At 41.3% G+C, this 71,894-nt stretch overlaps 1 protein-coding gene across 3 annotated transcripts; it reads left to right on the top strand.

The window, feature by feature from the left end:
• The first annotated feature begins 15,140 nt into the window (after window positions 1-15,140).
• Fbxo38 (F-box protein 38) lies at window positions 15,141-61,323 on the top strand. 3 transcript variants are annotated; one of them, XM_038330351.2, is made up of 22 exons: window positions 15,141-15,243; window positions 23,335-23,521; window positions 26,082-26,215; window positions 28,998-29,161; window positions 29,369-29,534; window positions 32,710-32,847; window positions 33,844-33,981; window positions 36,854-36,947; window positions 38,085-38,215; window positions 41,818-41,988; window positions 43,571-43,713; window positions 44,526-44,739; window positions 47,051-47,170; window positions 48,463-48,642; window positions 49,094-49,615; window positions 53,805-53,905; window positions 54,103-54,205; window positions 57,032-57,198; window positions 58,438-58,583; window positions 59,111-59,214; window positions 59,565-59,678; window positions 60,507-61,323. In XM_038330351.2, exons 2-22 carry the CDS (start codon window positions 23,394-23,396, stop codon window positions 60,683-60,685), a joined length of 3,357 nt encoding a protein of 1,118 aa, XP_038186279.1. In that variant the 5' UTR covers window positions 15,141-15,243; window positions 23,335-23,393; the 3' UTR covers window positions 60,686-61,323. The 3 variants fall into 3 exon arrangements, with proteins under 3 accessions (XP_038186279.1, XP_038186278.1, XP_038186277.1); XM_038330350.1 differs by having other exon boundaries at window positions 49,094-49,840; XM_038330349.2 differs by having other exon boundaries at window positions 15,156-15,284; window positions 49,094-49,840.
• The last annotated feature ends 10,571 nt before the right edge of the window (window positions 61,324-71,894 follow it).

The raw sequence follows: 71,894 nt of genomic DNA, 5'->3' as shown, positions 1-71,894 counted from the left end.
ATTCTGAGCTCCTGTCTCCTCCCACCCTATATCCTTCTCTCCGCCCAGCCATATCACTTCCCTTCTCCACCTGCCCAGTGCTGGGATTAAAGGTGTGAGCCACCACTACTTGGTTCCATTTCTCTTTTAGACTGATTTAGTCTCCTGTAGCCCAGGGTGGCCTTGAACTCATAGAGATCTGTCTGCCTCTGTCTCCCTTGTGCTGGGATTAGAGGTGTGTGTCACCACTGCCTGGCCTCTATGGCTAACTAGTGTGGCTAGCTCTGCACTCTGTTCTTCAGGCAAGCTTCATTTGTTAAAGCACAAACAAAATATCACCACATTCCTCTCTAATTAAACATTCTTGTGGAGACTGAAGAGATGGCTCAGTGGTAGAGCACTGGCTGCTCTTCCAGAGGACCAAGTTCAGTTCGCAGCACCCATATGGTGGCTCACAACCATTCTTAACTCCAGTTTTGGGGGCTTGATCACACTTTTCTGGCCACCAAGGGTATTAGACATGCTCGCAGTGCACATATATACATGTAAGCAAAACACTCATATGCATAGGGTAAAAACAAACCTTTAAAAATGATTTTTCTTATGTCCATATCCAACATTAGATGTCACTTTTGCATGTCTGAATGTCCCACTAAAGCATCAATTCTTGGTAGAATCTGTCAAACATACATACCATTCTGACTTAATTACTGAGAAAGAATATAGAAACAGTATTTCCCTCAGAGAAGTTGAGTGGTGTCATTATTTTACTTAACATGATAATAGATCTCTCATTTCAAAAATTACTGCCATTCTTTAATGTTTTAGAAAATGTAGCTATAACTTTATGTTCATTATTGACAAACATGCTTAAGACAAATGTATAGTTGTTTGCAAAGTTCAAAAATTGTTACTTTAAAGAAAAATATTTTAAAGACCGTATCACAAAACTTGGGAGTAATCATAAACGAAGTGACTGAAGCTTTGGAGACAGCTCTGCAATGGGAGATCCCTAGACTTCCAGGGCACCAAAAAGCCTAGTGCTCTGTGCTACCTGTGACTGTCCTGTGATCTGGACATCCACTGGAAAGGGAAGGACAGTGCAGCAGCACCTGCCTGATCAGTATGCTGCACAATACTCTGACTTCCCAGCCTCCCTTCTTCCTGTCGATATTCTAATAGTCTCAATACCCCAGGGAAGGCTTTCTGCTGCTAAGAAAAACAAAATGATAGATAAACATGAGAATGATTTGACCACTGCAAGTCCTTCCCTTTCTAGTCCAGAATCCTAATTCCCAGAGGCCTGAACTACAGCCAGCATCTGGGAGAAGACACCACAGCTAAAATATGGCTCTGAAGAAATAAAACCATTGCCACAAAAACTATAAGATGCTCAGTCCTTCTTATTATCTTTCCCAAATGCTTCTTTTCCCTTTTACAAAATTTCCAGTAGAGTCAAGGGTCTGGGCTTCGTAGCCTCAATTACACTGTAAAATGTTAACCACAAAGGCACCGCTTGCTGAGTTGATCAAAGTATAACTTTGATATTTGAGGTTTAAAAGGGAGACGTTTTACCATTGCGCCAATACTTTGTCAGAAGCCATTAACACACCATTGGAGGACATACGTTTAACCTGTGAGTTTTGTTTTAGGTCATTTCGTGCGGTCATTATCAGAAGAAGTTTGTGCAGAAGAAACACATATGCTCCATAAGGGTCAGCCCACTATGCGCATCTAATAATGTTACATATCCTAATTCCTGCATGTACTGCTTCGCCAGGATGTAAGTTAAAATGACACCCAACTCAGAACCCCTTGGAGAGCCTACTGTGTACCTGATATATAACAGCTCACCGGGACTTGCTATTTTGAAAAATGTGTATTAATTACTTTTGATATGATTCTATAAACTAAAAATTGGTAGGTCACTGGCTGAACTTGAGAGTTGTGGGTGATGGAGGGAAGAGAAGTGGGTCCCTGAGCTCCACCTCCATATTTATAAGAGAAGCTTTTCTGACTATGCTTTGAACATTGACTTTACTAGGAAAATGGATGCCAAAACTTATCTTAGAAAATGTTTGAAAAAAAAAATCACCCTTGACAAGATCAGACCAAAGCACGAAGCCTCAGTATTCAAGGCCAGAGACTCTAGGTTGAGTCCTGTCCCTGTGTCTCATAACTATTCCAACCTCAGGTTCTAACCTGCAAGCCTAGTATTCATTTGTTTTTGTCACCTACTCCGTGGGCTCCAACCACACTAACTCTTCTTTCCAGTTACTTTCAAATGCATAGAGCCTGTCTCTGCTTCTAAAACTTAGGACAAAGTTACCTCCTCTCCAAGAATATTTCCCTAGACATTTTCCAGGGCCATTGCTTCTTTATCATTTGTGCATCAACCTAAGTTGATCTCATTTTTAGTGGTAAATCTACCTTCTCAGAGGAGAAGAGTCTTCCCTGAACACAGGTACACTTCACCTCCGGTGTTTTCCAGATTAAATCTTGCCTTTCTTTTATAATGCATGGAGTCCCCAATCATTTTAATTTTCTATTTGTATTTCTAATCTGTTGCCATATATACATTTCATAAAGTAAAAAATCTATCGTTAGGTTTTATACAGTGACTTATAAATTATGCCACTAGTAAGTGCTTGTTTAACAAACTAAGAATATATGAGTGATTATAACAATGGGTATAACATTCGCTTCAAATTTTAAAGCAACCTTTCCAGCTTTTTTTTTTAAAAAGAATGTTATCGCTTGATATATATTGCTTCAGTGTCTCAAGACACAGTTTTAGAGGTAAAGACTCTAATATGAGACACATGGGTGGTGATCTCAATGCATGTTTAACAATGTGGCTTAGGAGAGCTTAATCACATAATTATCCTCCAAAGATTAGCTATGTTAATTGAAAAGATAACATCTAAAGAAGGCTTAGGGTGATGGGTCTTAGTAAAAAGTAGCCTACATGGCTTGCAGTTGCTACCAACTGGAGACACAACCATCCTGATTTTCCTGGGACTAGGGGTTTTCCTGGGATGTGATGCTCTGAGAAAGGATGGTGATGAAAAATGCAGCATGGTTGATTCCTTACCCTCAGCTTGTCTTCACAGTCAGGACTGCTACTGCTCTTCCCACCTTAGCTGACTCGTTAGGACAGTTAGCATGTTCTACAATTTTCCCCAACAGTACAATGGTGTCTTCGAGACGACCACGAGGCTTCATTTCCTAGGTTTTCAGGATAATCCCATGACATGGATAGGAATTCATTTGAAGAAACTAACTGCATGATTATTCTTTTCCCAGACTTAGTATTGGACCCCCACTTTCATCCTATGTTCAGGATGAAACGTAAGATAAAAGTGTCTAACTCCCCCTCCTGAAGCTTGCTGTCTCAGACATACTCTGGCCTAGGTTTCTGGCTCAGACCTGTTTGGGTAAAGGTCCCTGTTCTGAATCTGCTCCTGTGGAGGTCCTTGTTTAGGGGTTGTTCCTGCAAAGGTCTCTGGCTCTGATCTACTTCCTGGGAGGTCCCAGACTCAGGTGTGCCTGGACCCACAAAGGACCTGGCTCAGGCCTAGTTCCTTGGAGGTCCCAGACTCATGGTTGAACCCGTAGGCTTTCTGGCTCAGGTTTACTTTCTCAAAGGTCCCAGATTCTTGTCCTGACCCACAGAGGACTCTGATTCTGGCCCACTTGCTCGACATCTGCTCCCCTGTACCTGCTACTCTGGAGTTCGGGTCTGATCAGGCCCAGGTCGTTAGCTCAGTCTTGCCTCCACAACTGTCCCTGGTCTGGATCTGTCCTGCTCCCATGGAGTTCTCTGCCTTAGGCCTGCTCTGGCCTAGGTCGCTGGCTCAGTCCTTCTCCTGTGAAGTTCACTGTCTCAGGCCTCACTTTTTTATCCTATTTTTATATACCCCTTTTTATTTTCAGAGTACATTTATTAATTGTGGAGGCCCATAAATGTGAGCCTATTTCTACCTTTGTGAAGGTCAGAGAGTTTCATTTTGCTCTAAATTGTTCTACCCAGAATAAAGGTTGGAGAGTTGTAACTTACTTCTGTTTCTTCAAGGTTATTGTCTATTTTTACCTCAAAGAAAGGTCCCATCTCTGTTTTTGCTTTTCTTATAGTTATGAGGATTGAATATGCTAGGCATTATGAGATTTGGACTTTTAAATGTTCTTAAAGCTTTGCACACACATGTATATTAAATATTGAGCCTATTCTTCATCACTCTGTCCACTTCCCTTTTCTGGACCTTTGTCCCTTAGATGTTTCACTTTTCTTTCCATGCCATGTATGTTTAGATAAATATGCACATGTTAATATATACATGACGATGTGCATATGTAAGACTACAAACAATACCTTAGAAAAAACATACAGTACTTGTCTGAGATTGACTTCATTTTCTCAATATAAATTGTTTTCAGTTGCATTTACTCTCCTGCCACAATGCCATTTTTCTATGCAGTTTATTTGGGTTTCATGTGATGTTGACAGTAAGTTAATTCAGCTTCATTGTTTTGTACATAGACATCCAGTTGTCCCAGAAACATTGTGAAAAAAAATCAATTCTTTCCCTCATTGAATTGTCTTAGCAGTTTTATTCAAAATTGTTTCACTATAACTATTCCATTTCTGAACTGTCAGTCCTACCAGTGTATGTGTCCTTTATCTCAATACTTCACTGCCTTGATTACTATAGTTTCTTCTCTATGTTTGGAATTGGGAAGAATGATTCTTCATGTTGCTGGTTTTAGTAATTAGGTTATTTTGCATCCTGTGCTTAGGAAGCAGAAATGTTTTCAGAGAATAATTCACAGATGTCAATAATCATAGATCTGAGAGTAAATACTAGGCAAATTTAAATATCATTGCAATACTCTAAAGTTACTGTGCATTTATAATTAATATTCCCTGAGAAACACGTGGTTATTTTAAAGCAGCTGAGTTGCTACACACGAGAAGGGTTTGAATATCAGTGCTCCAAAGCTCTTTACTGGCAAATATATCCCAAGCTGTTTTAGAAAGAGTGCTTGGCATTTCTTAATACATTAATGAGGCTACAAAGTGTGGTTTTTTCTCAAATAAAATGTACATCTTTGGCCATGCTGGTGGTGCTATCACTTAAGAACCTTTGCGTATGGTGTGCCTTGGTAGTTAGTACACCTTTGTTTTCTTGCTCTCTTCTCTTGCTCTCCCAGGCCAGTTTAAAATCCATTCTATGTCTCCTGCACCATTTCAGAGGAGTTCCTACATAACAATTGTCTGACACACTCTCAAAGTTAGATCCTTTAAGCCTCCGGTTTTTCTCTTCTCAGACTTTGTAGGAATTAAAAATGTAAGCCCAGGTCATATTTGTGATAAAGTGAGAGGACAGAGACACTTTTACCCTCACCACGTGTGTGCCTCCCTCCCTGTTCAAGCCCCAGCAATGTTTCTCCTTAACTGTGCCCAAAGTCTTTGACTTTATGTTTTGCTTAAAGATTCATCACTTGTCTGTATTTATTTAATTTTATTTTTAGTGTTTGGGATTGAAGCCGCCATTTACACACGCTGGCAATAACTCTATCAATGAGTTATACTCAGAGCTCCACATATATCAACGTAATTTTTAGAATCTTATTATGTATTTAACATCAAGTTTTCTATAAAAAACCAAATGTGACATAATGTTAAGTTTAAAAGGAAACTACCATATGATACACATATAGTGACTTAAAATATATGAATTACATAGAAGCAAATATGAAGTATTAAAAGAATACGTAATTGTAATCTATTTTAGACTTATTACTATATACAATTTTAACTGAGAATGTATTACATACCAGATGCTGTGCTTGGTTCCACTTAGGAATTGGGAATTGTCTTTACTATTCAAAACAGTCTTACAAAGTAGATATAAAAATACCTATTTCTCATTTATATATAATAAAACAAGCCTAATGAGACTTGGGGCTTGTCCGACCTAGAAATAAACCAGCAAATTTTATCCATACAAGAAACAGGCTTAGCTTCCCATTTTATTTTCTCAAGATTAGAATTTCATATCTGTACAGAAGTCTAGAATTTTACAAAAACAGTTTCTTGGACTGGAACTGTAGCTCAGGGACTTATAAAGCCCTAATTCTTACCCAGTGCACTGAAAAACTTCCGTGTAACTGTCATTTGTGTGTGAGTATTTAACAAGCACCAGGTGAATTCCAGAGACTGGGGCTAGGTGTAGAGAAAGAAAAGTGGACATCAAACAAAATGTTATTACCCTCAGACCGTTGTTTCAAATAATACGAACACAAACCTACTACTATGAGCAAATAATTTCCCAAAGTAGGGTCTTTATAATACTTATAACATTAATATGTAGTAGGGTAGGTAGGTATGGGGGAATCATTCCCTTTCATACATAAAAACAGACTCCAAAGTTAATATTCTTGCCCAAGTTTATACTGAGTGTATTTATAGAAGATGGATGTTTTTGTCGTTTCAAGTGGGTTTTATGTGGGTATCTTTAGCTTTCAAAAGGCTAGGCCACTTTTATATAAAATATGCATGTAAAGCCCACAGACAGCAATTTAGTCTAAGGTGTAGTAATTGGGTTTCCCTTGCAATTATGATTCTGTTGGCGAACATTTTCACTGATTTCCCCATGCTCCTCTGCTTTATTTCTTGAGCATCATGTTATTTTTCTCATGAGAGGTGCTATTGTTGTTTACCGTTTACTCAGCATTTCACACAGTTTCCCCCCCCCCACATCTTAGTCAGTAAGCTGCCAAGACTGTCATAATTTTATAGATCTTATCATTATAATTCAGAGAAATGAAAATATTTCCCAAGATACATCAACTTATCCATCCCCCCCCCCCGTCTACCTCTTAGGGTACAGGTTTCTATCTTTGCAAAAAAAAAAACTCTTATAATAATTCACTATGGTTACAAAACAAAGGGATTGCCATGGCAGAAGGGTGTGGTAGAAATGTTTAGTGAGATGAGAAACAAATCTCTGTAGCTCAGGTCCATGTGTAACTCGAGAACTTACAAATCAAGGCTCCAGTCCCTTATAATTATTATACAATTAGACTAAGAAGAAGCAAGGTTATATTTTATATAAATTGTGTATAAATATCTATATTACTTTTCCTTAGAGCTCTGAATTTCACTCTTCGAATCCAACACAGTGGAAAATGTTTGAAGCCCACTTCCTGATTATTCTACATTCAGCTGAAGTGAGATATCCGAATCATCCATCATCTTTTCTTCATAAGGCAAAATTTATAATTATTACCTTTAAAAATCAATAAATTTGATCTTTTGGAAATCTCCTCTTTGGCTTGAGATAAAATTAATGAGACAAGTGAGAACTATGTTTGATTCTAGAAAGAAAACATGAAATTGAAAGTTGTCCCTGACTGAAAAATTTATAGTTTAATGAACTAATTAAACTACTATTCATTTTCCAAGAATATAGTTTTTGTCTGAATCAGAAATTTGGATAGGTTCTTGGTTGTCAATAATAAAACATGCAATCACTTCTGAAGAAACAAGAAAATACATAATTATTTAACAATATCATACAATGTGAGAAAGAGGGAAACACACAGGTCAGCCTCCTACTATACCCAGACCTTGTTATACGATGAATAGTTCACAGAACATTCACGTCTGACAAAGTCGTTTTGTGCCTATGATGAATCACAACAAAGGCTGGATAACTGGTTAATCATGTCTGAATACTGGCAAAACAGGCACATTATCTAAGCCACAGAATATTAGATACACCCCTGTATTAAGACTAGTAAAATGACTGAAGTTTCACCAATTATGACTTTCTTAGACTCAGTCATCCTTCCTTCTAATTAAGGTTTCTGAGGACATCCAGTTGAAAGACTGTGTCTACGTTAGGAGAGTACCTAGTTTAAGGCAAAGCCTCCTTTCTTTAAAACTTCCTCAGAATGAGTTCATCAATACAAATTCCTACAGTAGGTCCTTTCTAATGCCTTCTTATAGGCATGTTCTCCAAGTTATGCCATCTCCAAGACTGTGATGAGTAGTAACACAAACTTGTTCAACTGTTAGTGTGTTTCTGGTGGCCTTTAGATTAGGCCATTTCAAATGTAGCACTTGATCTCTGTTGGATAAGAAATTTTCTTCTTCTTCTTCTCCTCCTCCTCCTCCTTCTCCTCCTCTTCTTTCTCTTCTCCTCTCTTCCTCCCCTTCTTCCTTCCCTTCCTCATAATTCTTTTTCTCTTCCTCTTCTCCTTTCTTCCTTCTCCCCTTTACTTTCTTCATATTCTTCTGCAAGGACATCTACAGAGTCACAAAGACTATGAAAATAGGTTATCTCCAACTTTTGATGAAAAGGGAATATTTATTTGTCATTTTATTAACTCATAAACTACATTGCTCTCCAAAACCTAAGTGGTCAGTATTGTTAATGCAGTCGGGGCATCAAAGAAAGCTGCTTAGTACCTACTACTAATAAAGACAGCATCCTGGCCAAAGAATATGTGTAACAGTGGAGAACTAAGGTGGGATGAGGGAGCCCAAGTAGCGCTGATGTTTAAACAACAGTGCTTTCCACACAGTGGAGGGGGGGTCTCCACTTCCCTTTTGTTAATATGACTGACTTATCAACCCACGCTGTCAGGTTCTACCTAACTCTGTCACCATGAGCATCTTCTCTGCTGCTGTCAGGTTCTACCTAACTCTGTCACCATGAGCATCTTCTCTGCTGCTGTCAGGTTCTACCTAACTCTGTCACCATGAGCATCTTCTCTGCTGCTGTCAGGTTCTACCTAACTCTGCCACCATGAGCATCTTCTCTGCTGCTGTCAGGTTCTACCTAACTCTGTCACCATGAGCATCTTCTCTGCTGCTGTCAGGTTCTACCTAACTCTGTCACCATGAGCATCTTCTCTGCTGCTGTCAGGTTCTACCTAACTCTGTCACCATGAGCATCTTCTCTGCTGCTGTCAGGTTCTACCTAACTCTGCCACCATGAGCATCTTCTCTGCTGCTGTCAGGTTCTACCTAACTCTGTCACCATGAGCATCTTCTCTGCTGCTGTCAGGTTCTACCTAACTCTGTCACCATGAGCATCTTCTCTGCTGCTGTCAGGTTCTACCTAACTCTGTCACCATGAGCATCTTCTCTGCCGGTCTTTCATGCTCATCTCCATTCTCATCCATCTTCTGACTACAAAGCTCAGCCTAGTCCTAGAATCTAGAGATTCCTCATTTTCTTCCTTAGTCTTGAAGACTTTGAGACTCAAGTTAAAACCTCACATAAATCTATATTAAGTCATTCTTTGTCTACCACAATCATGTCAGAGTAAAATACTGGTTTCATAACAGGCTTTTAAAGTACACGGATCTTGATTTTATCGAAAAAATTCATACAATACATTCTAATGTTTTCACCCTCCTTTAGCCCTCCTCCCCCAACTCCTCCCAGATTCTCACCACTTTACCACTCTCCCAACTCCATGCCTTTTCCTCTTTCTCACTCTCTCCCTTAATTTTTCTTTATCTCTTTGTCAAGAGATGCTACTCGCATTTAGAATCACTACTAGCATTTAGTGTCTAAAGCCCTGCAATGTCCTGTCCTGACTGGAAAAAAAAAAGACCCTCCAAAATGCCAACCGTGTTCCTATGAGAAACAACTAACCACCTAGATGACAACTGTCTATCATATTCACCCCCCGCTTCTTGTGCTCACATAAGTTGCTGGTAATCAATGACAGCACATTCTGCTGAACTGGGTGTGGCTCAAAATCTCTCTCAACAGAGCAACTAGGCATGCTTTGCCGTCATACTCGAAGGAAGGGAAACATTTACCATCTAGTTCTTACTCTTTTCTTTTTAAAACTAAGTGGCCAGCCTGGGCCTTTGAGACCCTACTGTACTATTTCGTTTCTATGCCTTTAGCCATGTGAGTCCTTCCAAGGTATGGGCTCTTAGGGAAGAGCTCTGTGACTGAGCAATTGTACTTTATGGGTTACACCTTCACAATTGGCATTCTTTTTTTAATTGACATTCAAAGGTAATATAGAAAGTAATGCAGCCAGGAGGTGCTTTTGTCAATAGCCATACAAGAGCATTTGTTGCCATAGCGTGACTCCAGTTCAATAAATGAACTACACCATCTAGTGGAAGAACCCGGAAATCAGTAGTATCTTCAACTTATTTGAAGAGAAATGTTTTCGTATTATGAGAACCCATTTGTCAAGTGTTGGCCTGAAATTTTGGGCAAATGGAATTTTATTCAAAAATTTCTTCCCACAATCTATTTTCCCATATAATATATTTTATCATTTTACCATTCCCTCATTTCCTCCTAGATCCTTTCTGTAATGTAGACGATACTCCTGATGACACTCCATTGGACAAAATTGATTTTCCCTTTGCCAGTGCATATCAATTTTCAGACAGCTTCTTGGTTAGAGACAGGATCACATGTCCCATCTGTAACACACTCTCAGGGATGGGACACCATCTGACTTGCCTCTGTGTGTGCTGCTATAGTCTCTATGAGTTCATATTGTAGTGTGAAGCGGCGGGGCTGTGTCCCGCCACCCGCCGCTGGCTAGCTTTACACCCGAAATAATTACACGGAAACTGTATTCTTTTAAACACTGCCTGGCCCATAGTTTCAGCCTCTTATTGGTTAATTCTCACATCTTCCTTTAACCCATATTTAGTTATCTGGGTAGCACCACGAGGTGTGGCTTACCAGGAGAGATCTTAACCTGCGTCCATCTCGGAGAGGAGCAGCATGGAGACTCCTATGGCGAATGCCTGAAGCGTCTCCCTCACTCTACTTCCTTGTTCCCACAATTCTGTTCTGTCTACTCCACCTACCTAATTTTCTCTTAAAGGGCCAAGGCAGTTTTCTTTATTAATAATGAAAGTAACACATAAACACTCCTCCATCATCATATTACATGGGTACTGTTGTGTTTGGTCAACACTGTTTCCTTGGAGTTACACCTCAACTCTAGCACTTTCTTTTTTCTTTTTAAACTTTTTTTATTGATTTTTATTGAGCTCTACATTTTTCTCTGCTCTCCTCCCTGCCTCTCCCCTTCCCTTCAACCCTCCCCCAAGGTCCCCAAGCTCCCAATTTACTCAGGAGATCTTGTCTTTTTCTACTTTCCATGTAGATTAGATCTATGTATGTCTCTCTTAAGGTCCTCATTGTTGTCTAAGTTCTCTGGGATTGTGATTTGTACGCTGTTTTTCTTTGCTGTATGTTTAAAAACCACCTATGAGTGAGTACATGTGATAATTGTCTTTCTGTGTCTGGGTTACGTCACTCAAAATAATGTTTTCTAGCTCCATCTATTTTCCTGAAAAATTCAAGATATTTTTTTCTGCTGTGTAGTACTCCATTGTGTAAATGTACCACCTTTTCTTTATTCATTCTTCTGTTGAGGGACATTTAGGTTGTTTCCTGGTTCTGGCTAAAACAAAAAAAAAGCTGCTATGAACATAGTTGAGTACATATCCTTGTGGCATGATTGAGCATCCTTTGGATTTATGCCCAAAAGTGGTATTACTGGGTCTTGAGAAAGTTTGTTTCCTAATTTTCTGAGAAATTGCCACACTGACATCCAAAAGGACTGCACCAGCTTGCATTCCCATCAGCAATGCAGAAGTGTTCCCTTTACCCCACAAAATTATTGACCATTTTTAGGAGTGTTTGGTGGAAATTTTTGGAATATTTCATATGTGACTCAATATCATATCCACATAGGGATAATTTCACTTGCTTATTTTCTATTTGTATCCTTTTAATTATCCTTCTTCCAGGCAGTGTTTAAATGAATACAGTTTGTGTGTTGTTATTTCAGGACATAAGCTAGCCGGTGGCCGGGAGCCAGGTGGGATGAAAAGCAGGCCTGCCCACAGGTCCTCACTACACCAAGTGCTGGGATTAAAGGTGTGTGCCAGCCACTACTGCCCGGCTCACTGTTGCATTTCTTATTTAAGTGTTTTCTTACTCAAAAGCATAATTCAAAGGCAGAGTACTCTCTTGACCAACATAGTTTTCTGTACTGGGCCATTATTAAGGTCTCCATCTACATTCTGTACCATGGGTTTTCCCTTCTTTTTAAAATTAAACTTAAGACCTGAGGGTTGTTTTCTATCATTTGAACCTCCTGATCTTTTCTTCTTGCAGCCTTGGTCTTCCCATGGGTTCCAAGTTTGGGATTCCAGGAAGGGTTATTTAGCTAATCATACTTTTTTTCCTCTTCTGCTGCCTCCCCATGCTCATCATAAGAAATGGCAAAACAATATTTGAGTGCACCACAGGTCACCCTGGGGACCCAATGAGTTTATTAGGCTTAGATACTCACCATGGGTCAGGGAATATGGGCAGAAGCATGAGTGACCTTCGAGCAATGAAAGTCAGCATCCAGCAGAGATGATCACTCCTCTATGGTTACACAAAGCCCTCTTTCTCCAGCCTACATACTCTAGCATGTCTCCAAGACCCCTGTGGCCAGCTGCAAGAATGGCTGAAAGGAGTGTCTGGACAGCCAGGTGAGGCTTCAATGTCCTTTCCCACACACTTCACCATAAAGGACAATCAGCAGTAAAGAAGCATGCGTGTGATGACTGTTTGCAGGCTGGTCTTACAAGGGTGGCATCTGTTTGGCTAGGAGGAGTAAGTACAGTACAACGCCAGACCAGAGGATAGCTTCCACAGGCTTTTCTTGTAATCCTTTCTGCCTCTCCATTGACTCTGTGAACAAGAGTTCCTGGGAGCAAGCTATGTCTGCAAAGGCTGATGGATGGATTGGACTTAAGTGATGTGGAGAAGCTGGAATGCTGCAGACCTTGATCCTAGTTACAATTTACCTCTGGCTATCTTTGTCCTACTAAATAGGTATTTCTTGCTCCCTTCTGTGTCAGACCTAACATGTAAACAGACAAAAAAAACCTTTTGGAACATATTAACTTTACAAAACCCTAGCTTTCCACCAATCAAAGGGCTGAAAGTGTCTGCTATCATTGAAGACCTACAGCAGAGTCTCCCCTGTTTTGCTTAGCCGGCCAACTTGGTGTACACACCAATGTATTTGAAAGGTGCCTTGAGTTATGATTTTTCTTTTTCCTGTTACCATAAAAAAAAGTTCACAAAATGAGAACATTTGTGGCAACCAAAATCTATGTTCTCTGGGCCAACCATAGCCACTCATATTTGGTCCCAGAATTATTCTGAGCTGGTTATTTAAAGAACTTGTTTGGTAGATACCTTTTTATTTGTGCCAAAGGTATTTGGTTTAAGGTATATATTCTGCTGTGAAAGAATTTTGACTCAACACTCAGTTTTTGGTTTGTTTTCTTTCAGATCTCTGAAGGTATTTTGAATGTTAACACATGAAACTGGATAACAGTCTCCTCCTTCTTGTCCCCCCCCTTCTTCTTTTTTCCAGCTCCCCCGAACTCTTCTCCCTTGTCTAACCTAAGGAATGGGGACATGTTTGGGTTGATTGTGAGTTTGATTAGTGTGCTAATTTAAGTTACATTTTTTAAAAAAATAGAAAAATATAGTTAAAGAAGATTCCTCTCAAAGAAAACATTTACTGCCTCCAAATCGGTTTCTTTGTACACTTAATTAAAAGTCCTAGGCTGAATTATTTTTCACTGACAAGCATGCAGCCTCCTTTAATTGGAATGTAAAATGATCTCTAAAAGAAATGATATAATTACTAATTCATCACAATAGCTTTAAAAACAAGTGTAAAGGAGATACTAAAAATAAATAAAAATTTTAGAGATTAAAGCTATATACAAACACAAATATATATATACACACATACACATATGTAAGTTATGAAATAATGTCCAACTCTCATCTTCTCTGACTTTGCTTCTCCATTCTCCATCTTCTAACCGCAAAATTATATACCAAAGAAAAAGACTGTAGCCCACTTTATGATGCAAAAAATTCCCATTTGTAAAGGCCATGCTACTTTGGGAAGCTATATTCACACTTAGAGCTGCCTTATATCTTTATTATCTCATTCCTGTTTATTATTCAGAACCTGGGAAATGGGGGCAGGGGAAGCTTACTCTTATTTACTGAAGTCCAAATATATTGAAAAGAAATAAGCAACACGAGTACACATATTTCTTCACTTACAGGAAGCATGCAGTATGAAAGTTACCATGAGCATGTATGAAGTTTTGTTTTTTCCACCAGAGCTCCAAATTGGGATACATGGGTGATAAATGGAGCCCTGAGTGTGGAAGAAAAAAGCTAGTTTAGGGTGCTAATTCTTAGCAAGAGAAGATCTACTAAAGTCTGGTATAAATTAAAAATTACAATATGGTGCAGGGTGTTCCCATATGCCATATTTAATTCTGTTAACAGCAGTTACCTACCTGCCCCCACCCCCAGCTCCCATTTCTTAACAAACTGTCTTAAAATGTTCCTGTGTACACAAACTCTGTCCCCATTGGGTGCTTACAGAGAACTGGGTGCTTACAGAGAACTAGGTGCCTATCATGTTAGTTACAGACCTGTAAGCGCATTGACAAGGGAGCTGTACGTTAAAAATCGATTTCAGTCCAGTTTTGTGACATTGTCACGGCTATCCTCTCTGAAGACAATTTAGCTATAAAACAAAACGAAATTGATCAAGCTCACTTCTCATAAATCAAAGGCCCAGTGTCTCATTTATTAACGAAACACTGATAAGAAAACTTCGACGTTCAAAAGATTATAAACCACATACAACGGAAATGCTCGAAATGACGCGCCCTTCCACTTAGCTACATACTCGAAAACAAGGTCTTATTCGCGCCCTTCTACTTAGCCACATCCCTCGAAAACAAGGTCCTATTTTTAATCAAAAAATTCTGGCGGAAAATATCTTCGGTGAACTTATTAATTTTGCAAATGATGATGATAAAAGCGAAAGCATAACCAGGATCACAGACTATAAGCGCCACAAAAGCGACGTCAAAAGATTCCCGGCATTTCCGGCGGGGGACTTCTACGTCACCGGAAGAAGGGCCGGTTTTAACGCTTCAGGAAATGCCACGTTGAACATGGCTGTCTCGCCGGGACGTAGCCACACTCAATATGGACACAGCGGTGGTCCGCCCACGCCCAACCTCCGATGACACTATTTCCGAAGGCTCTTGAGCCGGCGGAAGCGGAAGCGCCGCAGAGGTGGGGGCGGCAGGAAGAGTCTATCGCGTTTCTCGGTCCCTCTCAACCACAAAAACAGACGGAGGGCCGGTGTAAGTGAGCCGCGGCCTGGGAGGCTGTCGCGAAGGTGGAGGTGCGCGGTTGTGGGCAAGTGGAGGGGTCCGGGGCTCCCACCGCCCAGATCCTCTCTCTCGGGCTCTGGAACTCTTGGGGGCCTAGAGCGACCGAGAAAGGAGTGTCTGAATATGTGGTTCTGGCCTTGCGGGCCTTACATGTAAGGCATCCAACCTTCTATTCCGCCATACAGAGCCTTCCCTGGGTCTCGGTTTCATCAACGAAGTGGGAGGTTTGCCCGGACTTTGGGCCCCTCCCCCAACACATACCCTTAGCGTCACAAATTCAACGATGTTAATGTTGAGTCGTTTAGGCCAGTAAACTGAGGAACGCCTGCCCTCATTCTGCTGAGGAAGTGGCTCTAGTATGATGCGGTTTATTCATCTTGGGAAAGATGGGAGACCCTAATTTTGTCCCAGTGTTGCTGGTTATTTGGTGCTTTCTTTTCTTTCTTTTTTTTTTTTTTTCTTGAGCGGATCCCTTCATTGTTTTGAACCTGGAGTTTCTCATCTGCCAGAGCAACTGGCTTAATCTCCTTCCCCACCCCCAAGCCCGTCACAAATGGGAGAAAAAAGAAGGTTTCAAGATTTTTCTGGAGGTGGAGAAATTGGAACATGGAATGCACATACTATGTAGTACAGACTGAGGACTATCTATTCTTGTAATTTTAACGTTTATTTGAGAATTCCATTTTTAGATGTCTGGAAAGACTCCATCCTTCTCGTCAGAATTTGTGATGTTGCAGTTGTACTGGGTCTGGGAGAAGGCTGTTGTAGAGTGTATGTATTGTAGAGTGAGCGCCATCCTCCAAGCTTAGCAGCCTTCAGCCCTTGTCAGAGGATCTATAACTTCCTGCAAAGGACCCTGCAATTGGGCCTACTGTTTGTTGACATTCCTTCATAGAAGGTGATGGGGGATGGATCATTGGCACTCATCTGAGATTCAGGACTCCTTGAACCACCTGGCTGTTTGTATGTAATTCTGTCCTAATTGCACATGGCCTCTTGGTAGGGAGGCACTAAAGTATTTAGTCTGGAAAGATTAACTCTGTGGGTACACCTCTGAGGAAGCTGTCATCCATACCAGGTGAAGACTTGACAGTCTCGCTGCTTTTGAGTACACCAGGCTCCTGTAAGTAGCCCCTAAGTCATGCTCTGTAGTAAGCCTAGCTAGTAAACACATTAGTTCCCCAGGGTAAACTTTGGTGGAATTTTACCTTGGTTTGTTATTGGGGCCTCAGAAGGGAGATGGTATGTCTCCCCAGAGACGGAATTCAGACAACACTGTGTGTTTAAATGGTTGTGTGCCTGAAGTACACATTTTATCTTTAGACAAAAGGATATAATAGAAGAGAAAGGGGGAACTAGTTTTCACTAAGGTTAGGTGATAAAAAAATTGGTCTTGAGTTGGAATTGAAGGCCTAGATCCTTCCTTCAGAAATGGTATATCATTTTCATTCTGGTACTCATTTTCATTATTTGTAAAATAAAGGGTTGAACTAGATTCCTTGCTCTTTTCATTAGTATAGGTTTGGCTCCCATTCCCCCTTTAAATCAGAAGTGTGATGGCTGGTTGACCCTTTTGAGGCAGAGCGTATATCCTAGATGGTAGATACATAAAATGTCCTGTGAATATTACTTAGCTGATTGGCAAGGTTACTGTGACATAAATTGAAGCCAACAGAAAATAAAGAGGCATTAGAAACCTCACAGGCAGGAAAGACATTGGCATTGTAAAACTATTGGGATGTTTGAAAGAGATCTTTGTTCTGTGTTTATGTTTGTTTTTTAGGGCGCTGAGCTGTCATTTGCTCTTAGTAAATGGGAATGATTGAAGTGAGAATTATCTGTAAGGATAAACCGTTGTGGGAAGGCTTTGCTGCCACCTTTACTTACCAAACATTAACTAAATGAGTGAGGGGATGAAGGGATGAGAAGATGCTAAGAATCAGGAGAAAGGAGCCTTGTCAAGGGGATTGCCATTGATTAGACACAGATGGAGATGTTGATTCAGAATGAGGGGGGGGGCGAGTTTTTTACTAGATCCTGCATTGTCGGCTAGTTTCATGAGAAGTTAGTTTAGCTCTTCTCTGCGAAGTACCCGTATGAAACGAATGTGTGTTCCAGAGGGCCTGTGTGAGATGAGGAAAGGAGTAATTATTCTCGTGTAATTAGTAGGCCCTGCTGGAGATGCTGACAGGATAGCTCGGACTGCCGGTTGAAAGGAGTTTAAGGACTCCAGGAGGTAAGCTGTTTGTAGGCACAGCTGATTTCAGAAGTATGCACTGTAGTTTTCAGTAAAATCTTTGACGGAAATACACAGTTCAACAGACTTAATTACAGGCAAGGGAATGTTGGAGCATTAAAGCTTGAGACAGGCACAATTTGGGGAGTAACCCAAATGAATCTGTCAGCTTATAGTGTCCTTTTAGCTGAGGACATGGCTGAAGATGAAGAGGGACTTTAAAGAAAGTGTATTTTAGAAAGCCCTAGTTTCAAGGGCACTGGCAAGGAACTCAGGCTGAAGAGTGCTTGGGGGTGTCCGGACAAAATTGAAGCTCGCAGTGCTTAAGCTCTGGTAAACAGGCTTCTGTGCAGGATAATGGACCGCCCAGGTGGCTGTGGGCTCCTGTGTAGAAGGGTATAGTTAGGATTCTAATAGGAGCATCCTGAAGCCCTTCTCTAGGCACTGGGGAGTAGCTCTGGAATGCAGAGAGACAGCTGTAGTGGCTGCGGACTGACAATCATCAGGTATGTTATGTAGGCCAGGAGTCATAGAGTCTTGTGAGCTCTGACACTTCGTATTTGACCCAAGGCAGGTGGCTTCCCGATTTACCCTCTCTGGCTCTTTGTTCATCTGAAAGAGCCTCTGAAAGCTTATTTGTGATTCCCTTGGCATGGGAGTAGGAGAGAAGCGCCACTGTGGTATTCTCAGGCGAGTTCGTAACCCACAACTGTCAGTGGTGTCACTGTGTGGTCTCTGAGGGCCCTTGCAGCATGTACTGTTCAGGGATTCATTATCATTCCTGTCAGAGTAACATTTCCTACAGGTTCAGAGCCAGCCAGAGTCTCCAAAAGCTGCTAACCTTAGAAATAATGTTTGTTGTTTTAAAATCCCATCTTCACATATTTCCGTTTGCATTGTTGATTGTCGCGTGCCCCTCACTCACGTGACTCAGCCAGGTCCACTTCATCTGCTGCTGCTGGTAACTAGACCCTCTCCTTCAACTTGCTACTCCTTAATCCTCCTTGGCATTTCTCTGGGGAGCAGAGTGCTTAGTGGTATAGGGTGTATAAGGTGAGAAGAAAGGGAATAAAGGCTAGATGTGGCGGTTTCCTTCCGTCTTTACTCCCTTGCTCTTTAATCCCTCTCGTGACCAAGGAAAAGCATGATAGCCTCCTTCCTAGAGAGATGCCTTCTTACCCGGGAGTTTGCTTCACATGCAGAAGATGCTCTGCATGGCTCAGCTTGGTATTTGATGTAAATGAGATGATGCCCAGTGGAGTTGAACAATTCTGTTGTCTTTTGTCAGTGTGCGCTGGGCTGAGGAAATCAGCAGAGTCCTTGAGTGAGGGAGATTTTCTCGCACGTGTTTCCAGAGGTCTACTTGTGTTGGAGAGGGCTTCCCCTTGTCTGTAGGCCCTCCCCTTGTCAACCTCCCGATGGAAAGATCTGCCCCTTATCCTGGTGCCATTTCACATCCCCCCTTCACCGAAGGCTTATACCTTCCTTACCTGACAAGTATGGTAGAGAGCACATGCTTAATTACAGGCCTAATAGAGCTCCGAATGCCCTGGCAGTCCTGGTCATTTGGATTTTTTTTTTTTTTTTTTTTTTTTTTTTTCGTTGGTTTTTGGTTTTAGATAAAGATTATAGGCTAAGTAGACTTAATAGGCTTCTTGAACTATCATATCTTCTAAGTGATTTATCTCTGTAGTTTTGAGTTCTAAACAAATTTTGTAAACTTAATGATGTTAATGCTAATCAATTTAGAATTTGAAGCGTACATGGGACAAATAAATGGGGCACTGAGGGTTACTAAATATGTCAGGAAGAGCACTGCAAAATAATAATGCATAGTCAGATGTACAGTCATAAAAGGAAGGTGCTTTAAGAGCAGTGGCCTCAGTGGGGGAAAGGGAGAAGGGCTCAGGAAACGCCAGGAGCATGTCATCTGAAGGGCTGTCAAAACTCTTAAGCCTGAAGCATGTCTTCAGGACCTGGAGGATTGTTCTGAACGTCTGGGCAGCCCCTGGGTAAATTGGGCTCTACAAGTTAACTGTGTTTTAGAGTTTTTGCATGCTAGAGGTAGGTGTTATGTGTGTTTTTATTGGCTAAACTCTGATAGCATTTACTGCTGAGATTATTGAATGTTGTAGCAGCAAACTGCTCATAGGAGTGTGAAATGATTAGTGGATGCATATGGAATAATGGATTTATTATGAGTGAAGACTTTTGCCTGGAGGTGAGATTGAAACCCTTTCCTGCCTCCCCCCCAAAAAGTGATCATTAGACCAATACACAGTTGCCATAGAATTTTTATGGTATGTTCCGTAGAGTACAGATGAAAGGAGAAGTTTTCAGAAAACACTTAAAATTGAAATTGGATGTTGGAGGCTAATTAATGGTTTCCTAGACTAGGGAAAAGGGGAAATGGGAAGGGGTTCTGTAAGGAAAGATCCATGTTTAGAGAGATAAATGGATGGGTGCTGGCTCTGCTGGAGTGCACCAGGGAGTCACAGGTGAGATCAGAAAAGACCTGCAGCTGGATTAGAAAGATCTTACTCTTTAAGAGCCAGGGTTCCTTGGACTTTGATTTTCTTTCCTTTTTTAATTTTTAATGAAATCCCATATGCAGGTCAATCTGAAAATCTTAAATGATTGAGGTGAATATGAAATAAAAAGTAAGTTCCTTTTTTATGTTCAGATCAGATCTCATTTCCTAGAAGTAACCACTGCTAATATTTTGTCAAAACCAGGCATATGTGTCATTTACTCTTATCTGGAGAAAAATCATACTTGAGACTGAGACTTAGTCTACACGTCTACACCTTGTTTTGATTATACTTTTTTTTTTAAACATAGTAGAAATCAGAGGAATGTGTTGAAAAGATAGCCGTAGCTACAGTGTAAAATGTGGTATGGTAAGCATTTAGTCAACGGATTGCCTTCTGAAAGCCTGAGCGATGGTTGGCTTTTGCTGTAGGCTTTGACAGTACAGTGCTGTGTCCCTCATAGAAAGCCATGAGACACAATAGCATAGATGAGGGTTGATGGAATTTCAGAAGCCACTTGGAATGCAAGTAAGAACAATATTGTGGGAAAATAGGTGATAACTTGTTGAGTAGTCATGGAACATGAAGATACCTGGATGTGTTTACGATGGTCAAGGTTTATAATTTTGGAATTTAGTGATCCATAATAGAGGACAATATGTTATATGTTGTGTTTGCATTTGTAGTAGTGAAACCTTAGGAATGAGCACAGTTGTCATTGAGAAGCTGGCTTCCAGGGGTACTGGCAAAGACGACCAAAGAGTGGTCACAGAGAAGAGGATCACTTCGGAACCCAAGGATGAGAAAGAAGCAGGTTTAGGAGTTACTGGAACATGTGGAGTTTCAATTGGTGAGAAGGGACAATGAGCAGGAAAATGTGGGTGTGATATAATCAGAAACTGGTTTGTATAACTTTTAAATAGTTTCATAAGTTCTGTCACCAGTGGTCTGAAAGCTGTAAGGTGGATAACATAAATCAGCCACCAAGAAGCCAACGTCGATGTCACAAACTCACTGTACTCTAGCTTTGTTTACTCTAGCAACATACTGGTTGCAGAATTCTTTAGGTCCTTTTGATAAGAACCCACACAGTTACATAAGTAACTGGGTTGTAACTGGGGAGAAGCAACCGATCAGGGAGTATGCTTATGGTTAATGGAACACAAGCTGTGGCAAGCATGCTGAAACCAACAAGAACTTTTTTCAGTGAGGGAAGAAGAGATCAAAACTCAGACAAGCACATGGATATAAGGATTCATTTAGTTTGCTCCTGTTTATTGCTGAAGCAGAGGCTCCCTGGGAACTACACATATTTCAGCTGTGTCCTACGTTGAGGTGCCCAGCTCTCTAGGAATAGCGCATGCTCGCTTTGATGGTTCTTTACTGGCTTTTCATCACGTTGAGGATTAAGAACTCTGCTAATAGTTTACCTCATCTTCCATTTCACCTTCTTTATCCTAAGATCATTTGTTTTGTTTTTAGTTCTGTAAAACAGATTCCCTCCAGAGTTTCGCACATCTGAGGAGGGGAGGGAACTCTGGGACTGTAAAGTCCTTCCTGAATGAATGTATGCTGTTAACATGGGTGCCGTCTCATGAAGACCCTAGCGTCAGACCCAGAGGGAAATGGCAAAGCCTTCCCTTTTGGTCCACGCATGGTTGCTGATAGTGTATGCAAAAAACGTCCACTATAGACCACCCCCTCCCCCGCCCCCGGGATGTATACAGCCTGAAAACCATTCCTCTATAGTGACTTTGTGCCTATTGAGATTAGTTAAATCTGTTCCCTTAGTCTATTTGTGTACCATAAGCCCCGCCTGCCTGTCTAACTCTGGGTAAACACACTGACTGTTTGGGGTGCTGTAGTTTCTCTACCTGAGATCCCAGCCCATCTAACTCTTAGTATTTCATTCTGCCTCAGTGAGGTCCGACTCCCTGGGAGCCATTTGAGGACAAGCAGTTGCATGCTACTGGGATCTCCTAGAATACTTTTTTTTTTTTTTAAACTCCCTTACTCCCTTTTTGCCCTATTTTCAGATCACCCCTTAGGTATCATTTTAATTGTCCTGTCCTTCAAAGAACCGACAGTGAATGAGGCTGGTGTGTTACGCGTGCTACTTTGAAACTGAGTTTGCTTTCTTTACACAGCTTATCTCGGCTTGAAGGTCTAAACTCCTTTGCAGGGTTCCTTATCTCCTCACTGGCTTCCCCAAGGTCTTTTGTTCACTGAGAGGGAGGGCTTACTGCAAGCACTAAAAGTACGTGAAGGCACGTCTGAATTGAGGAATACTCAAATCTCATTTGACTTCTCAACTCTGCCTACACAGCCCCATCATTACTGAGGAGATCTGTATTTCATAACTATTCTATATCTGGACCACCGTCGTTCACATAGTTATTCCCAGACAGTCTGACAATCTGGGTGTTACTCCCACATACCAATAAACAGAACAAAACAAAATATGTTGCTGCTTCTCATTTTCCTTCCCTTTTCCTCTTCCCTTACTAAGGCTTTATTTTAAAAGCAAAGTGTATATACTTTATAAAAGTGAATTTTCCCTCCAGAATTGTAAGCTTTGTATGGTTTTTAAGGAGAGTGTCTATAGTTTGATTTTACTCTGTTCACAGAGGGTATGGTTTCATTCCCTCACTTTGTAGGTAGGAGAATGAAGAATTTAAAAGGTTGATTCCTGTCTTGGAAATAATCCTTTGTGACAGATCACAGCTGAGAGTCTAAGAGTCTCTGCTATGGTGGGGTAGCTTCTATGAAGCGCTGGAGTCCTTGATACCAGTGGCACGCAGATGAGGGGGCAACTTCAGTTAATAGCTGAGAGGTTCACTCCTCTGAGTTCAGACATCCCTTTACAAACTAATTTTGGTTGCATGTTTAGAATCATAAGCTCTCAGCCAGAAACAGTTTTGCTACCTAGTTTAATTATCTTACTTTACACAGTGAAGAAATTGACGCCTGGAGAAACTGAGAGAACCAGCTGGGTCGGAAGTTCCAGAATACAAATGAAAAAAAATAGGACTTAATTCTTGGGGTTTTGTTCATGCTAAATATGTTTATAATCTCAGCTGTTCTCCAGGAATAGGTACTCCGTCTTAAGAAGAGGACAAATGAGTAATTTCTAAGTGTGACTGTGGTGTACTGTTGTAATAACATCAGTATTTTAGGCCTTTGGCCACCGGCAATTCCAAATGAACATTATTGTAACTCACTTGTAATAGGGACAGTCTGGGGTTTAAGTTTGGTGTGCTGCTTTTAGACTCCTCTACTCTGTTTTTCTTGCAGGTGTTTTGAACTAAAATCAAGGGTCAGATTTGTTCTTTGGCACTAACGGCAGCACAACAATGGGGCCACGAAAGAAAAGTGTGAAAATGTGTCTGATGGACGAAGAGATCCCAGAAGAAACGATAGCAGAGGAAACGAAGGACTACATGAATCAGCTGTCACATGAAGTGCTTTGTCATATTTTTAGGTGAGACTATTTGGTTCACTTTTATGTACCTGAAAAGTAAAGCTAAGAGCAAACTTGTTTTATAAAACTTTTGTTTTTCCTTTAGATTTATTTTACTCTATATGCATTGGTGTTTTGCTGACATGTTTGTCTTGTGCCATGTAGCATGTATGTCTGTGTACCATGTGTGTGCCTGGTGCCCATGAAGTCCGAAGAGGGTGTTGGATTCCCCAAGTCGGGAGTTGCAGATGATGTGTGCTATTGGAGGGCATCAAACCTGAGTCTTGTAAAAACAGCAAGTGCTCTTAGCTGTTGAGCCATTTCCCAGCCTCCAAACAATTTTAAAATTACTATTTTTTACTTAGCTTCGTTATTATAACCATTAATTAAAGCAAGAAGGAAAATGTTTTATTTCTTTTCGCTCTTTTTCTTTTCAAGTTTTATTTGTAGGCTCCTAAAATGTTTATCAGAGGACTCCTGTTGTGATGGTGTAATGATTACTTAACGTGTTTTTGAGACAAAAAAGTTGGTTTCCCTTAAAAGAAACCTTTTCTTTGTTGACTCAAAATGCACTTACATACTTTTATAATATGGTTTTTTATTAACTTATGAAAAATTAGGTCTCGTTTATGCTATTTTTCAAATAAAATATTATTGGTGTGCACCCATCCCCTGCCTCTCCCCACCCCACTTTCTATGTGCCCTTTCAACAATCACATCTACCATAGAAAAACATACATTTCTCCCTAGAAAAAGTTTGATATAAAACAGTCTTGATTTATTTTTTTAAAGTTGGTCAGGGCTTATAAAACTAACTCAGGCAAATATTTTTGGATAACAGTAAAATTATTGGAAAGCTGGTGGTGATACATGCCTTTAATCCCAGCACTTGGGAGACAGATACAGGCGGATCTCAGTGAGATTTAGAACAGCCAGGACTGTTACACAGAGAAACCCTGTCTTGAAAATCCAATATATATACATATATGATAGAAAACTTGATTTAAAAAGCAAGCAGTGTTTTTTTTTTCATTGTATAGATAATGTGTAGTCTTGTATTTTCTGAAAATTGCTTTAAGTTCTAGAGGGCTAGTTAGGTTATTGCTAGCAATAATGTTTTTTGGTGAAAATTTAATTTGACTTTAATCTCTTTATTTAAATAGCTTTGAAGAAGGGCCAGTGGTAAGAAAACAATGCAGTAGAAAAATACTGAGCATCCATGCATAGACTTTTCTCTTAGAATTACCATGCTTTTTAGGGATTAGAATCAGCTGCAATGATTGTCATTGTTGCTCTTCCCACTTAGCCAGCTGTAGGAACTTTTGAGGCTTAGCTTTTCTGAGGCAGTTCCTCTGCTTTTAAAGTGGCATAATAATAGCACCTACCTGCTGAGTGCGGATTCCAGCAGACCATGGACTTTGAGAATAATTTAGTTATGGAGCTTGTCATGTGGGTAGAATTAAAGGAACCAGTCAAGTGTGTTGAAGATTCATCTAGGAGACTGGTGGCAGCAGAAAGCAGCCCTGCAGCTGGTGCCTCCTTGCCACAGTAGCTGTTAGCTAGAGGACCAGGGGCAGGATGACACAGAGGAGAAAAAAGAAACTGGGCAAAGGTTGTGTGGCAGAAAGGAGCAGCCTTTTAATGCAGTTGTGACCCAGTCCCCACTGAGTAAAACATGGCTTCCACTCGACAGTTAGGTGAGTGTGGAGGACTCCAAAGAGACAAAGATGAGGTGTCCTGCTATTTAAAGGTACATACGTGTTGTTACTAGAAACAAGCTAGAAACAGGTTAGTTGTGACTTCAGGAAGGAGATAAGAAGATTGGGAAGAGAGAGGGCATCACAGGGAAGACTTGAGCCACACTGCTGTAACCTCGTGCTTATGTGCTTGTTGGTGGAGAAACAGGCGTTTCAGGGAGCAGTGATAGTTGAGTGGGAGCAGCAGGGACCGTGCTCTGACACTGACACGTCGGCTGTGTTCCAATCTCCGCTCTTTCGCTGCCATCTTCCTTCTCTTGCCAGTGTACCTAAAAATGTACAGAGGTTTTTTGTTATCTTCTTTGTGTCATTTTTGCTTTCTGGTATGCTTATTTTTAAATGTTTTTTTGTCCCTGAAAACTTATGGGAAGCATAGCAGGTTTTATCAGCTATCACATGGAAGGAGCTCAGCACTGTTTGGTACTTGAGTATTTGCTGACTTACCTGTATTTACTCAAAAGCCAGAAGGGGCTGGAGACTTGGTTTAGTCAGTGGTTAAGAGCACTTGTTGCTCTTGCTGAGGGTACAGATTCGATTCCTAGCCTCTACATGATACCTCACAACCATCTTAATTCTAGTCTCAAAGGATCCAACACCCTCTTCTGACCTCCAAGTTCACCAGGGTGCATACCGTGTATATATATACATGCAGGCAAAACATTTATACACATAAAATAATAAATCTAAAAATGATAAGCTGAATGACCTTACACCTTGAGGTGCTGCTGATGTTCCTAAGACCTCACATCATTTAAAGGGTGGGGGCCTGGTAGAGGGAGGGGAACTGCATGCATCCTTGATTAATATTTCTTTCCATTACAAAGGTACCTCCCCCTGCAGGATATCATGTGCATGGAATGTCTCTCTCGGAAGCTAAAGGAAGCAGTTACTCTGTATCTGAGAGTTGTCAGAGTGGTGGATCTCTGTGCAGGCCGGTGGTGGGAATATATGCCAAGTGGTAAGTAGACAGAGCTTTAAGGTGCATTTGTACCCTGTCAGAACAAATAAAAATGGCTCCGCAGAATGTGACACCTTCTTAAAAAGTGTTTGTTTGCTTGTTTGTTTGTTTTGGTGACCAGTTTATGACTAGAAAATTGAAAACAGGAGGGACTGTTTGGAGGGGAGGGAGAAAGTGGGTCCAGCAGGAGAAAGGGGAACAAAAAATGGTGGGGAAATCCATGATACGCATGTATGAAGCAAAAGAAGCCCTTAGTTTGTATCCTTGTTAAAATAACAATAAAAAGGACTGCCTTCTTTTAACAGTAGTCTGTTAATTACTGTGCTCTGCTGTTGCTTTTTAATTAGAGTCTTTTAAAATCATGCTTTTAAAAAATCATATTCAGAATGTAAGACTTTGAACATGGATTGAAGCTGAGGCAGACAAACTCCTTAACAGCATCAAAACATCAGCAAAATCCTTACAGAAGCACAAAGGTGGAAGGCTGAAGAGCTGCCTTGTTGTGCCCTCCTGGACAGACAGAACAGACTACCTCTAGAGTGCTGGAGTGTGCAGTTTGTGGTGCTGTCCTTTCAGGATTCCCGCGGAACTCTCGCCGTTCATACACAGCAGTTAGCAGCATATGCAGTCTTGAAAAGACCATTGCAGTGCCAGGATAGTACTTAGCTTCAAGGAGACAAACACAGTTGTCATAGTTACTTAGGAAGCAGTATGAAGGGAAAGTGTTCATCTAATTCTAGACAGTTATGGTTTGTAGTTGGCAAGAAATCAGTCAAGGCAGCATGAGAACAGTGACGTCATGCTGTGATAGATTTGCTTTACCAGGGCCTGAAAGCAGGATTCTGGAAGATAGCATAGCTCCTGTGTGCGCCAAGCTTAGCATTAACACCGTGGCACTTACCACATTAGGGAAAAATCTGTGTGCGCATGGCCAATTTTCAGACTGCAATAAATACCGGAGAGTACAAAACTTATCATTTCTCCAGCGAATTTAAGAAAATGGAAGCTTACAGACTGTAGCCTAGGTGAAGAGTACATTAAATGTGTGTAATGATCCACTGGCTTATTCTCTGGAGTTGAAGCCCTGAATCATTTTTTTAAGACCAGGTCTGCCGGGCGGTGGTGGTGCACGCCTTTAATCCCAGCACTCGGGAGGCAGAGGCAGACGGATCTCTGTGAGTTCGAGGCCAGCCTGGTCTACAAGAGCTAGTTCCAGGACAGGCTCCAAAGCCACAGAGAAACTCTGTCTCGAAAAACCAAAAAAAAAAAAAAAAAAGACCAGGTTTCACTGTGTAGCCTTGGCTGTGGAACTCACTATGTAGGCGACTCACCTTAAATTCAGAGACTCAGCTATATCTTCCCCAGGTGTTGAAATTAAAAGCATGTGCCACCATAACCAACCAAAGCCCTAAATCTTGATAGACGTACCTGATGACTCATACCCATGATCTCTTTGGAGTCACATCCTATCTCAATTAACTTTCCCTATTTATGATGGTTATAGTCTGTAAAAAGAAGCCGACGTTCATGGTGCTCACATTAGGTTTTGAATTCTAGCATTGCTGATTGGTTCTTCACTTTTTTCGTTTGTATATGAGCTGCTAACCTACCTTATCTATTATGTTGTTAGAAATGAGAAACATATAAAACAGTTAATTTTTAATGGTTTAGCCAGTAAGCACTATAAAAGAATAATGGTCACTTACTATTCACTTTGTTGTTGAAACCAACTTGCTTGTAGGCCAGGCTGGTTTTAAACTTACTATGGAAGTGGACTGAGGTTGACATTGAATTTTTGGCCCTTCCTGCCTCTACCTTCCGTTGCTGGAGTTACAGGCTACACCACCATGCCTGGCTCACTATTTACCTTTGTGATTCTGTAGTTAGCAACTCTGGATTAGCCCTGTACAGGTATAACAAGTAACTTCAGTACTTTGGCTTAGTTGGAAAGTTAATATTTTGTTATCAGCTAGCAGACTGTTGGCTTTCACACACCTCCCAGGGCCTCAGTAATAGAAAGTATGTCCTGCCTGTCTCCATGTGTATTCAGCCAGTAGCTCCTGCTGTGAAAGTTTGCATCTTGTCAATTCCTGCTACAGAGCACACTTGGCCTCCCAGATACATAGTTTCTCACCATCTCAGCATCTCCCCACATTCAATTGTTCTTGTTTTCTTAGCCAGCTTCCTTCTGTCTTTTGGGTTTTGTTTGTTTTGTTTTGTTTTGTTTTTGAACTGTCAGAAGTAATGGGGAGTAACAGTTAAACATGTAAGAGAGTAATTGCCAGGAAATGGTTAGAATAGGATGAACTCAGTTTGGAATGGCATTTAGATGAAACATTGAATTTCTTAAAGGTGAGGATTGTATCCTATTTTTACTTTTAGTGTTCTGCAGAACCCTGAAGGTTTTCTAGAATAGCAGCTATGGAGGAGTTGAAGAGACTGGGTGGTAATGTGATGAGTAGTCCCTTACCATCCTCCCATCCAGAAGTCGACGTTATCTAGGTTAAATATGTGTTGTTAGGACACAGTAGATGAAAAACCTTAGTTGTAAAGTATGCTAAGCATGCAGTGGATTCTTGCGAAAGTCGAACGCTTGACTCATTTTTCATGTAATGAGACTAGTGTACATATCATCTTCTGTTGTAAAGTTTACTCAGCTGTAACATTAGCTTTATAGAACTTTATCAAAGGACCCTTTTCTGTTTGAGTATTTGTTGGATCTTACAAGTAAACATTTACGGATGAATGATATCCCTGTTCTAAGTGCCTCTGACCTTCTCAGGCTTCACAGATTCCAGTTTCCTCACTCTTTTGAAGAAGATGCCAGATGTTGAACAGCTGTATGGCCTTCACCCTAGATACCTCGAGAGGCGAAGAGTGAGGGGCCATGAGGCTTTCAGCATTCCAGGAGTCCTAGAAGCTTTGCAAGCATGCCCAAACTTGGTGGTAAGTGTACCTGGTGGAGCATTTTAACTGGCTGGTTGACGAAACGGTGGCTTAGAGGACTGTGGAACCTGTTCACTCACATGCAGACTGCATGCTTAACAGACTTTGTCTTAAGTTGCATTGCATAGTCAGCATCTTGTACAGAAAGAGACACTTTGGATGTGAAATGAAAGCCTTCCTTATGCTTGCCATGGTGCTATTTTCTAGGGTGTAGAAACATCTCATTTGGAGTTGGTAGAATCCATTTGGACATATATGCCGCATGTTCATATTTTGGGGAAATTTCGTAATCGTAACGGAGCATTTCCAATTCCTCCTGAAAATAAACTGAAAATCCCCATAGGAGCCAAAATCCAAACTTTGCATTTAGTTGGTGAGTACCTGCTTTCTGGTTCACTTGTCATGCCTTATAACACTGTGTAAGTGAGTAGTCACTGAAACAGTTATGACATTTTAAAGATTGTGTTATTGATTGGCTGTAGAAAAAGAAGTGCTTGTGAGATTTGTTTGAAAGCTCAGATTTTCCATTAGTTAAAGATCTCTTTCAAGGGAAAATGTTACATTGCCTTTCAAGCAGTCTATTGCCATGTTGAAGACAGTTGTGAAGGTTTTATCTTTTTGTGTTTTTCCATTGAACTAGAATCCTGCCCTTACTCTGATTTTGCTCTTTAGAGGTGGGATCTCTTATATAACTTTTGGAGAGGAGGAATTTTATTTAATTTGCTATGTTAACATGTATGATTTGTGTTTGCCACGGTGCACATGTGGAGGTTAAAGAAAAAGTGTATATAGTTAGTTCTCTCTTTCCTTTTTTTTTTTTTTTTTTTTTTAACCAGACAGGGTTTCTCTAGTTTTAGAGCCTGTCCTGGAACTAGCTCTTGTAGATTTGTAGATCAGGCTGGCCTCAAACTCACAGAGACCCATCCTGCCTCTGACTCCCGAGTGTTGGGATTAAGGGCATGAGCCACCGCCGCCGCCCCCCCAGCTTCCCTTTCCATTTTTAAGTGGGCTCCATGGATGGAATTTGGGTCACCAAGCTTGCATGGCAAGTGCCTTTTCTGCAAGACAAGTGCTTTTCAACAGTAAGCCATGGGCAGTGTTTTACTGTGCTGTGTGGCACTCATTCTAGCTACTGAAACTAAGGAGCTACACTTTTAAAATTTATTTAAATTCCTTTTTATTAAACAAACGAGTCAGGATCTTCTATGTAGCTCAGACTGACCATGACTTTTGTTTTCCCAGCTCCTGAGTATTGGCATTACAGGTGCACACTACCATGCCCAGTTAATTTACTTACATTTAAACAGGCAGACATAGCTAGTGCCTATTAAACCTCAGTCTAGAACATAAGACCCTCAGTAATTATTAGTTTTCCTCTTTAAGTAAAACAATTGCCATGTTCTCCAATGAAATGAACATTCTGCCTCTTACCATTTTTCTCTAAAAAGATGGTGATGGAGTGGTCTTCTCCAGAAATTCTTTTATTTCCATCATTACATTGTACTTTGTCCGTGTGTATGCTCTTTAAAATTACGTCATCGTAATTTCAACAAGGGCAGATATTTTATCAAGTTTAACTTTTCATCTTTGTCTTAGTCTGCTAAGACACTTTTGAGGGACCCTTATTATACAGCCTGACACTTTATTTATTTACTTATTTTCTTATTTATTTATTTTGAGGCAGAGTGTTATGTAGCTCAAGGTGGCCTCAAATTCACTAGATAGCTAAGGATGGCTCTGAATTTTTTTATCCTTGTGCCTTTACTTCCCAAGTGCTTGGATTATGCATATACTAAATGCTCAGTTTTATGTGGTGTCAGACAAAGATGAAATCCAGGTAGGTCTTTGTGCATGCTAGGCAAGTACTCTTGTCTTATGGCTGAGCCATATCCTCAGCCAAAATATTTTCAGTTTTATACTTTATTAATATTTTAATATTTATGTTTTACTTTTTAGTTTATTTTTTATTTTTCTATTAATGTTTATATTAAATATATGCTATATTCCAATAATTACTCCAGATATTGGAGGTATTCTAAGGATATAGAAGTTTCTAAAACAGGTTAGATAGTCGTAGGACGACCAGAGGATAATATGGAACAGGACTTAAGTCCTTCCATGGCTGTGGAAGGACAGTAAAGACTGTAGTATAAGTCTGAGCAAGGATTTGGACATTTGGATTTTTAGTTTGTAAAGAGGTTCTACTTCTGCAATATCTGAAATTTATAATGTAACCTTAAGGTAGAAGATTTTTATATCTTTACATTTTCTATAGTGCCTGCACCAGTTAATTGCAGATATAAGTATTTGCTAAGTTTCACTGAAATGAGTTAGTTATGGCTCATAGCTTTGTACTAACTCTATGGTGGTAATGTGAAGAAATGTACATTATTCTTTGTTTATAGGCTGCATTTGGCAAAAAATAGGATTGAGCATCAGATAACTGTCTTTGGATCTTTCTGACCTTGCCCTTTGACCCTCATACCAGCCAGAAGTAGCGCCTTCGTGGTAGACATTAAGTTTAATTTGTAAATTTTTTGCTTTTTGGTCTGATTTTCTTCCTTTGGTTTTATCCCCATTTTATTTCCTGTTTGTTGCTGTATGGTGTGTTTACATAGTAAAACTGAAGTACACTACAGTTTGGAGAAGACGGGTTAAGGAATAATCCATGTAAGTGATAGTAGGGTGTTCTTCAGTTTATCTTCCGAAGAACCAACCAGTTTTAAGTTCTGTGGCTTTGCTTTCTTTAGCTATTCTTGTTAGGAGTCTAGAGAATAAAGTGGCATTGTGTTACTTTTTTCAGCTACTGTCTGTTAGATGCCCTCACCCTCAACCCTTAGATTTTTCTCAGAGGCTTTGGATTGTTAGAGCACATTTCTGAAGCGGCCTCCTTCCATTTAGGATTTACAAGTTAGCAGTCTTTTTCTTCTTCCACGTCTGTTGATATCTCCCTAGTACACACCCTTCCCCTTTTCCAGATTGAGTTCTCTGTGGACATGAGTCATCAGAGGCATAAAATATCCTTAACATTTTGAGGCATTAAAATAAATAGCTGTCAGATTTTGTTCTCAAGGCTGTGCTAGCTTATTCTACATATTTATAAATGCTTAAGATTCTTATATATTGTAGAAATGACTTCAAGGTGTGTTTTGAATGTGTTGTCACCACCCATAATACAAATCTTAGCTTTAGCTGAGAGATTTGTCTTTCTTACTGATAGGGCAGCAGTGGCCATTGGCCGCCATACAGTATTTACGTAACTCACCTCCATCATTACAGCTGTGCTTTCAGAAATTTACTTTTACTTTGCATCCTATAAGATATGGCTGTTAGTTGTGTGTTTTAAATACAGAAATAGATTTTAAGTCACATTCTTTATAATACAGTTTCCGTCTTTACTACCTGTTTACCAAATTTGATGGACTTTAGTTATGTCATAGATAAGCTCGAAGGATAGATTATCAATTGAAAACTGGATTCTTGAACATGCTGTACAGAGAGTGCTGATTGTTTTTGTCATGTTCTTGTTCTTTTGTGTGTGTGCTCAGGGGTCAATGTTCCTGAAATCCCCTGCATCCCGATGCTAAGGCACCTGTACATGAAGTGGGTGAGACTCACTAAGCCACAGCCATTTAAAGATTTTCTTTGCATCAGCTTGAGAACCTTTGTCATGAGGAACTGCGCAGGTAATGCTATACAGTTATGCTTGAATTAAGCATACGCTTTTCTAAAAATGTCCTGGCAGACTCTACATCTGAAAGTATGTTATTACTGTCTACATTTCATGACTTACACATCTTGGGAATGCATATCTTTTGTTTTGTGGACAGTAGAAACACAATCAACCTTAGCGAACAACAAAAACCATGACTGTCTTGTGTTTTATATACGCTCAGGTTTCAGTCCATCGAATTCAATAGATTTTGTCTTTTTAGCCTCTGATTTCCTAAACATTATGAACAGTTATTCCACCTTAAGCTTTGTTTTTATGATGTTATGCAACTGAACAGAGCCCTTAGTACCCAGTCTGCTGATGGCATTGTTAAAGGGTGTTTCCCCCTCCCTTGGCTCCTTTCTGACCGTCTTCCTGGCCATATCTACCTCTTTACTGCCCACAAAGATGTGTGGCTTCCCCTGAGGTTGCCTTCGGTTACTCTTTGTTACCCTGAGATGCATGCGTCATTTCAGCTTTTCAGGGTCTGTTTTTCCTGACATCCCTCTCTCTCTTCTCTTTTTTCCTTTTTATTGAGTGTGGTATGTATTACTTTGGTACTTCATATATTTGGCCTTTTTATCCTTTCGGAATGAGTTATATGCTGCCTCTTCTCTGGAGGAAGTCTTTCCGAGTATCTAACACACTACTGGACATAGATACTGAAATGATAGAGCAGCTCATTTGAGTGAAGGAACAAATTTTCCTCTAGATTTTTTTCCCATTATTTTGAAATGAAAATTATTGAAACTTAAGTGTATTTTAAAAACATTGAATATCTCAACATGGTTTTTGAAAGATTCTTGTGCTGAATAAGTGTATGGTTAGCAGACTTGCCCTTTGACTTAGTAAAGCACAGGGCACTGACAGTCACCAATAGTTTGTCTCTCTTTTCAACACAGGAGGTTTATAGAAAAATTTTATATTTGAAATAATTTATTAAATTAAGATTTATTGTTACTTTTTCTAGGACCTACAAATTCCTTGAAATATGTGCCCTTGGTAACCGGTTTGGCATCTGCCCGGAACTTGGAACACTTGGAAATGGTCCGAGTCCCTTTCCTGGGAGGTCTCATCCAACATGTGGTTGAAGACAGCTGGAGATCAGGTATTGGATTCCCTTAGTTACAAAACAGTTTTTTGTTTTTTTTTTTTTTTGGTTTTTCTAGACAGGGTTTCTCTGTAGCTTTGGAGCCTGTCCTGGAACTAGCTCTTGTAGACCAGGCTGGTCTCGAACTCACAGAGATCTGCCTGCCTCTGCCTCCCGAGTGCTGGGATTAAAGGCGTGCGCCACTGCCGCCTGGCTACAAAACAGTTTTTAAAATTAGCTTTTATTTCTTTGAAGCTTTGTTTAGATGCTTCTTATCCTCTTAATTTTTAAAAAACAATGCTTATGTAGTTGGCTGTCTTTGCTTTCTTTATGGTGTATTTGAGGATGATTCACATTCATGAGCACAGGCTAATACTCTTTGCCTTTTTATGCATGTAAACCTCAGGAGAGACAGAAGAGTGATAAGGCTGGTTTTCTGTTTTGTTACTTGCTACGTGGTAAATAGGTAATATCTTTTGTTATATTTGAGCTCTTTCTTAGAACGGCTGACCCAGTTTCATTGCCCTTTGAGAAGTGGTTCTAGACTCGGACGTCTTAGGTCTCTAGACGAGCTCAGGCTTTAGTAATGCTGATGTGTCTGGTATTTATTATTATAGAGTATAGATGTTCATCATGCCTGATACCTTGACATTAGATTCATCTGCCACATGACATCTCTTGAAAGAAAAAGTACTTACTCATAACATCCCTTAGATGCAGGGATGCAGGATGCTAATCATTTCATTGGTAAGGAAAAAAATTAACCAAGACGATTAGTAATTAAAACTAGAAACATAGTTAATATAAATTATTAATAAAGCAAGTTGGGAAAAAAAGTAAAATGAAAAATAATAAAATGGAAAATCCTCCAGTAACATCAATAACATAGAGATGTGGTTAATCATGTTGAAGACTCTTTGTCACCTAATTAAGTCAGTGATGAGTTCCCTGCATTGCATTAAATCATAGATGGGAATAGGTTCCCTCCAGACCACCATCATTACTTTTATTTTATTTTAATGAACAAGATAAAAGTCAAGAATAAAGAAGATCACAGCATCTGTTAGAGAGAAGGCCTGAAGAGAGTGGCCAGGATGATCTCAAAGGGCATGATTAAGAGTGAAAAGGCACTCTGTGTGCAGAGTAGGAAGAACTCTTGAGTGCAGATCTCTAACAGTTTGCTTGCATTAAGAATGTGTAAGGAATTCTTGAAATTAAGAAAAAAAAAGCAGGTATCCTAGTTGGAAAAATGGGAAAGGACTGGTAACAAAAGCCTTCACATAGGTAGGAGTTTTATCCATATAACTGATAAACATGAAAAAATGTAGATGGAACGGTGGGCTGCGTCCCGCCACCCGGCTAGCTTTATACCCAAAATAATTACACGGAAACTGTATTCTTTTAAACACTGTCTGGCCCATTAGTTTCAGCCTCTTATTGGCTAATTTCTCACATCTTGCTTTAACCCATATTTAGTAATCTGTGTAGCACCACGAGATGGTCGCTTACCAGGAGAGATCTTAAACTGCGTCTGTCTTGGAGAGGAGAGGCACGGCGACTGCCTATGGTGACTGCCTGAAGCGTCTGCCTTCTCTCTCCCAGCATCCTGTTCTGTCTACTTTGCCCACCTATGTTCTGACCTATTGGGCCAAGCAGTTTCTTTATTAATTAACCAATGAAAGTCCTCCATCAAAAAAAAAATGATAAAATTTGGCAGGACTTGGAAGTACAAATTAAAGTTATAGTGTGCCACACAAGCACTGACCTGACCAATATGAAAAACAGTAGTGTTGGCCAGGTTGTACACCAGCAAGACAATGCTGAGCATTTAAGTTGATAGAAGCTCTTGGAAATGTTGGTAGACATTATCTGCTAACATTGATCGTTCATATAAGCTTTAAACCCAACAGAAAAGAATGCATGTTTATTCAGAAATACATGGGAGATTGTTTATAGGAGCATTGTTGCTAAAAGGCCAAGTGGGACACTCAAACCTCAATACTCTATAGGATAGATAATGAAAATGTGGCATATTCACAAACTGTTCTACACAATGCAAAGGAACAGACTGAGAGCCACCAACAGCAATGTGGATAAATCACATGACAGTGTTTAGTCAAAGAGGCCAGACGCAAAAGTTTATATACTTGGTAATTTGTGTTCAAGCAGAATTCATTGATCTGTACATTAATGATTTTTGTCTGCTGCTCTTCCCTTTTGGTACGTAGTTACGCCTTTCAAAAACAAAATAAAAGAAAGGAAAAATGGCTCTGAAGGTAAAGTGCTTAGCATACAGACAAGCTGGACCTGACTCAACAGTCAGGCTTATGGCACACAGGCAACATGCATCTGTACCACAGTGCTAGGTGATGGAAGCAGGCAGGTGGGTGGCCAGCCAATGTAGCCAGATGGCACGGTCTAGTTTCGTGAGAGATTTGTCTTAAAACATAAGATTTAAAAGGAAATAAACATCTGGCCACCACATGGGCGTGTGCACCAGTATACATACACACACACACACACACACACACACACACACACACACACACACACACAACAAAGTTTGAAAAATTTAAACATGAAAATGAATTGAAGTAGTACTGTCTTGTTCATGATACACTGGAGGTTCAGGATTTGGCCAAGAAACATCAATCCTTCTGCACTTCCCTCATGAGTTTCAGCATTTTCTTTGTCTTGAAGTGTTCCGATGCTCCAAGTGTGTTTTCTGAGTGAGTATCTGTTTGGGGCAAATAACTACTAGGAATAATTCTCCTGGAGGTAATTTGGTTGCAAAAGCAAAGCATTTCCTTTTAAACAAGTAATTATCTCCTTTACCAGAAGTTCCGAGGTCAGAGAAATAATTGTTTTTATTCCTTTTGTCTTTACCCAGGAGGTTTTAGAAATCTGCACACTATTGTTTTAGGAGCTTGCAAGAATGCCCTGGAAGTAGATCTCGGTTACCTCATCATCACTGCTGCCCGTAGGTATGTTTTGTCTTCACCTTACGGTTTTTGTTCGAGAATTAGAAGTTTTAGAAAAAGTTGGGGTTAATGTAACTATAAATATTTGTGTATAATGATCATGTCTCATTTGGATTTAAAATCTAAATTAAGTAGCAGGTGACTCGTCTTCTTCATGTTTGTTTAAATGTAGAACTGGAGCCATTTGAGCTGCATTCTGGGTAGGTCAGCTCTAGAAGGGTGTATGGTATCACAGCACAGGAAATCAGTACATGAGTGTAGCATGAATAGAAGTTGGTGGCCCTCTCTGGAAGCATTTTCCATCTGTACTTCGTTTCCTGAAATGTTTTAGCTGATAAACTTTAGAAACATGTCTTAAATTGGCTTTTGCAACGTTGGACCTCCATATCTTTTAATGTGTCTTCATATCACTTTATACTGCATTTGCTATTTCCCACCTCTCAGAGGTCTACCTCTACTTACTTCTTTTTCCTTATGTTGAATTTTTCTATCAGTTTATTAAAAGTTTTTACCAGTAGAATGTTAATTATGAATAAAACAAAGGTGTTTAATTTAGTATTTTTATATACCACAGAAGTATATCTTTATTAAAATGAAGCATTAATGCTAACATAAGAAAAATGTCAGATACTCTTCTCTGATACCAGATATACTCTATTACACTTTCGTTTTTATTACTCCACGTGTGTGTATGCATGTGCACACCACAACATGCATATGAAAGTCAGAGGACAAAACGTTGGGTAGACAATTCCCACCTTCCATTGTGGGTTCTTCAAATCGAGCTCAGGTAACCTAGGTTGTCGTTGTCAGGCCCGCATAGCAAGTGCTCCCCATGGCCACCCACCAGCTCGACACTCTCCCCATCATGCCAATGTAGTTCTAGGGAAGAAAGAAAAGGTCCTCCCAGGCTGTAGGATTCATTGTTGCTGATTGCATAGCTTAGGGCCCTGCTCATGCGAGGCTACACTTGAGAAGGGGTGGGGGGCGGCTGGGACTTATTGCTGGCTGTTTGGGTTTTAATGGAAATGGGAAAGTTGTTGATACCTGTGGTAACTTTAGTAAAAGTATAAACTGTTACTGAGCTCTGTTATCAGGAAGAATCCAATTCAGTGTTTCAACAATTTTTTCTGTTTGTAGGTTACATGAAGTTCGCATCCAGCCTTCTTTAACCAAAGATGGTGTCTTTTCTGCCCTAAAGATGGCAGAATTGGAGTTTCCACAGTTTGAAACCCTGCACCTGGGATACGTAGATGAGTTCTTGTTGCAGAGTAAGACATGATGTTTCATTCCATGGATTTGCTGAGGGAAACATGCTTGATAGACTGAACTCTGGATATTGTATGCCTTTATTTTCCTGAGCGTGAGCTGACCTGACGTCTTAAGTGCTTGCTTGTCTCAGATGTGCGGACTTCCTCTGCCACCGGCGTCTGCTAGCACGCTGTTAGGAGCGCAGTGGTGGGCGCTGCGCCAAGACCAGTGTCTAGGTTCGCGGTTGTTTCCTCTTCACTGCCCACGCGTCTTTCCGGTTCTGCTTCATTTTTTCCACAGAATGTCACTCAGTTCCATTTGTTGAATTTCATCTGTCACAGTTCTTGAAGCTTTTGATGGTCTCCTCAGATGAGGCCCCATTCTTTGCTCATATTTTGCATTTCCATAATAAGCCTGCTGGGATTCTGAACTTTGCAGATACTGTAGCACTCAGTGGTTAGTATTCATTTTATGGTAATTGCTGCTGGCTTGATAACATTTGGGGTATGCATTTACAATTAGGAACTCATGCCTTGGGATTGAATTTAAGCCAGTCAAATTCATTATTCAAACTGTTTTCCCATGGGGCATTTGTAAGATAGGGAAGAAAATTTTCGCCAATGTGTTTTCATTTTGTCAAGAATTAATTTGTTTCTCGGATAATTTATAAAAGTTTTTGAGCATCCACTGTCATACTAGATGTTTTTTGTGTCCTTTGGCTCTAATTTTCATTACAGAACATAGAAAGTTATAAATGCTATTGACTGAGACAAGCATAGGACAGTCCTGTGCAAAAAAAAAAAAAAGATTCCCTTCCTCGTTCATTTCAGGATATGTCACAGCATTGCTTTTAATTCTTTTCCTTCTTCATCATTGAGGTTCTCGTTTGTATAAGTGCAGAATTCTTTAAAAGAATAATAAATCAAAACACCCATTTTTAGACACTACTGTAATCTGTGTAGCTTGGAAACTCTCAGGTTTTATCAGCATAGCATTAGGAGGCTAAGATGGTTTCGTAGAAAATTAACTCTTCCCTTATCTTGGTTTTCTGGTTATGAAAGAAACTGCTATCCTCTTTTTTTGTAGTATCTGTGTTCAGAAGTCCTCATGTCAGAATCTGGTCTTTCTAAAAGCCCATAATGTAGCAACTTCCCTACCTTCACAGTGTCCACCTTGAGCTCTTCTCAAGGGTTGGGCTACACTCTCCCTCTCCAGGGATAGGCGGGTGCTTCTTGTGTCTATACCAGTTACTCTTCTTTGTGTTTCTTCCCCTCACCACACATTCTCAGTAGGATGTAAATGCTACTTGACTACCATTAGTTCATACTTTCTAAGCAGTTTGTTTCAGTTTCTTTCATATTTAGTAGGTTCTTGGTGTTGGCTTTTTTACAGTGCACTCCCTTCTAGACTGTTCAACATGTTCATATATGGACTCTGCTTCTCCAAAGATTGCCAGGGATTCTGTTTCAGGATCAGTTATGTACCCTATGAGAGACTACCCTAAGTGGGATAAACACTAGGGCACTAGCTCCGTGGGTGCAGTGCTCACCAGGCAAGCATGAGGACCTGAGTTCAGATCCCCAGAGCCCACATGAAACAGGATGTGCTAACTTGCATCTAAGAATTCCATCTCTAAAGCCAGCTTTCCTTTGACAATGTACGAAGTGGAGTCAGGAGATTCCCTGGATTTCTTAGGACAGCACGCCTGGCATTGTATGGTGAACAAGAGCTCCTATCTTAAATAATGTGGAAGATAAGGATCTACAGCAGGGGTTGCCCTCTGACCTCCACATGAGCACAGTGGCACACTTGTGTTCTTTTGTCTCAGTCTGCCTTCTTAGTAGTTCACATCTTGAAGCATGAAGGTGAAGGACTGGTAAAATTGGAGTCATTTCTCTTTTGCCTGGCAGAATCGGTGAATAGAAACATCACCTTTGTCCTCTAGCACTTAATAAGATTGTCAGGGCCAGATCGGGTGATGAATGTTCTGAAAAGTGGATGCTGTGTATTAGGAATAAAGGTTGCTGGGATTCAGTGACCTAAGGATACTTGGAGAAGGATTTGTTGTCTCAGAGCTTTATGTGAAGGTGATCAGGATATAAAACTCAGCAATATAGACTTTAATATAGAACTCTAGAGAGAGGGAATTGAGAGTTGTCTATTGTTAGTCATGAGCTTGTATACGATACTTAAGTACTTCCCTACTTTTCTCTTGATTGGCTCTGAGGAGACATTGGAAAAATGATAAATTTTTCTCTAGCCAAGTTTGGGTTAGAGGAAGGAGAATCAGAAGATCAAGGTCATCCTTTGCTACGTAACAAAATGGACACCATCCTAGGCAATGTGAGACTATCTCAAAAAAAAAAAAGGATAAATTCATTTATAGCAATTTCTAACACTTAAGGTATTTATTTAGTAAGTAGTAGTAGTTTTTTACCATTAGCTGTCCTGTAAGCTTAAAACAAAGAAAAGGAATGGAAATGAATTTTTGATGACATCATCAGGATTTTAAAAATTTTGGCCAGTAGAAAAACTTAGGAGCAGTAATGGGTTACCCTAAAGGCTGGTCATAGGACATGCATTTGTCATTTTACAGTGGAGCATTTATGTGGACAGCACCTAATAAATAGGGTCAGTTCAAGATTTTGCTCATCATAAGAGAATAAGTAATCTTAAAGTCCAAAGAGCAGCAAATGACTTCTACAAGAAATGCCTGCAAATACCGATGTTGGACAGTAATAGAGAGCACAAACTATATGGAGAATAAAATTGGCGAACTTGGGGTAGATTGATTGGTTAACACATATTCCAAGCAAAAAATGTACATTGCTCTATTGTTCAAAAACAGTTTCACCAAGAGCAATTGAGTTTTTGTTTGTTTTTTGTTTGTTTGTAGGGTTGTTGCGTTAATTTCAAGGACTATAAGGTTTATGGATGTGTATCTGTGTATGTTTCTCTTAGATTGCTAGTACTATCTAACACACGGAGGATGATACAGCTTAACTAACCTCCTTCAGAGAGCTTTTATGTTTAAGTTAACTCTCCTGAAGTGTGAGGACCCGCCATTCGGAGGAGAGAATGATGATATGTAAGAGTTGAAGTATGGTTGCCAGTGGCATGATTTAGGATAACGTAACACCCTCAACCTCCACTCCACATTGTGACCTGGCCAGTGACGTGTCTGAGTTAGAGTCAGTCCAGGGTAGACAGCTTTTCACCTGTATTACGGGTTCTAAAATAAAATCTGATCCTAGTTTTCCATGGCCACACTATACTTTAAAAACTCGCTCCTTACAACATGAAAGAGTTCCAGATTATGGTTTTGTTTTCCTTTTTAAAAGATAAATTAAAGTGTTATAGTTGTACAAACCAATACATCTCAAAGTTAGTCTTTTTCTTCTTTCTAATCAGTTTCATATTATTTATTTCCTATTATTTATCCTTTGACTGTTAGACATAAATTCTCTTGGTATGAGAATGCTACCATATATTCAGAACAGACTTTAAACCTGAAGTCAGCCTGATGATGGCTGAAACAGAACAGATTAATCACGTGGAATGATAAGATACAAAATTGGCAACACTCCATGGCACTGAGACTTTAAAATTGATTTCTTTCTAGGCAGAATGGCTAATGCAGATTTGGTGAAGTATGGTTTGGCAGATGTGGTAGAAAATCCTGGTATCATCACTGATATAGGAATGAAGGCAGTCAATGAAGTTTTTTCCTGTATCAAATATCTGGCCATTTATAACTGTCCTCATCTTCACAACCCATACAATTGGATCTCAGGTACAGTAAACTTGACAATAACGCTATGTTTTCTGGTAGTGAAATATGTCTTTTTTATGTGATATTGTATTCCTAATGTAGATTTTATATACATATACTTTATGTGGTTGTTCATATAAGTTTTGAGGACCATCATTCAATGAGTTGGAAATATAATCAGTATCTCCTTCAATTTTTAAAGCTCTTAGCTTAGAAGTTTGCAGTGCCCCAGTTACAGATTTAAGTACCGTGATCTTCGCGTGCACTTTGCGCATGCAATTAAAACTAAGAGTCTCTGCCCAGAACCTAGGATATTATTGTTGATTCCTTTGAATTACCTTCAGAGTGGCACATTATCTGAAAGGAAAAAGTAGGGGCATATTTCTAAAAACCTTACTTACATGACTTATTAAACACTAACCTGAAATTAAAGCTTTGGTTGACCAGAAGTCCTATTCCTTTTAGCTTGTCCTGCCTATCCCATCTCAAATATAGAAGTGACTTTTATGCTTGATATTTTTCCTTATGGCACATCATTTTCTCCTATGAAAAAATTTAATGCCATTTATTTTAAAGGTCTTTAACTCTCTGTATTCACAAAACTTTAAGTAGATTACCAGTTAGCGGATAAGGTTTTTGTGATACCTACTTTAACCAAACACCCTTGCAAATACCTACTGAACCCTTGACCTCTACTGTCAGAACAATTGCCAAGGATCTGCACCTCCTTGCAGAGCTGCCCTCAGGACTGTTCAGAGCCCTCGAGCCTCTTCTGAGATTGCTTGCCAGAATGTACATACCTTACCTATCTGTGGCCCAGATGAACCAACATGTTACTGGAAATTAGGAATTTTAATATATAGCAGGTATAGATCACTTTTAAAAAATAACATTTATTGGGTTTTTGGTTTGTTTTTCTTAAATACAGAAGAGTTTAAAGAAGAAAACAAAAAATGGCTTATAATCCCATCACTCAGAACTCCTGTTAACACTTAAATTAAAGTAATACATGCACTTGATAAATTTCAGACAGTACAGAAAGGTACAAAATGAAAAGTCTCCTCTTCTCAAGGTAACCGTCATCAACAGTTTCTTATATATTCTTCTGGACAAATTATTTTGTGCATATTACATCCTATACCTATATAGCATTTAAAGTGATTTTTATTCAGAAGACTCTTCCTGTGTTTACACTGTCCTGTGCCTTAGTTTGCATACAAAGTATGTTCAGGAGAGCAGTCCATCTCAGCAAGCCTATAGCTCTCCTCATTCTGCCAAAGTAGGTGCATCTGTTCAGCTAAGTAAATGTGCCATGCTTGCTTTCCCCAGTGTCCTGTTGCTGAAAGGACGTAGGCTGATAGAAAGTGACATTTCAGTCAGGGCCACCTTAGCTTCATGTCAGTGTTTACTGGGCCATGTATTTCTCACAGTGAAATTAGCTATGGAACATCATAATAGGCAGTTATCAAGTCTTAAAGACTATGAAATAAGGGGAAAATTACTCAAAAAGAGAGGATTGGAAAGACTTTTGTGATCTGTAGCAAAAATTCATGAGTTGCCTGGGGACAGTGCCGAGTAAACACTTGTTGTGTTGTTTCAACAGACCATTCTAGATGGACACGGCTGGTTGATATCAACCTCGTGCGGTGCCATGCTTTGAAGCTGGATTCTTTCGGTCAGTTTATTGAATTATTGCCCAGCCTGGAGTTTATTTCCCTGGACCAGATGTTCCGTGAGCCACCCAAGGTGAATCACAGTTAAGAGAACTTTTTGGGGTTTTTTTGTTTGTTTTGTTGTGTTTCAGTCTGGATACAGGGAAGAAAGCAAAACAACCTGTCATGTTTATTTCTTAATAAATATGCCTTTCTGCTGTTATAGTTGTATTTTTAAATTCTATCTTCAGTGAAGGTGTGGCATTTATAGCATTGGATGGCCTCTTGTTATCAGTGTGTGTTAAGGGGTCTTCAGGGAAGGAAAGTAAAAGTTAGGCTGCTGCCTGTTTTGTAAGTTAAAGGTAAGGTAGAGGAGACGTTAGGGCACAGTGTTTTCCCAGAGCACTTAGATTAGTCCGCAGAAGCTCAAGTCTAAGGCTAGGAATTCATTTTGGAAATGTTTTACATCGCTGCCATCTCCTATTAAGTTATATCTTGAACAATCCAATGTTGTTCCGTTGTACAAAATGTTATTTTTAAACTGCCTCACCAGTAGAACAGTATTCATGGTAATCTCTGCTGCTGTGGTTTCTCCTCACTGCTGAAACAGTTCATTATGGTGGGGAAAACATAGAATCTGTTTTTGGTTCCCAGCTAAGCCACTTATTGGTCATGTGCTGTCACACATCTCTTTTTCCCAGTGTGGACCTGATATTTGCAAATCAGGCTAGTAATGCTTTGTCTTGCTTGAAGTGTGTGAGCTTTGAATGAGATCTTTTCCACATATTTGAAAGCATTTCTTAAGTTGTACTTTTAAATACTCGTCCTTATGGAAGGATGAAACGAAGAGTTGTTAATGAAGTGTCCCAACCCAAACTAATAAGCACATGGTTTGTTTTTGCCTAGGGCTGTGCTCGAGTTGGTCTGAGTGCGGGCACTGGAATTGGGGTTTCCTCAGCACTTGTTAGCAACCAGAATTCCAACAATGACAACGATAATAACGCTCAGAATAATAATGCCAACATCCATGACAACAATCACCATCACCCAGATGATTCGGATGAGGAGAATGACTTTCGTCAAGACTTACAGCCGGGAGAGCAGCAGTTTGCAGCTGATGGTAACTCGGATCGTTCATGAGCTCCAGATGCAAATGAGCTTTGCTTTATTTTCTCTGATTCTATCCTGTTGGTTTTTTCCTTACTTGAGCTTGTCACTCGTGGTCCACACACAGAGAATTGAGAGTGGAAGGACTGGTAGATACTAGGACTCAGAGGACGTTGAAAGCATTAGAGACTTGATTTAACTGAGCTTTAACTCTAAGTAGCCTTTAAACTACTTAGGTTAAAAAGGAAATGAGTACCCACCACATGCACGGGCAGCTACACCTGCTTTCCAGTCTGCAGATCTTTACAGCTGCCCAGCAAAGTGCATGATCGAATTCCAGCCTATGAAATGTCAGCTCTGTAATTGCCTGCCCAGTTCTTTCCTAGCTACTGAACAGCTGCTGTCTGCTAGCCCGTGTACTAATAGGCTCCATCTCCATGCCCTCTGTTACTTGAGTACAAATGAGCCGAGGTAGTTTTCTGGTTTCTCAGTTGATCCTCACAGCTAGGAAAGAATTCCTGTAGCCGTCTTCCTGTCATTCTTTTGTCTGCCCCATAGACGTTGTAACTGATAAGAAATGGGGTCCCGACATGTGGAATGACTTGTACTTGAGGCATGCTGTGAACATAGATGTTCTGAACAGAGTTACCTGTAAACTTTTTTTTTTTTTTTTTTGTCTCAGCAAAATCACCAAAGTCTCTCAATCCTGGTGGTTATCTTACTGGACAGATCAGCTGTATTTGAGAGTTCTGTCTACTTCTACCTTCTTTTTTAAAAAATATTTATTTATTTATTATGTATACAATATTCTGTGTCTGTGTGTATGTCTGTAGGCGAGAAGAGGGCACCAGACCTCATTACAGATGGTTGTGAGCCACCATGTGGTTGCCGGGAATTGAACTCAGAACCTTTGGAAGAGCAGGCAATGCTCTTAACCACTGAGCCATCTCTCCAGCCCCCTACTTCTACCTTCTTGAAATACTTTCTTCTCTTGGTGACTCTGTAGTCATTTTCCTGGTTTTACCCTGACCTCATTTGGCATTCCTCCTCAGTTTCTTCCTCTTCCCTGTCTTCCCCTCCCTCCTCCTCTCCTCCTTTCCTTTATTTTTCCTCTCCCTCTCCCTTCTCTTCCGCTCCCTCTTCCTCCCCTCCCTTCCCTCCTATGTCCATCATTGTCACTTAGAATAATAGCATTAGTGCCAACTATATATTGAGCTCTAGATCTTTTTCTAGCCTTGAACTTCACACTTTTTAAAGTAAGTGAGGCCATATACGGCTCTAAACTTTTTTATTGCCGCGTACAAACTCCTAGACATTGAAAGCTTAGAGTCAAATCCATCTCCTGATCTGAACCCCAAGAGATAAAGACATATAGAGCCAGCAGGTAGTAAAGATGAAAGAAGGAAGTGTGAAGTTGAATATTGTCGCTTTGATGTGGCCAGAGAGGAGTCATACCATGTACAGGTCACAGGCATAAAAATACAGACTGGAGCAGCATAAATCATCTCTGGGAAGTTGTTGCAACTGCTATAACACAAAACACTACAAATCCTATAAGCCTTGTTGCGATGGATTGCAGTGAAAAATTATGTGCCCGCAGCTCAGTACAGAGAAGAAAATGCCCTTTGTTGCAAAATCTCATTAGAATGCATTCAATACTGGTCTTGTTCTGACTCAAACTTAAGATCAGTTAACGAGTTTTGGGAAATAGGATGTTGCTATAGAAGTCTTGAATATTGCTTTGAGGAATTTTACACTTAATTTTGTAAACATCTGATAAAGTTATATAGTAGTAGTAAGTTGAAGCTTTTTGGTCTTAAGGCTTTCATGGGCCTTGTCCTTTGGAATAATGTGAGAATAAAACCACATGTTCTCATTCATTGATAGGCACTTGATATAGTAAACACTGAAAAACATCAGGCATTTAAATGCCATTAAAGAGTTATAAACTGTGTGCTGTTTATTAATGGTCCTTGCCATATATCAACCAAAGGTAGAATTTGAGTTTGTGTGCTCAATATAGCCTGGTTAAGACAGCAGGTGCCACAAGGCTCAATGTTCATAAGATGATCATCATCTTCAATTGTGACCTTTCTCCTGCCTTTGTCTTACATTGATTTATGAAATAATCCTTTCCCATTTGTGATTTCCTTTTCTTGGATTAGCTGGGCCCTTCTTTGTCTCTATTGAAGTAGTTACAAGCTACTCTTTTAAGAGTAGGTCTCATAATGACTGGGTGTGCTCTTCTGGCCAGAACTGCCAGTTTTTATACATGCATTGTGGATTTTGGGGTTTCTTTAGTTTTCACTTTATTTTTACTTAAGCATTAAATGAGATGGAAGACATGGTGCAGGAAGATGGAGAGGTGGGAGCTGAGAGTGGAAGTGACATGCCAGCTCCCAATCAGGGACTCCTTCCTATGGATGCCGATGAGGAACAAGCAGGTAATCATGACACTCTTTCCACATCCATCATCCAGGAAATTAGAATCGGAGTATAATGGCGAATAGGAAGTACTGAGAACAAGCACTGCTGTGCTGCCTGCTATTCCCTACTGAGACTTGCTATAAATCACTGATATTCTCCTTGCCTCATTCATCTGTATCTTAAGAGTTGTTTGTTTGTAGCTTCAGCCAACAACTGCTTTTTCATTTCACTGTGTGTCTTGTGTGTGGATGTAGAAAATGAAAGTACTCAGACTTTGATGGAAAATAACTTGACTAAATATTCTTGTGTTTATATGAGCTATGTTCAATGGACACAGCAAGTTGTGTGTGTGTGTGTGTGTGTGTAAAACAATTAAGAGGTCATAAATGTGAGGTCAGGAGAGAGGAGTGTAAATGATGTAAATACAGTGCTTATTTATGTGAGTCTCAAAGCTAAGTTTTTATTTAAATTTAAAAAATATGTTTGTACTCTGACCTCACTTTGGAGGGGAGGAGGAGCAAGGCAGAGGCTGTTCTGGATTAGTGAGTAGACTAACAAATCCCAGTCTCTGACCCCAGTGGCAGGCTAGTGTCACAGGTCTTTTAAATGGCCTTGATTGGCTCTTTGCTTTCTATGGGAAACAGATTTTCAGAGGTGAGTGGTGTGCTCGGCACAGTGACAGGGAGCAGACTGAGATCAGAACCCAGCAGTGTCCTTCCTGGCTCACCTTGTTCCAAGTGTCTGATGAATGCAGTCACTTACCCCGCAGACTTACTGCCAGCTTTGCCAGGTTTCAGTCAGTGACAGGCAAGGGCAGACAAGGTTCCTTGCAGCTTGTGTTTTCTCAGGATCATGCGGATTGAAGAGCTGGAGGTCTGAAGCTGTGCTTTACCTAAGTGCCTATTCTGTACCCAAGTATAGTGTGTGGTCCTCCAGAGAGACTACCCGCCACTCCGTACATTCTGAGGGTTGTTTTCTTTGCTTTCTTATACTTTTGGGAAATTATGTAGCTTAGTTTTTAAAATACTGCAACTGTTACTTTGATTATTTTAGGATGAATTCTTGTGCTTTATGAAATATTGAAATTGGGACAGATGTTTTAATTTGCCTCTAGAATTGTATAATACGAGTTGTCATTCTAGTCAGCTTCATGCTGTCATAACGGCTGTAGCTGGCTGAGATGCTTTCACAGACTCTCACACAGGAGCATCTTTCTGACCCTAGGTCTCAGAAATAGTATTTTCTGTGAGAGTTTTTCTTGAACAAGTATTCTTAGTCTTTGGTTTTTTTTTTTTTTTTTTTCCTTTAGGACCTAGTGGTCTACAACGCGTAGTAAAACCACCCCCAATTACAGTTCACGATTCAGAGAGTGATGACGAAGAAGACAGCCTAGAACTCCAAGAAGTCTGGATGCCTAAGAATGGCGCCCGGCGTTATTCGGAACGGGAAGAGAAAAATGGAGAGTCGGTCCAATCTAGGGAGCTGGCAGGTGAGCAGCGCCCAGCTCTGGCTTGGCAGTGGGAGGTGTCCGAACTGCTTCGCTACATCTTTATACGTGTCTTTACTGTAGCTCACGGTGCAGCTTGCATGTTAGGGTGTGTGCTAGGAAGCGAGGGCAAAGAGCCTGAGCAGGAGAGGGCACCACTGTGTGGGTGAGTAGCACAGCAGAGACGACCATGAGGAATCCTTCAGTGCGGCTTTAGGTCTCTGTGCTATCAGGCTGTCAGTGGTCAGCAGGAGGCCTTGGTTTATGGGAGGATGGGTGGAGAGCTAATGAGGGAGGCACTAGAGATGGTTGCCGAGTTTTGTACTGGTGAGGTACACAATTAGGAAAGCTGCTGCACTTTGTCTCCTGGTCCAGATTTACTCTTGCCTTTTGTCCAGATTTTGTACTGAAGTCTTTTCTTTCCCTCGGGCCATTCTTCTTTTTCTGTAAGCAGTAAGTGGAAAAGGCAAGACTCCACTTCGGAAGAGGCACAACTCCCATCAGACGGGGCCGTCGAAGCAGTTTCCCCTGGAGGAGGGCAGCTGTGAGAAAGGCTGTCAGGTCACCAGTGAGCAGATCAAAGCCGATATGAAAGCAGCGAGGGATATTCCTGAAAAGAAAAAAAGCAAGGATGTTCATCCCAGCTGCAGCAGCACCAGCGCCAGCACCAGTGCCAGCGCAGTGGGAAACTCCAGCTCACCTAGCACTGCTTCTCAGAGCCCCGACTTTGTAAGGACGGTGACCAGCGGGGGCTCATCTGAGCCTAGCCCTGCAGAAGTGGATGTGTCCAGGCAGTGTGTCTGCTCCCCTGGTGGGTCAGAGGACTCTGAGGCCATGGAGGAGGGAGATGCAGAGAGTTCTGTCTGCCCCAGATGCTGCTGTCACAGGCCCCAGGAGTCCCAAAGGAGAACTAGCAGGTGTTCTGATGAGGAACGTCCTTCAACCAGCCGAGCCTGTGTTGTGAATGGCCCGGATGGTACGAGATCCGCCTTTTCCTTTAGGACTCTGCCACAAGGGGGGTCTTCAGGCCCAGCACATGATGAGAGGACTAATGGGAGTGGCTGTGGGGCTACAGGTGAGGACAGGAGGGGGAGCTCCCAGCCTGAGAGTTGTGACGTGCAGTCTAATGAAGACTACCCTCGGAGGCCCCTTACCAGGGCCAGGAGCAGACTGTCCCATGTACCGCTGATATCTGAGTCAGGTATGACAATGCTCCCAGGGTTAGCAACTGCAGGGCAGGGCTAAACAATGGCCCGAGCTTGTGTCATGAGTCTTCATACAAAAAGCTAATTTATGGTAAATAGTACTCTATTTGGGAGTTCTGTGGATCATAAAAACTTTTAAATAATTTTTAAGAATGTTTTGGTGGAAGGGGGTATAAAACAGGTTCGATCCAGAAAACCCAGAATCATTTCACCTTTAAGAAAAGAGAAACCATGTGTGTTTGCCCAAAATGCAGTCCTGATTCTGATGCCTCAGCCCCCATAGATGAACAGTGCTCCCACCCCACACTCAGGGTGCCTTGCAAAGTGCTCAGGGGATGGCAGGAGCGTGAGGTGGCTGGGCTGGGACAGTTCCCTGTGCATTCCTCGTTCTACTTTTATGGGATTTAGTGTTTGCTTTTTGTTTTGTGTGTGTGTGTGTTACTGTTTTGTTTTTCCTGAAATTTATTTTGCTCCCAACTAGGTTTGGCAAGAAATAAGCAGGTAAGTAATTAGTTTTCCTTGGATTATTTGGGTGGAGATACACACATACACACACACACACACACACACACACAATTTCATTGCTATTTGTAGTGTATCTGGTTGGCATTGAGTTGAACTGAACATGTTTTTAATCTTAATTCTATTTCTGTTCTAAGGTGATCCCTCTTGCCTTTATTAAATTACTAGTATTTATCAGTAGATAGTAATGGATTTTAATTTTCTCTAGGCATTTCAGCCTTAAAACAAGTCCCACAACAGAGACAGGGTCCTCTTTTTCATCTACTAAAAAAGTGAATTCATGAGGCATTGAGCTCACAAAAGTGAGCTGCTTTGTTTTTTGTTTTTCGAGACAGGGTTTCTCTAGCTTTGGAGCCTGTCCTGGAACTAGCTCTTATAGACCAGGCTGGCCTCGAACTCACAGAGATCCGCCGCCTCTGCCTCCCGAGTGCTGGGATTAAAGGTGTGTGCCACCACGCTCACCAGGCAAAGTGAGCTTTTTTAAGTGCAAGATTTAGCTGTGCAGATAGTCATGGTAACATAAGTCATGTAAGCTGTATTTGAAGATACACTGTATTTTGTAAACTCTAGTTCTCTTACATGGCAGAAATATTCTTCCTGGCTTGAATTCTAGAGGTGTTTTGAATGTAAAAACTTGTGGGAAAGTACAGATAACATAGGATGATATCATTTTGAAGTATATTGTGTGGTAACATTAAGAATGGTCACATTTGCACCTGTCACCAGCATTCACCTTTTTTATGGTCCTGCCCTGGGACTGCTGTGAGACCTGGAGTTGCCCAGTTTCCATCTCTGAAGTAGGTGAACACAGTTTCCTTACCCTGTAAAAGGTCTGCCTCTGTGCTTCAGAGAGACGTTCTCGTCATTTCATTTTATTAAACGCCAGTTTATTTCTTCTTTAGTTCTGTCAGAGTTTGGAATAGCTTGAAGTTGACTGATGAAAACAATATCTTTCCAGCTCTGAGTCCTATTTAAGAACTATTATGTATGTCCAGGTATTTGGCGTCTCTCTTGGTGAGATTTTACAAGTTGATTTTAGATGACTTGTTTTTTAAACATGAGCCGTTCATATTAACTGCTGTCCTTTGAGGTTCTTAATTTTCGCCTTGAGTTCTCCTTATCCTGTTAACTGTTTCATTCTTGTCTATCTCATGCCTGATTTTTTTTCATAGGTTAAGTAATTTCCTGGAATAAAAAACAAGAAAAATCTCACTAAACTGTCCACTGTTAGACCCATTGCCCCCCACGTGTAAAGCTGTCTCCTATTGCCTGTCTGTCCAGTAGACGAGGAGCCCTCATGACAGGGACAGTGCTTGTTTGCCGTTGTCTTCCCTGCCCTTGCACTGTGTCTTATGGCAGTGCAAGACTGAGTGGAGATGTGAACTTAGTGAGTGTAGCAATCAAAAGGTGTGTTGATGCTAGAGGGCCCACAAAGTCACTAGAAATTGTCCCTGGACAGGGAGGAGGACGTGAAAGAATAACAATAGATACAGCAAATTCCCTTTTCCTTGTACACTTGGAAACATCTGTTCAAAATCATCTACAAATAAATTGTTGATTCGCTTTATAGCTTTTTGTAGAGAACACAAACCAATTTTAGACTCTGTGGCGAGCAGGGAACATAACCCAAACCCTGTGTGAGAGGGAGCCGTGGGGAGGGAGAGAGCAGCTCAGGAGGGTGAAGTGTGCAGTCAGATTGTAGGAGGAGTGAGCGGGCCTGTTTGCTGTTTTTGTGTTGAAGCTGTGGCAAGGGAGAAAATCCTGACAGCTGCCTGAATCTTGGTGGTTGGGTAAAATGTGCTGCCTGTAGCTGGCTTTTGGTCATGGAGACAGATTTCGCAAGACATTCCTTCACAATATTGTTTTATGAATAGAACTCATTCTCGTTTTGCCTTCAACCAAAGCAGCTCTTAAGAGTTGTTTGGCATGGTAGAATTTCACAGTTTCAACTGAGGAAAACATTCTGCTGTGTTAAAAAATAAAATGTTGGCTGGTTCGAAGATGTCAAATCCTGAGCCTTTTGGTATTGGCAAGATCTGTCCCTCATTTTCTTTTGTAGTCTTGTTGGAAGTTACAGAATTCTGCAGCGGAGTGTTTGTACTCAGTAGTGTTGGGGTGATTGTGCCGAGTTAACACCTGGACTGTGATCACTGGCGTGAACGTAGTCACTAGTGTGCTGCTGTCAACTGTTATCTGTCAAAAATGGGGCAAGGCTTGCAATGTCTACTCTTTCTGGTTTTTTTGAGACAGGAGTTCTCTGTGTAACAGCTCTGGCTGTCTTGGAACTCACCTCGTAGACCAGGCTGGCCTTGAACTCACAGAGTCACTTGCCTCTGCCTCGTCAGTGTTGGGATCAAAGGCGAGCGCCAGTACCACTTTCATTATCTTGATAGATTGTATGGATTTAAGTTTAGATACGACTCCAGAACTCATTTTTAAAATAAAATTATATTTGTTCTTACAATTAAATTGTACATTTTAGTAAAATACTAGTAAATTCAATTAAAATTTTACTGAAAAAAAAATGTAGGTCTGGTAACCAAGCAAGTAGAGCCAGACTGAGTGGGTTTGACTCTTGGTACCAGTTAACATCTTGGCAAGCTGTTTTACCTTTGTGTGACTCAGCTTCCTAGTATATTTGGTGAGGAAATTTTTAAAATAACCTATGTTAGACTGCTGTGACAAGGATTAAACGAGTTAACACGAATCAGACCCCTAGAGCAGAGCATGACACCCAGTAAGCACTCAGCCAATATTTATTTTGTTCATGTACCTGCAATGTTGAAAGCCAGGTTTTTTTAGCCAGTATTCATTTTAATTCATAATGGCTAACACTGGAAGAAAAGTTGTTGCCTTTAAGGAACTTTAGTTTAAATATGGAGACAGGTATACAGGGAATTGCAGAACAATAAATATTTGGAGGTCCAAATAAATTTGTTAGAAGCAAATGATGATTGAGTAGGACTGAGAGAGGTCATCTTTCAGACCCTGAGTACACAAAGGTGTTCTGAGCAGAAAGAGCTAGTGATGGATGGCTTCAGACACAGGTAATGGGAGATACAGAGTAGAATTCTATTGACAACAGGTACAGTGGAGGCATTTGCCTCACATTTACCCCAGTGTCAGAAACTGAAACATATACACTAAGCAGCAGTCATTGAAAGGATTTTGGTAGGAAAGTCTTGAGTTAATCCTCCAAGAGTATCTATAATGAGTTTTAAGCCGGGAATGTGGATGAGATTTGGGGGATGTGTGCTGGATGAGCTGGTTCAGGTAGAAGGGGTGATCATGACTTGGAGCAGTCTTGGAAACACACCTAACAATTTCAACAACCAAGTTGAATTTTGGAGTTATGATGGAGTTTTTGTATGTGACTGAACTTGCTCTGGGAGGAAATAAAGAAGGATAAAATTTGAGGGTTTGTTTTTCCTTTTATAGAAGTTGCCAAAACAAAGCCATGTCATGCTGTGAAGCGGAAGCGAACTGCCGATAAGTCTACCAGTACCAGTGATCCTGTGATTGAGGATGACCATGTGCAGGTAAAGAAGAACTAACTGCCCAGCCCAGTTTTCATGTAACGAAACTGAAGTTTCTATCTTTATCTACTTTCTATATTCTAAAGAGAAAATTTTGTTAGCAGCTTCTAGGTTCTAATGTTGAAAAGTTTACCCTTTAAGAAAACAAAGCCCAGGGGAAGATATAATCACTTGTAAATTTTAAACATTTATCATTGTAGGTTCTTGTATTGAAATCTAAAAATCTTGTTGGAGTCACAATGACCAATTGTGGAATCACAGATCTTGTGCTGAAAGACTGCCCCAAGATGATGTTCATCCATGGTATGTATTTGGGGTTATATTGTATAAGAGCATCGTGCATCCTAAAGCCAGACCAGTTGGTGCAGGCTGTAACCCCAGTTACTCAGACTGAAGCTGGAGGATTCTCCAGTCCCACTGCACATGCCCTCTCTTTCTCATTTATTTTATATACCCTATATATCTTTTATGTCCTTCCTCACATGACTGTCTCAAATCTAGGCTGGTTTCTGTAAGGTTTTAAAGTTTTAAATGTATATTATACCCATTTATAGTTGTTTTGTTACCTATTTATGTTTTGTTTCCTATTTATATTTTTTCCTTAGTATTTTCCTATTTAAAAGGAAAAAAAAATAATCTAGGCTGAGTGTGGCGGCATACACCTTCAATCCAAAACACTTAGGAGGGAAAGGTAGGCAGTACTCTTTTGAGGTTAGCCTAGTCTTCACAGCAAGTTCCAGGCTAGCCAAAAGCTACATAGTGAGACCCTGTATCAAAAAAAAAAAAAAAAAAAAATCAAGTTCAATATCTGCCTTGTTCCTGCCTTGAGTGATTTACATGTTATATGTTCGTTTTCTCCTGTGTGTAAAGTGTATATAATTTTGCTTAAGTCACGTGGCCTTTGGCCTTTGTAATTAAATGTAGTGGGGTGTGTATGTGTGTTGTATGTGTACATTCATATATACATACATGTAGGTACACAATACAGAGTATGACCGCTACAAGATACCTTATACGACTGGGCATGACTCACATTTGTAATCTTAGTACTTAAGAGGCTGAAACAGGATTGCCGTGAACCCAGTGCCAGCTTGGGCCACGGAGCAAGAATCTGTCTTGAAGGAAACATCTAGCAGATGCCACTTTCTGTTAGTATTTCAGAAAAATTGTTAAAACAGTTTAGTTACATTTTCTGTGTCCTGTGGTACTGGTGATTATAGTGATATTTTATTGTGTTTTAATAAATAAAGCTTGCCTAAAGATCAGAAGGGCCAAGCTAAGCCACTAGAGGTCAGGCAGTAGTGGCACACACCTTCAATCCCAGGATTTGGGAGACAGAGGCAGATGGATCTCTGAATTCAAGGCCACCCTAGGCTGCACAAGATCAATGCAAAAACAAATCCAGGTGGTGGTGGCGCACACCTTTAATCTCAGTACTAGGGAGTCGTGCCTTTAATGCCAGCACTAGAGGGAGTATAAAATGGGAGGAGAGAGGCTCTGACTGCTTAGTCTACAGGCACCCAGCCTTAGTAGAGCTAACACTTCTAGTGGCTTGGCTGCCTTGCTTTTCTGATTTTTAGGTTGAACCCCAATATCTGACTCTGAGTTTTTATTATATGGTAAACAAAGAAATCCCATTAATTCCATTAAAAGGCACCTTCCAAATATGTCATCAAAGTAGGCGAATATAAAAAGGACAGATATGACTCTCTCCCCTGATTTCTATAAGATGTCAGACTCTGTTCATGCTGCAGAAATTTGAATATTTTTCTTTCAACCAACAAGGTTTATGCCATAGAATATCTGATCAAGTCACTACCTCCATTTGGAGTTTCTTCCTGAAACAGAAAGCTCTGAATGCATACTATAGGCTTGCCCTTCCTAACTTGCTCAGGAGTCCACCCTCTGCCTCTGGGTATCTAAAACAACTTCCAAACACTCTCCTTTGCTATATCAACCTCTCAAAGTAATGAAGCACTTCTTAGAGAGTGCCACTGGTCTTAGTGCTGTGCTTTGCCCCATGATTCTCCTGCATCGTCCTCATCCTGCTGATGTAGATCATAGGGTCCACCTTCTGTCCTTGAAAGCAAGGTGTGTAGTTCAGTGTGTCTGAGACACAGGGTCTTAGAAAAGTAGCTCAACCTCTAGACAGCAGCTAAGTTAATGGCAAATGGGATGCCTAAGTGAGATGAGGTCTAAGCTTTGTCTGGTTTTACAGCAGAGAGCCATCAGGTCCGTATCACAGTCTGGTTCACTCTCTCTTCTTTATTTCTGTCTAATTCCTCCTTTTTCTATGTAACAGAGGATACAGTGAGCCTGAAGGCAGGATGCTGGCAGTAGTTAAACATGGAAGTTAGTTATAGGGTCGAGTGCTCTGGAAGATGAAGGTGTTTGTGTTGAAGATCTTGTAGACCTTTATGAAAGTTTAAAAAGTCAGGCGAATCAGCTTTGTGGTTGTACAGTTGCGTCCATTTAACCCTCTCTCCAGATGAACTATGTGATTTACAGCAGGGAAGGAGAAGGGATGGGGTGAAGTTGGTGTATCAGCGTAGTGATGTTTGTGAGGTGAGGAGCAGATACTTCTCCCTCTGACTTGATGTTTGCTGTGCTGAACAAGAAGAATCACGTTTTAGGTAATGTTTCCAGTAGATCTTTGCACAGTGCTGAAATCCCTAGCCGAAGACTTTAGAGTTCACATAGTGCTGTGCCTTTTCTCAAGATCTGTTTCTATATTTGTGACAGGAATTAAAATTAACTCTGTTCAGTTTTATCATTAAATACAAGGTAATATTTGTGAATTGTTGTAGGTGTGGCCTTTAACTATGTAGTTATGCCATTCAGTAGTTCTTCAGCATTAAATGTCTCCTGGGCAGGTCAACTTCTAGGACTTCATTTCTTTAATAGACAGTATTAGAAGGAAGAGGGGCCTTGCTATCTCTGACATGAGGATAGCCAGCTTCTGAATTGAGTCACGGTGTCATCTCTTAGCTGTTATTTGTATTTGACCAGCATAGTACCTGTGTTCACAAACACAGTGCCTGGGCCAGGGTTTCCCAGAGAAGATTCTAGGACTCTATGCTTTGCACTCTTGTGTGAATTATTTATAGCATTTATTGCTTTTTTTTATAGCTACAAGGTGCAGGGTACTGAAACATTTAAAAGTAGAAAATGCACCGATTGTAAACCGATTTGACTATGCACAGTGCAAGAAACTAAATATGGATCAGGTCCTAGATCAAATACTGAAGATGCCACCAGAGAGGAACCGCATCATCTACCTGCGTCCAATGCAGCAGGTAACGAGCTCTGCTTTTTTATGATAAAGTACACCTTGTACTAATATTTGTTTATGAAGTCTGTTTTGTTCAATCTTCAATAATGATTCTTTAAAATCTGTTGAGCTTTTATAAGCAAACCAGATTTTCTTGCCAATATTGCATGTTAATGCTTTGCTGCTAACCCTTTAGGGACTCCTAGCAGTTGCATGGCCTCCTTCGGCAGGCTGGAGGTGGCCTGTTGACTAAGAGCATGTGCTCAGATCACAGACTTCCTGGTTCAGATTCTCCTTTGGCATGGAGCAAGTTCTTTAACATCTGTCTCTTAATTTGTTATGTGTAAAATTAGAATCATATTATAATTTTTTGTGGTGTTTTAGCTAATATATATGATATACTAGGACAGTTGCTGGTGTACCTTAAACAATAGTATGATAGCTGTAATTTTTATTGGAAGTTAAGTGTGTATGTAGGATGATGCTTGTTGCCAGAATGAAATTTTTTTTTTTTTTTTTTTTTTTTTTTTTTTTGGTTTTTCGAGACAGGGTTTCTCTGTGGCTTTGGAGCCTGTCCTGGAACTAGCTCTTGTAGACCAGGCTGGTCTCGAACTCACAGAGATCCGCCTGCCTCTGCCTCCCAAGTGCTGGGATTAAAGGCATGCGCCACCACCGCCCTGCGCCAGAATGAAATATTAAACAACTCTTGGACTCTTGAGATTTAGGCTCCTAAAATTAGTTAATCAAATTCATAAGTGTATTAATACTCAAAACTAGCTACATGATTAAAACTAGATGATGTTTTTCTTCCTTAAGCAAGTTTTCCTTTCTGTGAAAGAGTTAAATTCATGTTTCCCTGAAAGTTCAAGATGCAGAAGGGCATCCACGAGAATGCACTGTCAGCACAGAGTCTGTAATGAGAAAAGAAACACTTTGTCCTTCAAACTTAGAGATTGTTTGGTTCTGTAAAGCAGCCTGGAGCGACACCTGTGAAGGGCAGCCTCTGGTGATGTGGAGTTGAAGGCGATCACCTGAGTCAGCTCTCTGACTTACCAGGTTCCTACACAGCAGTGAGGGGGAAATTGCTGAGTCCGCTGTGCAAAGAATTCTCTAAGTCTTAATCCAAACATGGCAAGCTGTGCTCTGAGATGGAGCTATTATTTGATTTCTAAATCAGCCAGGCATTTCAAAACTAAAGCTTTTTAAGGTCTTCAGATGTCTCAGACTTATTAGTCCGAAAACCTTTTTCTGGTGTCTTCCACAGGTAGATACACTAACTTTGGAGCAGAAGCTGTTTAGTGGCCCCTACCCCTATCACATTTGTATCATCCATGAGTTCAGTAATCCTCCCAATGTGCGGAACAAGGTGCGCATTCGCAACTGGATGGACACTATAGCCAATATCAATCAGTAAGTGACTCTGTGGCACTTTTTCATAGCTCTCCCATTGGTTGCTTTTAGGAGCAAATTCTGATTTATTTTAAATCATTCCAATTGGGCTTTTTAAGTAGACTTGGCATGACATAAATGTGTAGAAAAGCTTCAATTTCAAACTTAAAATCATGCATGTGTTTATATAACATTTTATTCAAACTTAGAGAAAAAATCCTAAGAAACCGCATACACGTGTTATTTCTCCAGACATGGAGGATGCCAAAAATTCAAGTTAATGACAGTCTTGAGACTTTACAGAAAATTGTTTTTAATCTTATAAACAGTGTACTAAGTACCCTCAATATACAAGGTATTTGCCCAGAGACTTCCATGAATGTAGGTTAGACTTGCTCTCTGTGTGGAGTCATTGGTGATGACAGAGAGTTGTCTTTCTACCTGAGGTTGTTGGTAGAATCTAAGCTTGAATGGTCCAGACAGTTGCTTTCTCTCCAGCATTCTTTTTCAGTTTATTTACCAGATTTTTTTTCTCCTGTTGCCTCCAGAGAACTCATTAAATATGAATTTTTCCTGGAAGCCACTCGGACTGAAGAAGATTTAAAGAAGTACCCTAAGTACCCCTGGGGGAGAGAAATTTACACTTTAGAGGGTAAGAATTTACCTAGATTGGGGAGTTAAATTTCAAGCTTTGAACTAGATGGGAGGGTCATGCCTTAGGGGAGACATGGAGCACCTTAGAATTCATCAGATTGGGTTTGAATCTCTGCAAGAAACAGAGGCTGGATTAATATTCATCTGTCTGTGTCTTTACCACCCCTAGAATAACCAGAATCTGTTGACACACAAAAAGTAGATCAAAATTAAGAATTGTAGTGGTTAGAAACACCTTTGAAGACAGCTGGCTCAGTCTCTATACCCAGCTGTAACTGCTTAGGTCTAGTTTGCTGCTATCACTGTTTCTATGCCAACGGGACTTTGATAGCTGTCTGCTTATTTCAGGTGTTGTGGATGGAGCACCATATTCCATGATTTCTGACTTCCCTTGGCTGAGGTCACTGCGGGCAGCAGAGCCCAACAGCTTCGCCAGATACGATTTTGAAGATGACGAAGAGAGTAATTATGACCTTATCTAACTTGTGTTCTCTAGCTTGAGTCTGTCCTCGTGTGTTAAATAGTAAATAGCAACAGATGCACAGTGGGTTTGCTGTGTCCACACGATGGGAATCCCGAATCCCTTCAGGTTTCCTATGCATTTAGTTGTTTTGTTTTATGGTACATATGGATATACGCTGGAGATTTAACTCAGGACCTAATGAAAAATACGGCAGCCTTACAAAACCACTTCGAAGTTTGCTTCTTGAGAAAGATTCTCACGTAGCCCAAACTTGCCTCCAAGCTTGGCTGTGTAGCGAGTCTGGCCTTGAATGCCTAGTCCAAGTTGCTGGGATTATGTTCAGCACGTGCAACTGCACCTGACAAACTCATTGATCTTTACTGAAGAATTTACAAACAGCAGTTCAGATTGGTCAGTTATACTAATTAATTGCCTGCTTATGGAAGCATTGTGTCACTGCAGCTTATTGTGATTTAAGTATAGAAATTTGGGGGGAAGCTTTTAATAATTTTTTTCTAAGTTTTAACATATTTGTATATTTACCTATAGGCAAAACTTTGAAATAAATATGTATAAAGAAGTGAGTTTTTTTAGTTGTACTTAGTGTAATTTACTCCTTGGTGCATTATTTTTACCTGAGGACTTTGATCATGTCTGCTGTCTTAGATATCAGCTCTGATATAAAACTGAAGTAGCGAGGACAAATTCTGTGAGCTGTCCAGCGAGGACAAATTCTGTGAGCTGTCCTTGGGTCAGCTACGTTGTGGTACAGGAAATGGACCCGGTGATTCATTTACGTCTTTTCTCCTCTCTTTGCTGTTTCCCAGGTACCATCTATGCTCCTCGAAGGAAAGGACAGCTGTCTGCAGACATTTGTATGGAGACAATAGGAGAGGAGATCTCAGAGATGCGCCAGATGAAAAGGGGCGTATTTCAGCGAGTGGTGGCGATTTTTATCCACTACTGTGATGTCAATGGAGAGCCAGTTGAAGACGACTACATTTAAAGAGACCTTCCCTGGCTCTTCTGCCTCAGAACGGTCAAGAAGACTACACAGGAACTTCGGGCTTGGAATTGGGAGGCCCTGGCTCAGTTTGTTATATAGGAGATATATAAGGAACATGGAAATTGTATACAAAGATTTATATATAGAAGAAATATACAAAGACACTTCCAAAAGTAACATCTTTATATCCTATGTTTATACATCTTAATTTAAAGAAGTCATTTGAATGAAGGCAGATAATTGACAATTGATTTTGTTCCCTTTTCCTGACTTAGTTCTCAGTGCCGTGTGACTGAGCCCATTTTCTCTGCTACTCGCCATTGTCCCTTCAGTCTGTGCCTTTTCTCCTTCAGCAGAGCATCTGCGTCAGTGCTACAGAGTGCTGTGTCCTGTGTGTTTCCTTATTAAAATGCCAACTAACCCTCAGTCAGAGAAGGCTGTCTCTGTACTATGGTGGGCTTCTGTTTTTCTTAGTGTTTATATTTGGCATATTTCTTTAAATGAAAAGATCCACAAACTTAAAAAATGAATTTGGAGGGCAAATAGAAAGTTTCAGAGCATTTCTAGTTATTTATTTCCGCATTCAATTGTGTATATGCTTTGTCTCCAACATAAAAATAAACATTTAGTAAAAACTTTATTGTTGCCATGGACTTGAAACCGTATTTTACGGTAGCAGTGCTACACAGAGAAGCAGTGTATTTTACGGTAGCAGTGCTACACAGAGAAGCAGTGTATTTTACGGTAGCAGTGCTACACAGAGAAGCAGTGTATTTTACGGTAGCAGTGCTACACAGAGAAGCAGTGTATTTTACGGTAGCAGTGCTACACAGAGAAGCAGTGTGTGGTGTCTGACTCGGCACTGGTGTCCACTTTCCCATCCCATCTCAAAGTGTGGCCATGAGCAGTGCAGCACACGCAGAGCTGCGGCAGAACGCCTCTTACGGCGGTGGTGCTGTTCACTCTCGGGGGCATCACCAAATGGCTTTGCCATTAGATAAATAAGTGACCTTTAACAGGCTTCAGAAGCCAAAGGCTCAAAGGAATTATGGTCTCGAAATGGTCAGGTCTTTCAGAATTTGTTCAGCCCCTTCCTTTTCCCGGGGATTGAGGCCAAGAGAGGAAAATATCAGTCATCCATGATGAGGACTTGGTGTTTGCTGGATAGGACGTGAATTTGGCTTATGATCCCTACTGTATAGACGGACAGGCAAGAGTGCTGGTGAGCTTCCCTAACGCTGAACTCCTGGGTGACAGGTGCCCGTGTCTTTACTTCAAATCTTTTAAAATTCTTGACATGCAAGGTTTTTAAACATCTTAAATATAATTTGATAGTTCATCTTTTGGTTGCATCGGGGTTCTTTTTTTAGCACTTTTTTATTTAAAATTTTTTAATTTTGCATACTAGCCCAGTTACCCTTTCCTCCCCTTCTCCCGCCCCCTCACCTCATCCAGTCTCCTCTCCATGCAGTCATCAGAGGTGGTAAGGCCTCCCTTGGAGAGTCAACAAAGTCGTACAGATCTCCAGCCTCCCCACAGATTGAGGTACATAACTGTCACCCAAATTCAGGGGTCATTGCATTGTTTTTTAGCTTTTTAGTTCACTGCTCAGGTTATAATGGCTCAGTAAGAGGCAGGAAACAAATGCAGAATATTTTGAACCAACCCCTCTAGTTTCACCCTGGCTCTAGCAAGGCCCTCAGATAAAAAATGCTTACATTGGCCACAAGAGGTCGCTGCTTTTTAACTTTACTCAGTTTCCAGTCATCACAGACTCCTTGAATACAAAGGGGCCCTAAGATCATTAATAAAGATGCTGAAGGTAGACAACCAAAAACACAAGAGTGGAAGCCACCCACTCTCAGACACTTGGTAACTATGAACAAATAGGTAGGAGTGACTGTCTTATAGCAAGGTCAGCAAGTGTGTGGGCTAGAGAGTTAATATTTTATGTTCAGTGAGCCATAGACCTCTGATGTGTAAGCCATGAACAGCACACAAAGATGGCCATATTGTGACAAAACTTTATTTATAGACAGAAAATTGAATTCCACATAATAGTCACATCACAAAATAGTACTCTTGGATTTCAACCGAGACATACTAAAAAGTAAAAACCATTCTGAAGGTTTACAGACTGCATCTTGGCCAGTTTACCAACACCTGACGGACAGCTGAGCTTTCCATCCATTCAGTTATGCCGCCAGCCTTGTGGTACAAAGGTCTGCTTTTAAAAGACCTTAAATAGTTCACAGATGACCTCTGACTGAGTGTCAGTAACAAAAAGAACTGTGGATCTCATGCTGCCAGGCCCAGTATATGGGTCTAATACTTTAAACAATAGCCGACACTGATTCTTCAAGTGACTTAGTACATGGAGTCAGAAGTCCTGGATTCAGATTCTGACTTCCTCAGACAACAGCTCTCACCAAGAGACAGTGCTCTGTGGTGAAGAGCCCAGAGCTGGAGCCTCTCTTTTGGTCATTTGTAATTTGGTCATCTGTAAAGTGATAATAGTTACCCACCCCCACCAGGCAGGGGTGAGGGTTCAGCGGGAGCGTCCAGTATAATCCCAAGTTTATTATAAAAGTCAGAGTTCGAGGCCAGCCTGGTCTACAAGAGCTAGTTCCAGGACAGGCTCTAGAAACTACAGGGAAACCCTGTCTCGAAAAAAAAAAAAAAAAAAAGGTTTGCTTGGTTTTCGGGGTTTGTGTGTGTGTGTGTGTGTGTGTGTGTGTGGTTTTTGTCAGTTTATTTTCATGGTTTTTTTTTCCTTTAATATTTCCTTAATGTCCCTTAGACCATATCCTAGGATAGCGATCTTTGAGAACTAGACAGGCCTTAGAGAGGAGGCCACACTTGACACTAGCATCTTGAGTTGGTTACCACGCCTCCTAAGCTTGTTCACGTCCAATTTAGCAATATAGGTAGATACCTTGATCAAAAGCAGGTGCTTAGGATTACTGGAAGCAGGTGTTTATCAGTCTGACTCCAAAGAATCCCTCCAAGGGGAAGGAAATCAGGTGAGTCCCATTGTGAGGTTGGCTCTTGCCCACAGCGCAACGGCCGAGTCTTAGCTGCCACTTCATCCTGAAACCAGTCCAGCTGACCTCGTGGAAGACATTGAATGCAGTCGGGTACTGAATCTCCCACTCTGCAAGACTGGCAGCATGAAACACGTGTACTGGTGTGAAGTGATGTGCAGGGCTGACTGCTGAGAGGCAAATCGTGGATCACATACAGCATTACCTTAGTTGTAAACAACAGCGCACAACCACATATTACTGAACTACATATGCCAAGTGATAAGTCCCCACCCCCACCCACCTTGAGAATGGAATGGCACCGAACTGGGGTCAAGAGTATTTACCTTATCAGTGTTATGGGGCTTTTTTTTAATAGTGGGAATAGACTACATAAATGCATCATTTATATAAACCATAATTTACCTAGGAGGATAGGAGGACCTAATGTGTTTCCATCCATTTGCCACATTTCCTTGGGCAAGTCACTTGCTGTGACCAAGTCTTGTCTATAAAAATGAACCAGTAATCACACCACAAGCTGTTGTGAGGTTCTGAGAACTTGGGAAAGGGCAGATGAACTGTAAAATGCCCCTAGTGGCGAGCAGATACTAAGAAAATCAGGCTTGCATCCAAATAGTTCAACCAAGAAGTACGGAGAATTCAGATCGCCTTCTGCAGGGGGCCTTGATGAAGGTTTGCAATATTCAGGGTTCAACCATTTTGCCCCAGTCTGTTGCTGGCTGCTCAGTAATCTCAGGGCAGAGAGCCTTCCTGCTGCTCATCCCTGGACCAGAGTACCTCCATCATTTGATTTAATTATGGAAAGGATGTCCAGGGAAGATACAATAGAGCAAGTGGATGGCAGAGCTCAGACCAGAACAGGCACAGCTCTGGGTCCCAAGGTGATAGGGGAGGGACGTGGGCCATGTGAACAAAGAGCTTGTCCCCTGCTCTCTTCTAGCACTGCCCAGTACTTCAGTGCATCCCCCATTGAAGGCCAGAGGGAGTGTTGATGATGGTGGACTGAGAAAACGGGAGGCCTGGGCCGCCATTCCACGTCCATACCTGTCAGGTCCGTCACCAGATGTTTTCCCTGCTGAGGTTTGCTCACTTTTAGTTGGGAGTAATTTTGGTACTTGCAGTAAAGGTGGTTATGAGAAAATCCATGAAAAGCACTTAACCAAACACTCAGTGGAAAGGAGTTTGTTAGTTAGCTTCTCTTGTTGTTGTCTTACTATTCATTAAATTCAGAAGGAGCTAAAGGAGACACAACCTGGATTAAGTGTAATGCTAATAAAAATAGTAAGCAATTTGTTTCCCTTCTATCTTTGTTTCCAAAAACATGGAATGTAATTTGTACTAAATGGATGAATTCCTATAGCTTGGGATTCAGTTTAAATTCTTTCGATATTTCCAACTCCCAGAGAGGAGATAGGGAGACTCTACCGGGACGTGTTTGTCTTCCTGGGACATGAAGAGGCAGGGGACATGCTCTGAGTATTGACATCTGGTTAGAATGTAACAGCCTGGTGTTATTTTTATTTATCTCTATGGCTGCTTTCCATTCACAGCAAATAAAGCTGATTTTCTATTTTGGGTCTGGTAAAGCGTTTCCTTCTAAACTAAATTTCTGTAAGTGAAATGAAGATTTTACATAATTAACAGTACAGGCAAAGCATGTCTTCAGCAAAACTTGTAACAGTGGCTTTTGGTGACCCGTGTTGGGACGTTCACGCAGATCCAGCCAGCTCAGAGACCGTCCGCATTTTGTAGAATAAGTGAAGCAAGTTCCGCTCAGATCAGAGCAGCAGTGTGCCTGAACCAGGTCTTCAGATTCTGTCTACGTTCAAATCCAATTCTTAGTCTTGGTTTCCTAGGTTGTGTGCCAAGAGTCCACTTTTGGCCAAAGGGGGCAAATAACACTTGTTTTCCTCCTAGGGGCAGCTTTTGAGCACAACCAATTGCAGGAAAGAGGGAAAGAAAATCACCTTCCATTGCTCACCTAAGAGAGCCACAATGCCAAAGAGAAATCGCTGGGCAGCACAGCACCGGGATGACACTTCATTCTCACTTGAAGGCTGCATCAAAGGTAATTTGGTTGTTGCCACTCTCTGGTCTCTCACTGGAGTCCCCTCCCTCACCTACCCACAATGCCCCTGCCCTACCCCATTTCCCAGAGAGTTGTTTCAGGGTAGAGCAAGCAGGAAGTGGAAATGTTACTGAGAGGCAAAGCTGAAATCTGAAAGTTGGTTTTGTTCATTTGTTTTAACCAATACTTTGTAGGTTTTATTTCTTTTACTTTCTAGTTGCTAATGGAGAGGGCTGGTGACCTGGACCAGCAGGTTGTTCTTCGGTGACAGCCTTCTAAGTGGGATGGCCAGAAGAGAAGATAGGAAAACCAGGACTGAGAGGATTTGCACAAGCTGTGTCTTATGCCAAGCAAGCTTATTTAAGAAGTAAAGCATCTCTTGTATCCTATTTTCTGAGGGAGAATGGCCAAGGTCGATAGAAAGCTAAATCAATGTTGACGAGAAAACACAGGCTATTGCTGCTACAGCTGCCTTAGGACTGATAACCACAGCCCTTCAGAGGGGAAACTGGTTTCCCAGGAACTGAAGCCTTAACTCCTTCAAGGCCCAGGCCTCAGACTGGGCCTTGCCAAGTCTGCTCCTGGGCAAGGAAAAGAACTAACATGCCCTCCTTTTTCCTTTCATCAGGATCTCTGAGCCTTGAATCATTCTGGCTCCCAGCATAATGGGCTGGGATTTTCAGAACGGGGCATGTCTATGGACTGCAAAGTCAAATGGAGAGAAACACAGTGAATCCCTTTATCCCTGGCATGGAGACAGACTTCATTAAACATCCAAGTGGTTGCCAGGGTTCATCTGGCCAGAGTAACTGGACCACAGCCTCCCCTTTCCTATCTCATCCTAACAGCAGCCTTCCTGAAAGAGGACTTTTTAGGAAGAGGACAGGTTTAGGTCTCCTTGAAGCCTGGACCGCTGTATGTCTTCTGTGTCCTCCACCCTCAAGTTGTCTGGATTGTCTGGATTCCTGGAAGCCATGGATGGAACTAATGCTATAATAGCAGCTCTCCAGATAGAATGAATCCAGTCTTGTCTCATGAATTTGCATTTGGTCTGTCACCATGTCATTTTGTCCCTAGTTCCTTTCTTCAGTTTTTTTTTTTTTAATGAAAAGAGAGAAAGGGACTCAGATCTAAATGGTTTACTGGTTTTCAGTATAGAAAGGTGTCCTAAGTATGGTGACTATCCTTAGTTTGCCAAGAGCTGTGGAATGTCTTGAGATACGCGACTTTCAATGTTGAACCCAGATGGTTTAACTTCATTGCTTTGTGGGGGGTGACCATCCTTCTCAGAGACAAGGATGCCATTGTGACCTGTCATCACAGGTGGAAGAGAAACGGCACAGGAGATAGAAAGGCCAGGAAAACTTGGTGTGATGACTAAAACCCGTGGCCCCAACACTTGGAAGATGGAGGTGGGGGGAGCCAGAGTTCAGTTCAACCTCAGCTACATAGTAGGTTTGAAGCCAGCCTGAGCAACGACAAACCCTGTCTCAAAAAAGTATAAGGGGGAGAAAGAAGTGAGAAGTGTGGAAGAGTGGGAGAGAGAAGAGGGAGAAAGAATGAGGGGTTAGAACAGGGCAAGGAGAACTTTTGGTTGAAGCTCTGGATACATCCTGATCTTACAGTGTGCCGCCTAAAGAATGCCAGGCCATGCCCACCTTCCCCATTCCCCGCATTTCACCAGCAGTAAAGCAAACTGTTCCTTGTCATCAGAAAAAAATAAAAGAAAAACTCTTGTGAGTTTCAAGTTTTCTCTCTCTCTCTCAAAGACATAACTTACCCAAGCCAAAGGAGGTGATGACAGCATTAGCATGGGAGAGAAAATATCTCTTGGGTTTAGAACAAACAGCATTCTGCAAAAATGTTTATAAGATGGAAGCATAGTAGCTTCAAAGCTGTGGTTCAATGACAGTTCCCAATACAGAAAGATGGGTTTGTTCTTTGCTCAAAGCAGCAAGTGGCCTAGGACTAGACTATTGGGTTGTTAAACACAGGACCCTAACCATCCTTAAAAGACAGTCTCCATTGGAGCAAGTCACTTTCCTTCCTTAATGTTTTTTTTTTTTTTTGCTGTTGTTTGGGGGATTTTTTTGTCTTAGAGTGTGTGAGTGTGTTGGGGTGAGTGGGGGCTGAATTGCTTGAGTGTATGTCTGTGCACCATGTGTATGCAGGAGCCTGTGGCAGTCAGGAGTGGTGTCAGATTCCCTGGAACTGGAGTAACAGATGGTTGTGAGCCACTATGTAGATGCTGGGAGCTAAACTTGGGTCTTCTGCCAGAGTATCAAGTGTTCTCCTAAACACTGAGCCATCTTTCCAGTCCCCTACTCCCACCCCTCAGTTTTTGAGTCATGACTGTCCCTTGTCAGCGTCCATAGCGATAAGGGTCCAGGTTTAATGTCATGGAAGGGAAGCAAACAAAGATTCATTCCAGATGACCCAGTGGGAAAATGACAAGTTTACACACATGTGCATGTATGGGCATGCACACGCACACAAACAAACACACACACACACACACACACACACAAGCTGTATAGAGATCCTTTGGTAATGGATCCAAAGGTAAACCATAAGCACAGTTTTAAAAATCTGTCCTGAAGGGGGAACTATTACTATATATTATATAGTAATACATATTATATTATATATATATATTACTATATATTATAGTATGCTATGATAAGAAATAAGGAAGGGAGGGGGAGGGAGGGATGGAGGGAGGGAGGAAGGAAGGAAAGAAGGAAGGAAAGAAGGAAGGAAGGAAGGAAGGAAGGAAGGAAGGAAGGAAGGAAGGAAGGAGAAAAAAATGTTTGCAGCTGTAAACCAAACTTCCTGACGCTCTTCATGTCAGTACTTCAGTGCTTCTGGACAGACATCTGGACCCAGCAAAGCAGTCCAAAAGACTGCTGGGAAGAAGAGGGAACTGGAGGTGTTCCACTGAGAGAGAAGACTGAGGGGAGGGTGTGGGGGGGGCAGGTCATTTCCTTCCAATATCTAAGGCTTTCTGACAGGAAGAGAGGAGACCGAACTGCTCTGCCCTGACAGAAGCTAGAGCACAGCAGACTCGTGTGCCAACGAACGACAGAGCTTCCACGTGATTAGAGCGTTCCCACCACAGAAGGGGCTGCATTAGGAGGTAGTGAGCTCCTGTCCCTGGAGAGGTGCGAGCAGAGACTGACCTCATGTCAGTATGCAATGAGAGGTGCCCCTTGGGCTCTGGGTACGACGCTGGGTCTGATGATGCCTGAAGTCCCCACACAATTCTGAAACCCTTGATGTGCTGGATCCAGGTTCCACTCAACACCACCTTCTGTGTATCTTCACTGGGCCCTGGTACCCTATACTTCATGCGTCACTGGTGATGACCAGGGTCAAGAGTGTGTCCAGGGTGTCCTCTTCATGCAGATATGAATGGGAATGGCTAGCCCGATGGCAAACCATGTCATCAATCAAAAGCATGACTCCAGGGACTCTGGGTCATTGTGGATGGGCAGTTTCTCCAGTTCCTGGTGATGTCCACTGTGCAAAACGGTGTACCTAAGGAGGGAGGCAAGAGAGCAGAAGAGTTTCAGCAGGCATCCTTCAAAGGCATCAGAGGCACCGTGTCACCTCTCCACACCCCTTTTTTGAATGTATTTGAGGACATAGAGAGGTGGGAATGGAATGGGATGAATATACACAGAGAAGGAAAACCAGAGCACCCACCTAGATTGTCTAAGTTAAAGGCGGGGAAATGGCATCCTAGGGGAATGGCATCCTAGGGGAGAGAGCCCTAGGCTCCACAGACAGCAAATGATAGAGCTGGGGCAAGGGCCCAGATTCCTTTTTCCAAAGCGGTTCCTGTGCCACTTGTCAGAGTAAACCCACGAACAGTCGCAAGCTAGACCTGAATAAGCCCTTACAGTAGCTTTCTGCTGCCCTTGCTAAAATGTTAATCAACTGTCTGCTGTGGTTTCTGATGCCAGACTACACCCTGTGACCTTGATTGAGGAGGGAAGATGCACACAACTCGTGTTCTGAGGGACTGTCCTTCAAACCAAGCAGCTGCCATCTTGGGGCATTCATCTGTACTCTCTGGGAAAAAAAAATCCCATCTGGAATTGTTTATAGTTTACACCCCCTCCTGAGTATTCAACTGCCTCCATACCAACTGACTATCCTGCACATAGTCTGAAGGAGGATCGTGTGTGTGTGTGTGTGTGTGTGTGTGTGTGTGTGTCCATGTGGCTGGGGCAGGGGTGGTTACAGAGAAAATTTTGACATGGTGGTCTATCTCTATAGGGTTTGTGGGGCTAGTGAGACATGTCACTAAGGTGTAGCCACTTTGGCAGGCGCTCTCCATGGGAAAAATCCCAAGATGGTATTCTTCTTCCAGGGGGTGGCAAGCCTGCTTGATGGGTGGGATCCTTTCCAGGGAGTATGGAGATGTTTTCAGAACTGTCAAATGTCTAGAACAGGCATTTCAAATCCCAGGAGTAGCATACCAAGGGTGTGGTGCCGGTGAGCAGCTGTAGAGGCAGCTTGGCCAGTGTAATCGATACTACCAGATCTGTCGAAGGCTGAGGGGCATCCCAAAGGGAGATTGTAGGTATAAGGTGGGATGCAGTGAGAAAGGGATATGAAGTTTGTTGCTTTATTCATCACTGGCCTCTGACTTAGCAGGTAGATTGGATAAAAGAGGTAAAGAAATGGAAGTGTTGGCCTGCTATATTTTTATGACTAGGGGCCCAAAGTGGGCTCCAAATATGAAAAATAGTAATACAGAGGCTTTCCTGGAATCCCTGGGAAGAGTCAGGCAGCGGTGAGAAAAAGAGCAACCCAGAAGCAGAAAAGACACTGTGTGTGTCTGACCTTGCATGCAGAGAAAGGAAAACCCCCCAATTCAGCATATAGTCAGGGTGTTAACAAGTGTTCAGTGTCAAAGACTATGGCAGTCCAAGCATTCTTAATGCCAAAGTTGCTGGAACTGAGGAAAGTCTTTAAAGAAGCAATGGCAGAATCTCTTGCAGCCGGGGGCCATGGGGCGGATGGGCTCAGTGTGGGTGCTGGAGAAGCAGAGAAACTGAGCGATGTAACCACACATCCACCCTTGAGGCACAAGCTGCAGAGCATGAGGCTGCAAAGAAGGAATCAGTTCTTGGTGGATTGGCTCATGAGAGGGAGCCATTAGAGAGACTTGATCATCAGCAACGGAGGCCTCATAGGTATCAATCGGGCTGGAGGACCATAGAGGAGAGACAGTCTACTCAGGAAGCTAAACATGAAGGAAGCCGAATATGATGTCCAGCTCCTAAGAGGACATGTTCACCAGAGACGTGGGGAAATACTGGATTCAGTGGGGACCTGAGCCCTTTGCTGGGACCCGATCTTTATGAAGTAGGAAAGACTTTGGAGGATCTAAGTGACTTAGACCATCATGAGAAGAGTGTCCATCCGAAGGTGGGACAGCGACACAGAGTTGGGAAGAGAATGGCATGACAAAGGGAAAGGTCCATCTTGATTACTGGAAGCCAGATTTTGTACTGAGCCTAATTCCTAAGGAAAATTACTGAAAGCCAAATACTGTCTTATTCTGTGCTAATGAACTTTTGGGGGCTTTGAAGCCCAAAGAGCAGTTCTGAGAAAACTTCCTGGTAGACCAATTCAGGCACAGAAGGTCAAGCCTTTCCCAGGGTTGGGCAGCTGTCCCTCCAGATGAAGCAGGGTACCTTTTTCACCTGAAAAAGAGTATGCTCATGGCAGAGGTGGTTTGCCCAGCAAGGCCTCCCCAGAAGCCAGATGTGGAGGATGGAGAGGCCACAGCTGCAGCTACATTCACTGTGCCAAATACCCTTTCTGATCCAGGGAATTAGAATGAGCAACAGGGGCAGCAGGAGACAGTGGGACCTCATTCCCCCTCAACCCTGAACAGGCCTGAGTAATGTGAGCCAGGCCCACCGAGTTCAGCAAGGCTGGGGAGAGGCAAGGAGGCTCCGTGGAAGAGCTCCAGGGTATGGAACACAGCAACTCAGAGACAATGACTGAGGGGTGTGGGATGCTAATGAAGTCAGTGCCTCCTGTCCACACCGCTGTGCCCATCATGGACCGGTAAATG

The sequence above is a fragment of the Arvicola amphibius genome, chromosome 5 (genome assembly GCF_903992535.2).
Source record: "Arvicola amphibius chromosome 5, mArvAmp1.2, whole genome shotgun sequence".
Lineage (NCBI taxonomy): Eukaryota > Metazoa > Chordata > Mammalia > Rodentia > Cricetidae > Arvicola > Arvicola amphibius.
This window is presented reverse-complemented; position numbering and strand designations above follow the sequence as displayed.

Coding starts and splice junctions, on each gene's coding strand:
- Fbxo38 (XM_038330350.1), top strand. CDS start 23,394: ATGGGGCCACGAAAGAAAAGTGTGAAAATGTGTCTGATGGACGAAGAG. Junction 44,740..47,050: donor GCAGCAGTTTGCAGCTGATG/GTAACTCGGATC, acceptor TTTTTACTTAAG/CATTAAATGAGATGGAAGAC. Junction 57,199..58,437: donor ACCTGCGTCCAATGCAGCAG/GTAACGAGCTCT, acceptor TGTCTTCCACAG/GTAGATACACTAACTTTGGA.